Source organism: Embiotoca jacksoni, unplaced genomic scaffold (genome assembly GCF_022577435.1).
Source record: "Embiotoca jacksoni isolate LCO1_2020_lvr unplaced genomic scaffold, fEmbJac1.0.p SCAF_4, whole genome shotgun sequence".
In the NCBI taxonomy this organism is placed as follows: Eukaryota; Metazoa; Chordata; class Actinopteri; family Embiotocidae; genus Embiotoca; species Embiotoca jacksoni.
The window spans coordinates 12,501,245-12,572,011 of record NW_027185392.1 but is presented as its reverse complement, the minus strand read 5'-3'; the positions used below and the strand labels follow the sequence as shown (position 1 = coordinate 12,572,011).

Here is a 70,767-nt window from a genome sequence, read left to right as displayed (position 1 = left end):
CACCCCAAAACTATCTGGCATGCAAACCTTTTCCACCTTTTATAATGAATATTCATAATATGATCAGTAGACAATTTGTTATTTTGTAATTAGTAATAACATTTCTGTGATTTCATTTTTTTTAGACTGACTGAGCTAAAACTGAAGGGACTGGATGACTGTACCAAGAGGTAGACTGATATTGATCATATCAGACAGGTGTTTTGCTGCAAACAGACTGACATATCAGGTACTGTGCTATCATGGTAGATTAATGGAATACTTGATACTTTGTGCAATATCATATATATTCAACTCTGCTTGTAAAGTATGGAATTGTTTTATCAAAACAACATTTTGAAAAGGGAAGTTATGACATGATGATATTGCTACGGGTTTATCAAATCTGAAGAATGTGTCTATGTATCTAAATATTCAGGGTGTTTTACAGTTTTTATAAAACCAATGACTTTAGCAGATTCCATGTGTTATTGGCAACTATGCCTTCCTAGACTCCCTGCTTTGTTAGCAATACATTTATTTATTTGTCCATAAAAGATGGTTAATTGTGCAGCAATGTAACACAGGATAAAATCCCAACATTTAAACACCACATAGAAATGTAAAACATAATGCTTAAAACAATACATTAAATAAAACAAACAATTGTGTCACCAACAAAGTTCCCTCTTTTCCCCAGCATCTTGTACCTCACACTATCCGCTACACTCTGCAGATCAACCACTTAGCTTGACTTCTTCTAATATCTGAGACTTGAGTTTTCACTCATGTATGAAAAGACCAGCACACTCAATCAACCATCACATAAACAATGCTTTTTTTTCTGTATAATGTAAGGTATTTGTCACTCACTGTGATTTGACTTTTTCCTAGTTTGCAATTTATGGTGGTGAGGCTATAATTACAATCCTGAAGAGATCACTGTCCTCAATGACCTACCACTTAAAGAATGTGGCCATATTCATCCCAGACCACCTCAGATCTCAATGTGTCCTGTGTGTGCTCACACCTGTCACACCCAAGACTATGTTAATGTCAGGTTTGTCCATGGTCGAGCTCCACCATCTGGGGACACAAAATAGACTTACATTACACAATATAGGTAAAATGAGAGGTCACAGTAATATCTTCCTATTATGAATGTTATTTTTCATGTACAGCAACTACAGGAGTTGTACAGCTCCCTCTTGTATACCAAATGACATCATTGAGCGTGGACTGAAGGCCATGCCAAACTTCTGCTAAAGGGATGATGGACTCAATCTTTGGGACAGTACGGTAATCTAGGCAGTTTCCACTGTGCAAATTGTTGTTAACTAATATGATACTGATGAAAAATCTAGCAAACAAGTATCACTGTGCACACAAACGTGTGTAACGGCTGCTGATTTTGATCAAAATGGCAACATAACTGGAAAAGTAGTACTTAAGCAGGTTATTGCTGCCTCCTGCTCCATGAATATCACTGTGCCGCGCTCCATTCTCAAGCTGCAGGAAAAGTCTTGGGAGTTTTCGATTACATACAGATACATGGATCCAGGGTTAGTAAAAAAAAATAGTGTGGCCATTTGAATATTAGAAAGTGGTGCCTTCTCAGCTTTTGGCCAAATTCATATTAATATTAATTCATTATTCATATTAACAAAAAGGGAGCAGGGAAAGCCCTTTATGTTCTGATATTAACAGATATTATGTAGTAGAATGAGAGAAGTGTCTGCAATTATTTACACTGATCTGCTGTTTTTATACAGACTCATTGACCTACCTGCTGATTGCATCATAATCTTAAATCTTCTCACTTTATGCATTATCGTACTGCACAGTGCATTTTATCCCAAATGTGCATTGTATGTTGGATGTGTAGTAGCCTTGCACTGAAAGATTTTTTCTTTTTGTATTGTTGAAGCCATGATTGATACAACAGGACATTTAACAAAGGTAGACACAAGAGACCCTATGATAATCATTACATGACTTTCAGACAGACAGTTGTTTCTTTTAATCAGCTCAATCAAGATTTGATGAGTGAGAACAATATTCTGTCTAACTGCCACATTTACAAGCATTGTGAATACACTATTGAAGTAAATGATTAACTTTCCAGTTGTTACCAAATGCAAGTTCTGTTTTATACTTTTATTTCCTAACGCAAGAATGAATAGACACATTGTCTTTCTGCAACAGTTGTCCAAATGAGCTTCAGCATTCACGTTTCATGCTTCTGGCAGTCGGCACGTTCTACATGGTACAGTTGGAGCACATGGTCTCTGTGTATTGATGTCCAAGAAATATAAATTAATACTTGTGTTTTTGTTTTTAATATATAATTGTGTTTTCATTAGTAACTTTGTCATAGATTAAGCATGTAAAGCTTAATCCCATTATAACCCTATTATAGGCTATAACCCATAACCTATTTAAGCATTTACCAAAAGTGTCATAAATTGTGTATAGGCTTCATTAGTGCATTATGATGCACAACAGGCTCTCAATTAACACAGATTTATATTCCTCATGTTCACCTGTTTGCAAAATCTTTGGGACATGCAGTAGCATCTACAAACCAAGTGCTTGTGGCATATGTTTTCAAAATTAGGACAACTGCAAATCATTTATTTGATGTAGTTTAATAAAAATGAATAATAAACAACACAATTAAAAATAATAATAATATTAATAAAAAAAACATGACATGTAAGGGGAGGCCCCCTGTAGATTTCCTAATTAGTCTGTTGTTCAATTCCCTCCTTGGTTGACATTTGTGTTTTTTACTCAAATGTCTCAACTGTATCACAATGAAATTAGGTACACACATTTCTGTCTCCCAAAGGAAGAGATTTGTGAGCCTTTCTCATCAGCTGCCATGGAATTAGTCACCAAACACCACTATCTCAACTTTTGCAGTTTCTGTTTGAAAAGAAGCAATCAGAAAGCTACATTTGTTTCACCCTCAACACGCAGTTTTCATTAAGTTTACAAATTATTTTATGACACTAAATATTTTTGGATAAAAAAAGTGACCCACAAAACAGCAAAACTACAAAGAACAATAATTTGTGAAGTGAAATTATTATTCTAGTTTTCTCCCACCTATTGTAATGTTGCACAATAAAGCAGGTCCATGTGTTTATGATTAACCAACATCATCCTTTATACATTTTGTATTCATAAGTGAAATCATATCCTGACTACTAGGTATGACTGCACTAATGGAGGCATATCAGACTGAATGTAAATGAAAAACACAGCAGTCTAGACAAAATCTGGTAAAAAAAAAATAAAATAAAAAAAAAAAAGGATTAAGCAAATACCAGAAACCAGCCACAGATCTTTGTGCATTTGACATGACTTGCCTCAGGAAACAGCAACTCTATTTTAGTTTTGGCCTGTAACAATACTTGAAGTAATCAGTTGTGTAAGTTTATTAGTATAATGCACAGTGCAATAAAAACCTTTGCCATTGCTACATTTCTAAAAGATACAAGGACACTAGCGGACACCGAAACCATATTTTACATAAATCAGTGTATTTGACATTTCAGTGAAGGAAATAGCTTTGCTCACACAGACTATGTCCAAGAACATTGGAGGGAGGATGCTTACATTCAGTGTAACAGAACAGAGAACTATATTGATCATTATAAATTCTGCTTTTGTGCTCTTTTTGGAATAAATTAGGCAAACTTGCATTTTAAAAACTCAGCAAGGATTTTGCTTCAGGCAACATCCCAATTTAGAAAAGATATCCTGGTGTGGTGGTGTGAAAAAGTGTTTGCCCCCTTCCTGATTTCTTATTTTTTGCACGTTTGTCACACTTAAATGTTTCAGATCATCAAACAAATTTAAATATTAGTCAAAGATAACACAAGTAAACACAAAATGCAGTTTTTAAATGAAGGTTTTTATTATTAAGGGAGGAAAAAAAATCCAAACCCACATGGCCCTGTGTGAAAAAGTGTTTGCCCCCTAAACCTAATAACTGGTTGGGCCACCTTTAGCAGCAACAACTGCAATCAAGTGTTTGCAATAACTTGCAATGAGTCTTTTACAGCGCTGTGGAGGAATTTTGGCCCACTCATCTTTGCAGAGTTGTTGTAATTCAGCCACATTGGAGGGTTTTCCAGCACGAACCGCCTTTTTAAGGTCATGCCACAGCATCTCAATAGGATTCAGGTCAGGACTTTGACTAGGCCACTCCAAAGTCTTCATTTTGTTTTTCTTCAGCCATTCAGAGGTGGACTTGCTGGTGTGTTTTGGATCATTGTCCTGCTGCAGAACCCAAGTTGGCTTCAACTTAAGGTCACAAACAGATGGCCGGACATTCTCCTTCAGGTTTTTTTGGGAGACAGTAGAATTCATGGTTCCATTTATCACAGCAAGTCTTCCAGGTCCTGAAGCAGCAAAACAGCCCCAGACCGTCACACTACCACCACCATATTTTACTGTTGGTATGATGTTCTTTTTCTGAAATGTGCTGTTACTTTTACGCCAGACGTAATGGGACACACGCCTTCCAAAAAGTTCAACTTTTGTCTTGTCAGTCCACAGAGTATTTTCCCAAAAGTCTTGGGGATCATCGAGATGTTTTCTGGCAAAAATGAGACGAGCCTTAATGTTCTTTTTGCTCAACCTCTTGAATGAGTTGTCGCTGCGCTTTTGGGGTAATTTTAGTCGGCCGGCCACTCCTGGGAAGGTTCACCACTCTTCCATGTTTTCGCCATTTGTGGATAATGGCTCTCACTGTGGTTTGCTGGAGTCCCAAAGCTTTAGAAATGGCTTTATAGCTTAAGATATCTTTATATCTTAGATCTTACACAATCTTCCTGTGGTTTACCAAGCACAGTAAATGTTCACACATGTCCAACATTCCATCAACGTGCCTGATCATTGCTACTTGCAGGACACTCCCACACAACTGAGTGTATAAAAAGAGAAATCAGAGGGGATTAGTTTTACCCAGAACAACTCTTTAAAGGAACGTCATTATCAGAGGTAAGAGAAATGTTTAAGAAAGGATTTCAGGCAGCTATGATTGGACGACAGAAATACATTATTGAGAAAAGACAAATGTATTGTTTTGATAACTTTTTCGATTCCTTTTTTTTTAAATTGTAATTCCAGTATTTGAAATATTTTACACACCTAGGTTGATCTAACTCAGTCAATCTTGTCAGTGTTGAGAATTATATTATAATTCTCTCCCCAACAGGATTCTACCACCGTCAGGAAGGAAAATGGTTGAATATAAAGTGACCGTATCCACTTCCAATCTTGCCACTGGCTCCACTTTCAACAATATTTTTATTAAACTGGTGGGCACAGATGGAGAGAGTAAACAAACGTGGCTCAAGAGCTTGAAAGGGGTTCTATGCTTCATCAGGGGATCAGTAAGTCTGAAATATACATCTCCATGTTTAAATATATCTCAGTGTTTCCTGTATAAGATTATTGGCACATTATATTGTGATTTAGACAAATTGATGAAAACACTAACTCTAAATGTGTTTAAACTGGATATGCAGAGCTCTGCAAAGGTGCAACTTATGGCCACAAACATGACCAAAGCAAAAGTTCACAGAATGATGATCAGAAAATTTGTATTTCAATTAAGGCCATCATATTGCACATATATTAAAATTTGTTTCCACCCTTGTAGTAATTGTATGCAGATCACTGGGATGTTACAGATCAGTTCTTGATTATCAAATACACTTGATCTTAATATCTTGTAGTTTTTTCAAAGCATTTTGTCTTTACTCTATAGGTATCATGTTTCACTGTGTCCTGCCCCACCTCCATTGGAAAACTAGTGCTGATAGAGATAGACAAACACAGCCTCCCGTTGTTCCCAGAGGACTCTTGGTTTCCTGCCAAAGTGGAAGTAAAATCCCCTGAGGGAGACACCTACAACTTTCCCATCTACCGCTGGATCACTGACAGTGATGTGCACCGCTTCAGAGAGGGAACAGGTTTGTGGGAATATGCTTGTCTGATATCTGTTATTGTAATCACTGACCAGAGAAGATATAACACAACAACAGGTCCTGCAAACTAAACAATTTTAAACCTTGTTGTTCTTTTTTTTAAATTTTTTTCCCTATTAAGCTCTTACCATCCTTGAAGACAACCATCATCTTGGCAGGTACAGTCGGCAGCAGGAGCTTAAGCAGCGAGAGGAAGACTATCGGTGAGAGCTCAGAGCTTATAAACATTTGAGTATTATGCACCCCAAAACTATCTGGCATGCAAACCTCCTCCACCTGTTAGAATACATATATCAAGGATGAAATGAGAAATTGACCGCCACATGACATTGTTACATTTGCATCCCATGATTTATCAATTAAACTCTAAAAGAAGTTGCAGAATTTTAAGTGTATTATGTTTGCATACTCTAAATTGAAACTGCACTTACTGCTCCAAATCCTTCACCACTCTTCTCTATTTCTACCAGCTGGGCTGTGTACAGAGAGGGAATGCCCCATTGCATGAAGACCGAAAACCCTCTTTCACTGCCTTGTGAGGTCCGCTTCTCGTTCACCAAGACTACCGAGTTTCTCTACACTGCATCCACAGGGTGAAGCCCTCATATTCTGTCATTCTATTCATCTATTTGCCTATCTATCAAAATTATTGAAAGACTTATAATGATGTTTCTGTACTTTTATTTTCTAGGCTGACAGAGCTGGGCCTGAAGGGTCTGGACAGATATAAGGAGAGCTGGACAGACATTGATGACATCAATCGGGTATTTTGCTGCAAACGGACTGACATATCAGGTATTGTGCCAACATGGTAGGTTAATGGTTGATTGACAATTGGTTTCAATTTGAACATTTTACATAATGTAAGGTGTTCTAAGCTTTATAAAATGTGAAAAATGTGTCTATCATTCAAAACATCTAGAGTTTTTACAGTTTTCAGAAAACTAATGACTGTCACAGATTGCTTTTCTGACTGGCAATTATGTCTCTGATACTGAATTCTGTGTCACCCTTTTATTTTTCTGTTTCATTTAATGTCATAAATTAGGATAATGACAATTGCAGACAGGATTTGGTGGCCCAAAGTTTCAAAAACAAGGAAGTTAAACTTTGATATTTTTCTAGACTACGTCCAAGAACATTGGAAGGAGGATGCTTTTTTCGGATACCAGTATCTTAATGGTGTCAACCCCATGCTGATCCGACGTTGCACAGCCCTGCCCCCCAACTTTCCTGTCACTGATGACATGGTCTTCATCCGTGGTCAGTGCAGCTTGGCAGATGAAATGGAGGTGATTGTCTCACGCTTGAAATATATTTTACTTCAACTTTTTTTGCATCTAGCTGATCTTAGTAATCAATGTCTTGCTTGGTAAATGATTGCACTTACACGTAATATCCAGTAATATCTAGACTGAATGCAAGTGAGTTCAATCATTTCTGCTTCCTACTGAAATTTCCAAACAGAAAGGCAACATATTCCTGTGTGACTACAAGCGCCTGGATGGACTGAAACCAAACATTATCAATGGGAAAAAGCAGTACCTGATGGCTCCCCTCATCCTGCTCCACAAAACACCCGATGATAAACTGATGCCAATTGCTATTCAGGTGAGATTAGCACTCAAAAATAGCTCATACTGAAGATTTGTGTTTGATTGCTGATTGAGGCCGCAGAGACTGCTCCCATTACATGGAGTGTGGCACCATGACGTGCACATAGCAGGAGGAAATTATAACCTAATGACAAAGTATTCCAAGTTACACCTGATCAACATCAGCACCTGCCTTACTTTTTTGTGACCACTACTCCCAGTGCATCTATGATTTCACCAGGGATCTGAAACTTGAACAAAGACATAAAATGTAAGATAAACATTTAAAGGCTATTGCCAGAGTCAGACCTTCTCCTCCAGGCTGACACAGTGAAATGAATACACGCTTTTATCTCCAGCAGGCCGGACTATTGTAACGCTTTTCAGTCTAGTGTTTCGAAGAAAGCAATTTATCAGTTACAACGTGTCCAAAACTCAGCAGCACATGTTCTGACAAAAGAGACAGAGACCCCCAATCACAAAATCTTGACATTGGTTACCTTTTTTATGACAGAATTAATTTTAGGATTAATTTGCAATCACAAATTGTGATTGCTGCATGTTAATAGATGGAATGCACTGAATAAACTACAACCCCTTTCCTCCCCCTGTAGCTGAAGCAGACCCCAGCAGATGACAACCCGATTTTTCTTCCCACTGACTCTGAGTACGACTGGCTGATGGCAAAGATATTTGTGAGAAGTGCCGATTTCAACGAGCATCAACTCAATGTTCACCTGCTGTGCACTCACCTGCTGGCTGAAGTCTTTGCAGTGTCACTGCTGCGGAACATTCCCATGGTGCATCCTCTGTACAAGGTAACTGAAGTTGATGAACTATAATGTTTTTGTGTTTGCATGTATTTGCAAGTATTTTAAATTGACAAATAGTAAAGAGGCATCAAGAGTTTCTACTTTATCGATTAAGTCTGTATTTGTCCAAAAAGGACATGTAATGCAGGATAAAACACAACACTTAAACATCACATATACATGTAAAACACAATGCATAAAACAATACATGAAATAAAACAAAATCATTGTGTTACTAACAGAGTTCCCTTCTTCCCTCAGCTTCTTGTACCTCACACTCGCTACACTCTGCAAATCAACCACTTAGCTCGACTTCTTCTAATATCTGAGGCTGGAGTTTTCACCAAGGTATGAAAAAAACAACACACTCAATAAATCATCACCTAAACAATGTTATTTATCTATTTATTTTTGTATATATCATGTATATGACAAATAGTACATCCCCTCGTCCTCTCCCGCCCCGACGCTTTCTTCATGGCTTACAGCATCGAGCGAGACTCTTCCGACGACGATTAAAATGACGCCGAGCAGTTACAAATGGTTTTTCTTCTTTCAGTCCACACCCACACATCTTTATCTTTTTAGAAATGAATATATTATCCAAGTACAGTATGGTTGAGGTTTCCTGTCAGAGGCTCCCTTTTTTTTTTTGTTTTGTCTCACTGTGATTTGTTGTGTAGTTTGCAGCTTCTGGTGGTGAGGATATGATGACCATCCTGACGAGATCACTGTCCTCAATGACCTACAGCTCCCTCTGTATACCAGATGACATTGCTGAGCGTGGGCTGGAGGCCATGCCAAACTTTTACTACAGGGATGATGGACTCAAGCTCTGGGACATCATCCATAGGTAGTAAAGGTAGTTTCCAGTCTGTGGTGTATTAATAAGGAATATAATATTGATGCAAAATCCTTCATGTCTTAGATACTCTGCAATGATATACTTACATACTATTAGGATTTGTTTTAATGTATTTAGAGACCATGGAGTACCCCAAAGTAAAAAAAAAAAAAAAAAAAGGCTTTACACAGTGTGTGTCTCAGATGAGTTTAAGGGTTTGGTGTGTCATGAGAGGTTTGGAGCAATGTTAATAAGGACAGATCAGCTGGCCAGCAGACTGCACATCTGTGTCAATGAAATAGTTCCAGCAGGTAGCACCAGTCATCACGGGAGAGCAATCTGAAAATACAACGTACAAATGTAAAATTAAAGGATGAATTTGATCCATTTTAAGGTTCATGCCCATAAATGTGCTGTCCGAGGAGCCATTTAGTACCAGTCTAATATTTAGGCAGAACTTTGACGCGGAACGAGGATTTTATTTTAGCTACTAATCATCATGAGTGGCTGGAGCATTTGACTGCTCTCACATTATTCACAGTTGACTAAGGCTGTGTTAGTCAGGATACTGCTAACTGAAATCAAGCATATAACTGCACAAACAATGGCAATAACTACTGCAAATACAATTAATCTTTTAATGCACCGATGGCTTTTTAAATTGGTGATTATGCACATCAACATTTCCTGAATAAGGAAAATAAGAGAGATCAAATATATTAACTATATTTAGTTTTCTTTTGCAATTTAAAAGTTAGTTTACTCCTATTTCTTTCATCAGACTTTCTAAAAATGAAAACATTTGTGCAGATTCTCCTTTGGATAATCTGTTTCAATTACAGTAGTATAAGATCTGAGATCCTCTTGTCCCTGCCTCTTATTTGTATTTTTATCAACATTTTCTCTGCATAAGTTCCTCCAGTTGGTCCAACCCGATGCAATAAACTTCATGTTTTTTGTACAGCAATCACTGTCGCCCTGAATGACAGTTTACAGGGTCCTTCAAACACTCGGGTTATTGAGTACAACTAAAGAAATCGAATGCAGTTTAGCAGTCCTGTATTGGATTGAAAATGCTCAAATTCGGACAATGTGTTATATAATTCAAATAATCTTGGAGTCTACATTGTGTAGTAAAATCTATAATTTATATAATCTATAAACAAGTAGGAATGTGTTTTACAGACTGTATCCTCATTTCTCAGGTTTGTGAAGGCAATTCTCAGCCCCCACTACAAGACTGATGATGAGGTCCAGCAAGACTCTGAACTGCAGAAGTGGATTGGGGATATTTTTGAGCATGGATTCCTTTCCCGAGCTTGCACAGGTGGGCATTAAAGAAAATATCAAACTTTATGATAATAACAGTGCTTTGTGTTCAAATTATATACAATTAGAGGATAATTAAAGGATAAATCAAATTTATATTCTGTTGACTAAATGTTTTAAGTAATTTGGTTTATTCTCTCCAATTATCAGGAATTCCCCAGAGCCTTACCACTGTGGCTGAGCTGGTCAAGTTTGTTACCATGGTGATCTTCTTGGGCTCAGCCCAGCACTCAGCTGTGAACACAGGACAGGTGAATCCTTGTCATTTACTGAAATAATCAATTATGACATTTCGGTTTTTGTGAAATCCCTCGAATGGGGTTTTGTAGTTTTCTCCAAACTTTATGGATGATTGCATTCTGGGCAAAATAATGACATTGAAGTTTGAGGGGTGTTAGTGACTTTACACAGCCATATCAACAGCTCTGTAATACTGTACTTTCGAAAGCATACTTCGTAAAAAATTTGAATAGACTTTTTTTTAGCAGGTGTAATGTTTTTTTATGATCATAATCTGAGTTTACCGTGCCAATTTGCAAATACATGCTCATTAGCAGTAAACACTAAGTAAAGATGATTCTGGTTGGAATTTAATTTGTCTTGGCACATGTTTATGAACCAAGGTTTTGAACAATCCGATTGCCTCAGATGGATATGCCTTCACCAACCAGCATTTGCAAATGTCAGATTATGCTGTCTATCTGAGCATATATCAGTAAAAAGAACAATCATTGATAATACTAAAAACATAGAAGGAATTCATCGTAAATCCACATTTCAAAATCTATTATTCAGTTATCTGCTACTTACTCATTCAATGCAGTATGACTATGGTGGCTGGATGCCCAACACGCCTATCTCCCTGCAACTTCCTCCACCAACCACAAAGGGGACAACAAGCAATGCCACTATGCTGGCGACGTTCCCTGATGTCAACACAACAGTTCAGGGTATGGCCACCATGTGGCTTCTCAGCAAGCAATCCAGTGACTTCGTAAGTGGCTTACATTTCATGAAAAATTACACAAATCCTATATATTTTCAGCTACTACCTCTTACATTTTATAATTATGATGTCAAGAGTCATTAAATGACTCTGAATGAGGAAGAAAAACAAATGTATCATTGATCTCCCTAGGTTCCTCTTGGCCAGTACCCGGAGAATCATTTCACTGAGGAGATTCCCCACAAGATTATAACGGACTTTCAAGGAGAGCTTGAAGTGTTAAGTGCAATCATCAAAGCCAGGAACAAGAGTTTGGAAGTGCCATACACATACATGGATCCCGTGGTGGTAGAAAATAGTGTGGCCATTTGAATATGGGAAATTTGAGCCTCCAGCTTTTGGCCAAATTCAGCTTCACATTATCAAAAAGGGAGCAGGGGAAGCACTGCATAATTGATACTAACTGATACTATGTAGTAGAATTAGACTGTTTGTGATCATTGTACAAGTTTGGAAGTAACATACGCAGATATGGATCGGAGGAAGTAGAAAAGAGTATACTAGGAGGCTGACAATCACAGATTCAGCAACAACCATGATTATGAACCTTGACTCAAGCATACTCTGGCAGTCATTGGGACACTTTCTAATCAGTCCACTGCTGATGGAGTCAAGCCCATGACTTTTGCTCACATTTGTCTCTTCAAGAGTTGTCTGGACCTCTTTTTTTTTTTTTTTTATCATTCTCAGTCTGACTGCCCTCTGCTACTCTGATCAGACTTATCAGGGTTAAACTCCTTTTATGTCCTACATTTTCACTATAGTTATTATTCCCTTCCAGGTTCAACAATATTTGCCATTCTTAAGTTCTTCTTATACCCTGTCTTTAAACTTTATTTTGACCAGTTTTATTTCCATTTTCACCAGATTTTGTGCATATCTTTGATGGTAGCTATTCTTAGGCAGTACTCTTAGGCCGAAATATGTCACAAGAAATATAATTTTAATCATTTATATTTTAATGTGAATTGTTTAACTTGAATAACTGCATTAAAAATTTGAATTTGAATCAGACAATTAGAATTTTTACTATTTTACTGATAGATTTCTAATTCCACAAAGCATAACAGAGTTGAGGAATGTTTTCCACCTTCATTCAGTCAAAAGCGTCATGCTTTATTTTTTATGATCTGATATTTTATTGTCTTCTTGTTAGTCTAGGAATCCACAGAAAGGAAAACACACACACACACACACACACACACACACACACACACACACACACACACACACACACACACACACACACACACACACACACACACACACACACACACACACACACACACAGAATCAAATATGAACATTTGTGTTGTCTATTTCCTCTGCCAACTTGATTTCTTTTTTCTGTGGAGGTCTATCTTATTAATTGGGCTGTTTGCTTGCCCTTTCGGTCCCAAATACACAGTCTCAAGAAAAATGAAGACTTTTAGGTACTTCATCACTGGTCAGTGACAGGACTTTGGAGAATCATCTATTTGGAGACTGATCAAATATCGAACCTGCAAGCCAATAAAAACTTGATTCATTTTCTCTTTGCTATTTTGTGGGGGTGTATGTGTTATAGAGAAATGTTAGTCTAACAATCCAACCATTCTTTAGAAGTCATCAAACTATTTAGTGTGAATTAACTGTCAAAACTTTACCTGCGCTGAACTTGTGGAAATCATGAGTTTCATTAAGTGCTGCAAATATTACCACCAATTTAAATGTTTCCATATATGTGATAGAAACTATTGAGATATCATAAAATATTATGAAAATGAATAAGGTGAAAATGAAAAACTGCATTCTTTACTGTGCTCATAATGTGCAATGGCCACTTGCCAGAGAAAGGCCCATATATCAAACTAATCAGTTTACACCATTTTAGCTTTAGAAATAACTAGTAACACTGTGAAGGATATGTATTGCATTGCTTGTAATAACACTCATTTACCTGGAATGCCTGGAACTACTTCGAGGGTTTCTATTCAACTTCATCACATAACTACTATTCTTTAGAGACATGCATGCTTCATGGCTGTTCATCAGGTGATCCTGAAGGGGGAGCGTGACCGAGGCAGAAGTGGAGAGATGGCTGTGGACGACATCACCTGTCGCTGTATAAATAAAGATGACATGAATTTGAAAGTCAATGAGGAATTTAAAATATGAAATCAATGTGTGTGTCCTCGTGCCTTTTAGCAGTCTATCGACTAGAAACGGATGGTTGGTGCCAGTCATCTCTGAAGAACATTTTCTTTATTTTTTCTATCTTAAAGAATGTTGCTATCTGCTGTGCAAATTATTGTGCTCCATATGTTTTTACTTTCATTTTCAAAGAAAATAATACATTCAAGGTAATTTAAATGACGTGATCCTTTCATTTTTTTATTCAGTCTTTGGTTGCATACATGTTTACTGTCTTGAATTTAAATACTGCTTCAGGATTTGTCAATATCTGATTATTAAATAAAAGTATGACATATAAATTATTCACGTTGTATAAAAGTACTCCAAAAGTTGGCGAGTGCAGCCAAATAAAGTAAGGGGGCCTGTAAAAAGGAAACACAATGTTTACAGACAAAGGTTTATGAACTGCAATAATTTGTTGTAAAACTGGTTGTATAAACCAAGCACAGCCATGCCATAAGAATGCATGAATAAGAGAAGCAATGTAATCTTATACTTTAATCATTTTACCCATCATAATTTGAAATTCTGGAACATCATTGTACACAAAGACAGTTTTGTTTATTTCTCAAAAAATTATAGTACATTGTGAAAACCTAGTTCTCAACAATCATGATAAATGTGTTTCCTCTTCAGACATTTACTAAAGTTTGTTCAAACTGTATGAAACCTGCCTTGTTATTGTAACAACAAATAGTTTCCCTCCTTTTTTCTCCTCTCGTTCAGTGGAGCTCTGACATTTTTATGTTATAGCCGGAGGCATTATGATTTTGGGTTGTCCGTTTGTCCGTCCCGTATTGGGAATGCAATATCTCAAGAACATCTTGAGATAATTTCATCAAACTTCGCTAAAACGATTCCCTTGGTAACAACGATAAACTTATTTGATTTTGGTGGTCAAAGTTCAAGGTCAATGTAGCTTTACTTTCCTCTCATCCGTCCCTCCCGTTTTGGTTAATATAAATCTCAAGAACGCTTTGAAGGAATTTCTACAAACTTAAAACATTAATGTTGTACTGCATTTAACTGACACAATTATGGTGGTCAGAGTCAAAGGTCTCTCACAAGCATACGGGTCAGTGCGAGGTGACCTGATATTTCTGCAACGCCACGAGGGAATTTTCTCAAATTTGGCACAAATGTTCACTTGGACTCATGGATATACTTTTGGGGTCAGAGGTCGAGGTCACTATGACCTCACATCAACCCTTGCTAGTGAGCACTGTATCTGGGAATGCCTTTAGGGAATGTCTTTAATTTTTGGCACAAATGTTCACTTGGTCTCAACAATGAAGTAATTCAATTTTGGTGTTCAAAGGACATGTTTGTGGCCATAACTATAAACTCATAACTCATAAAAGCAATATTTCAGGAACGCCTAAATGGAATCTCTTCAAATGTGGCACAAACATTCAGGTGGACTAAAGGATGAACTGAAAAGATGTTGGTGGTCAAAGGTCACCGAGTTCACAACTGTTTACCACTGTGAATGCAATTTCTCAGTAATGCCTTCAGGGAATCTCTTCAAATGTGTCTCAAACACACTTCTGTTCAAGGATAAACTGAGTAGATTACGCAGGTCAAAGATCAATGTCAATGTCACCTCACATCAACCCTTGCTAGTGAGCACGGCATCTGGGAATGCCGAGAGGGAATGTCTTTCATTTTTAGCACAAATGGTCACTTGGCCTCAACAATGAAGTAATTTGATTTTGGTGTTCAAAGGACATGTTTGTGGCCATAACTATATCATGTATATGTTAATTATGACAATATTTCACACAAATATCTAGTAGGATAAAGTAATGGTTGTCTGTTTATTATTTAACACAATAACTTAAGAGCAGAAGGGCAGATTGTGATGTTTCACATTAATTACAAATACTGAGTTGGAGACATTACCCCTTGGTGTCCATTTAGAAATTGTTGTAATTGTAGATTGCATGTGCGGTCAGGATGAAGTTGTGTGAACCACTTTTTAGAATTTATAGCGTCTTTGCAGGAAAATCTGTATGAGTTTGGACAGTTATACATACAAGCTACAACTTGAGAGGTTAGTAGAGGCATCCAACCGCTAGTGGTAATTCTAGTTATTGCATAACCTTTTGTTTATACTGCTGTACATAAAGGGATACCTTTAAAAATAAGTCTGACCTCAGTTATACTTTTAAACACTGTTTCTGTCAGTAGCTACAATAAGTAAAAAAAAGTTAAAAAAAACAAAAAAAAACATGCTTTGCTTTGTAACATATCAGTAAAACGTATTTTATTTACATACTGGTCTGGATTGATCTGAATTTGGTTAACGCAACCATGCTTACAGAAAGCCTTTAAATTCCAGCCGATGCCCTTCATTATCACAGTATAATATATGCAACTATGTGCTTTAAAAGTTACAGGTAGAGCATTAATATCACACAAACACACATTTTGTGCACTTTAAATAAACCCTTGCAATACACAAGGTTTCCGTCTGTGTACATGTTCTTTAATTAAACGTTGAAATACCAACCACTTGAAATCCAATTAATATTCATACATGAATTTACATTACATTTAAACCACACAACAAACGAGATTGTATAGAGTATGTACACACAGTTACATTTACAATAATACAATTTGTGAAAGCTTAAAAAGTTGTTGGTTTCATTGTCTTTGTAACAAACTGCACTTAAGATAACAAAGCACATACTGTATAATATAAAGTAGCTGTTGATTTGCAGGTCTCATAAATCATACACTGATTTTGTTTTACATATTTCAAGTATCTGAAAAACATGATTGTAGAGAGTCTAACCAACTTAATGATGCTTCAATAGAAGGTTAGAATAGAAAAGGGGCTAAATATTTTAACTCTCTACCACCAAGCAGGCCTTTGAAATGCTGTAGCAACAAAAGAAAAGCTGAGCTGCTACAGACAAAACTGTGCTATAGCGCAGCAACCAGTAATACCAAAAGCTCAGATTCAATAATCAAAAGCCGGGCTAAACTGACTCAATAGTTACTTTTATTCTCTGGGTCTACATCAAGAGTAATCTGGATCAGAACAATTTTTTTTAATCTCCAACCCTCAACAAAATGTATACCGCTTGCAACCCTGGCCACATGTTTTAACATCAAGCAAAGAAAACTAAACAAAAGAAAATGATGGCTTGTAGGTTAAAGATCAAAGCAAAGCCAAAGCGGACTCCAAAGAAAAGGAACAATCCTCTCTCCAGGAAGAAATTAAGTGAATGTGGGCCTCTTTGTGGTGTGGCTGGAAGGTTTCCAGGGCTGTATTAGGTGGAGGACATTTTCATGGTAGGCAGGTACATGCAGGTTTCAGAGCAACAAGCTGAAGGAGTGGGAGGGACACTGAAACAACTGGAGTGTCCTGCCGGGATCCGCCTATGGGATTCACTTTAATCCTATTATTAATGGCCAGTTGAGAAACAGAAATCCACTGTTCTGCAGGCTCACAATTTTTCATATATTGTTCACAGGATGTCTGAGGGGGGCTGAGGGAGGGATCAGTGATGGCCCAGGCTGAGTGAGGGGGTTTCACAATAGAGTCAGTTCTCTTTGAGATGATTTTCCCTCTTGTTTTCACTCTGCCTTTCTCTGTTCTGTCAGTCAGAGTCTCCTCAGATTGTGCTCCTCTGTGCAGGAGCCTTTTGTCAAGGTGATGTCATCCACAGCCATCTCTCCACTTCTGCCTCGGCCACGCTCCCCCTTCAGGATCACCTGATGAACAGCAGCACATTGCACATTGAGGTACTTCTGCAGAGGAACAACCCTCACATGTTGCTTTTTGATGAGAGAGGACTTGTTCAAAGTAGACGGCACTAAATTTGCAGCCTCCTCCTTTAATTTACTTTTTATAAATAAGAATACAAATATCTCTTCACTTTTGTCAAAAAAAAAAAAGGCTGTAGAAATAATCATTTAAAATTCAACATTTGCAATATAAGTAAACTTCTTTGACATGTTTGTTGTTGTACTTACACTTTCCAGGCCCGTGCCCCATAATGTGATTTGGGTGTGCCTCCAACCATTTCCACCTGTTCGACCCCATACTGCTGGACTGTACTGCTTTCCTTTCTTCACAAACACTTGAAGCATTCCCACATGGTGACCCGCCAGCTTGTGCCGGAAAGACAGGCACAGATTGCCGTCGTTCCAGGGATCAGTCAGTGGGAGGACCAGCCGGGCCCCTCGTCCAGTCCTCTTGTTACCCGCTTCAGGAATAGTGAGGTACCTCCCACCTGCGAAGACAAGTAATGAATGTTATGGTCAATTCATGAAATATGCTCATATAATTTTTTTAGGCAACGCTGAATTGTGTTAATGGGTAACAATGGACAGCAACTTAGAAAATGTGGCACCAAAAAAGATTTTCCCTTGCTGTGAGGGGGCTCCACCTTTACACTGCAGCTGTACATTGTTATTGTATCCTTGAAATTCACTTAATAATGTAATGTTATAGATAATAAGTGTTTGTGATTGTGCACTTTTTTCTAAATGTATTATATATACTCACCAGTCTGTACAAAATGTGCATGATTAATGTATAATATTAACCATGCTTTATTGTACTTGGTTTCATAACCTAAACTGAACCAAAAAAAAGTTGATTTAAACAGACTGGAAACAAAATAAGTTAAAGTATCCCACAATGACATGAAAAGCAACCCTCTCCAAATGATAAACAGTTTACACAAACAAAAACAAAAGTAGGTATATTGTTTTACTTACTCAATAGACTCAACCCTTGCAGATAGCTATGGTTTTATTTGCTAAGGTTTTGGGATGTGTTTATTTTTACTACTACAGTAAGTGGTGCATTGAGTTCCACTCGTGTGTGCGCAGCACTGAAGCATAACATTGGAAAATCTGAACGACAGCACAGTTTTCCACAAATATTCTGGTTTAGCCACCCAATTTACAGACCTCACTACAAGAAATAAATCACATGCAAGCTGTTGCCAATGAGGTCTGTGGATTGTCCCAAGTAAGTGGAGCACTGTCTGGAAAAGACTATTTTTGACTGAGTTGTCAAAAATAAAAAAAAAAAAGATTAATTCACTTAACTGCAAAGAAATAAAAACCCAAAATGTAAGAAAATGTTTTCCTCTTACTGTTTTCTGAAATTTAGGTGAACTGATGCTTTTAAAATAAGACTTGCAAAAATAGATAATTGATAAAGACTTGACCTACTTATGTTACTTCGCTTTAAAATATTGCCAGATGCCATTGGCAATTTTTTTGTTAATTCATGCATTAGTTAATGATAGCTATAGTGTTAAAAATTTAAAGGTGAAAAGAGCTTCTGGGTAATAGCTGATTAATGCTGATGTATTTTGCTTATCTAGTAGATCCATGTATGGTTGGTGTTAACCGCAGGGGGTGCAATACGTATCAGTGGGCCACAGAGGCTTTCTGCATAAATTATGAGCACCCTCAAAATCTGTCCTAATCTTCTAACAGGCATGCATGTTTGTCAGTGACTGGCTATCATAAAGTGATGAACAGTAGTCACATGCTTCACAATACACTGAAGATGTAGTAAAAAATAATAATTATGTATTCATAACTTAGACAATCTCAGACAACAGACCACGCTAAATATAAATGTTGCTTCTTAAGTGGAATTACTCTAATTAGCTTATGATTTATGTAGAATACGTGGGAACTCAAAGGTCTGGGCAAACATTTTTATTCACACTGATGAAGAAACAAAAGACTTGGCTGAAATAAGGCTGAATGTCTGGAAACACACTAATAACTGCAAAACTAAGCCAGTTGGCAGTAGGGGCCAGATGTAGTTATTCTCACTTGAACAGTGCCAGCACACTGCACTGTTTAGACTTCACACTGCCTCTTCTGAGTCCTCTCAGAATAATTTACCACAACTTCCCCTCCTATGAACACAAATAGAAACAGTGTCGAATTCCCATTTAATGAGAGCCACAGGTATCGCTGATGGGTCGCGTGATCCACTTCTCATTTGCATCGCTTTGTAGAGTATCGCACTAATCTCCCGAAAAGACAAACTACTTCCCTCGAGTAATTTTCATCTTGACCTGTGGAACAAAACTGAACTGCTTTGATTGTCTTTGTGTGTACCTGTCAGGATGGAACACTGCTAGTCTCATTTCCATGGACTGACTATAAACAAACAATTCTTTTGAAGATGATTTTTTTTGGGGGGCATTTTTGCCTTTTATTCAGATGCAGTGTAGACAAACAAGGAATATGGGGAAACAGCGCAGGGGAATGACATGCAGTAAAGGTCCGGCTGGCCGGGAAGTGAACCAGGAACCAGGGACTCCATGTGCTTTGCGCCCTAACCAGGTGGATATCAGGTTGCCCAAAACAAACAGTTTTTCTTATTAAAAGTGTGTGAGTGAGAATTGACCCTTGCCCTTCAATTACCTGATGGATCAGGCGTCGTCTCCCAGTGCAGGTCTCCGTCTTTGTCTCTGATCCAGCCACAAAGACCATCATCAAAGGAGCAGCTCAGATACCCCGACTCTGGATAACACAAAACACACATTTCAGAGAAGTGGAGACATGCTGTAGGCTTCAGTCTGCTCTACATAATGCTTCACAGGAGCCTTGCTGTGTGCCCCCAACTCTGCCAGGAGCAAAAGAGTTGCTGAAGGACTTTCTGATTAATATGATGATACAATAAGAGTGTAAACATTTGTTTACAATTGTTGTGGTTTCTGAAGAGAGCCGATGCATTGAGAAAAAAATCCAATGGAAATGGAGCTGGCGTAAGTCGCAAGTAAAAAGGCATTAATCTAAAAAAAAAAAAATACATATATATGAGTTACTGGAACTGATGATATCTACGTGTCTGTATGGGAGGGAGTGTACCTCTATGTAAAAACCATATTGTCTGCATGAAATAGACCAAAATGTAATAGATTATGGTTACAACAGTCATAATATTCAATGACTGATGATTTCTCTCCCAGCGATGATTCCCAGACAATAACATTAAGGCAAAGCAGGCACAACAGTTGCCGTTTTATCCATGCATTACTCTACAAATTGGTTCAAAGATAAGAGTAACATCCATCATTTTGTGTCTGAAATAGGGTTTCCAAATAAACACTTTTCAGTTCATTTTCTGAGCCAATGAAAATGCCTTCTCTCTTGACACAGTATATCAATTGATGCACTGTGAACCAAAATAAACATGCAGCTAAAGCATTAGGCAATTTAATCTGCATACCATTGACATCAATAGATCACATTGAGCAAACATGACAGAAAATTCTGTCTCTTCTCAAAAGCCCAGTTGTTGTTGCAGAAACTCTTGAGTACTTTGCAGGTTTAGAGCAGAGCTCTTATATGCTTCTAAATGATTCATTAATCATTCAAGCAGTCAAGCAATCAAGCAAGCATAATGTAAAAAGTGGTAAAGTCTGGCATTCCGGGCTGTGAGCCATAATTTAAACGGATACGGCCAGATGTCATGTGTCACCCCCTGCTGAAAGCCCTATCGCAACACATCTGGTCACTGTAACACCTTCACCTTCGCAACCCCACTGCAGGAGTTGATTGTCAGTTTCATTTTGCCCATAGCAAGTGTGGCTCGTCCGTCATCATTTAAGACGTATGAGCGGGGCTGTTGCTGATTGTCTCCGTCAATTGTGCTGCATTTACCTGGATCATCCTTGGCTTCATCAGCTGTGTTGCCGAGCTCAATGTCAAAATCAATGTCGAGGACGGTGTTGTGGCCGTGTTTCCGCGGGACTGAGGAGAGACATGGGAGATGCAGGTTTAGATAAAGGATTAACTAAGGTGTTATATTTGTTCACTGTCATCTGCTTGTGGCTATTGTATGGCTTTGTTTCATTATTCAACAAGGACTTTACAAGAATGAATCAATGTCACGATTTAGTGGCTGCATAGCCAGGGCTAAGCACACTTAATAACAGTGCATGGATGATCAGAATACCTGAGAAAACCTATCGGAGTCAAATGTGAATCTTAACGAGGAAAAGGGCGGTGGTTAATCTGATGCAACGTCTGGGCAAATGTTGCTGCTGCACAACCAGGAGCTTCAGTACACGCACACACACATACACAGTACACAACCAGTCCTGAAATAGCCTCTGTGCTTCTCCAATGGGGTCACACTGCACAAAATACTAAAGGCCAACCTTTAGTAAAGGTCAACTGTGTGCAGCATAAAAAAATGTTTTTACATTGACAAACCTTTTGTAGAGAGAGCTGCTTTGACAATTTTATTTGATTGGAATTATAATTGACTCTGCTGGTTTTAAAATGCCTTCATTAAAATGTTCTTCATAGGGTACAAAAATGAAAAATACAGATAAAAATCTTCATTAAACCATGCATTGTATTTGCAGATAAAACACGTCGGTGGAATTTAATGAGACAAACTATCAACTCTTTCTCAGCGCCCGAGGCACATTCTTGTGCTTACACCATGAATGAAATGTAACCTGCACTTGAACTGTTAACTCCCAGAGTCCCTAACATGTGGTCCCTCCAGTCAGCACTGAGGGCCTATCCCCATGCCGGGTCACAACCACCTGACAGACTGCGATGGAGTCTGTTAGTCAAAGGAATCCGAGAGCGGGGAGGTCGCACCAGGCTCTCCAACAATGCCAGGCATCCAGGTCTCAGTGTGTGTGTCTGTGCTTCTAAGGAATTACCCCCCCTCCCCTAAAAATATTGCATTCAGTCGTAGAGTGGATATATAAAGAGTAAATCCAGTGATATGCTGATCAAAGCAGCAGTAATTTGAACGGTGACAGTGACAAGGAAAAAATAGTTGTGTTTGACTATCCTACATGTGTTTTCGCTGCTGACAGTTTGTATGTATGTATACATGTATGACTTATGTACTTAAGTCCAAAACTAAATAATATTATTACCCAGAGTTGAGTTTTCTATTTATACACCTACCTCACTACAATAAAGGTGAATGGAATTTTATGAGCCACTACAAAAATAAAAAATGTAAATTTGAAGAATTCAAGAAGTTTTCCAGAAATAATGCCCCAGTTACACAGTATAAACTATGGACCTTACTGTCAACAGTTCTTGTGTTTTTTTTCTTTGGCATAGTAGTTCAAATGCCAACTTTTCCCAGCAAGGTCAGTGGATTATCCAGAGTAACTGGGCCACTGTTTCTGTTTTGAGCACTACAAACAAAATCCCAGTCACCTCAATTATTCTGGCAGGAATCTCACATCTCAAAATGTCAGTACATAAAAAACAAACTACAATGTCTGCATGGCAGAATACCAAAGCTCTGTAATATGGGGAAGAGACTCCTGTGAAATGATTTGTTAAAAACCTTTGTCTTCAAACTACATTTTGGTGCATTTCCCCCTTGACCTTGAATGGTTAATTCCATCCAAATATTTGAGAGATCAAAAAAGTGCTGAAGTGTTTGCTGCCAAAATGTAGCCTGTTTATGTCTGCCAAAATGTTGAGCAAACAGGTTCACGATTAATCAGCAGAACACTTTTCCCCTTGACTTTTTACAGTTTGGAGACAAATATGCACATTTCATCATTTTCTTTTTTTCAGATTCAGGGTAGCTAACTTTCCTTTGGTTGACATTATGTTACACCATCACACTTGTATGAAAACCCTATATCTCCAAAATGCCAGCCTGTATAGAGCTTAGATAAACAACTTTTCTTTTGGCTTGGTGTAAACACATTTTTGACACAATCAGAGGGTTTTGGAAACATTTTATGAGTCTCAAAAGCTTTAGGGTTTCCTCATCCTGCAGACAGCATATATATTTATGTTTTGGGAAATATGTTTATACCCTTTCTTGTTGACTTAGATGTAAAGATTAATTCGACTCTCATGTCAGTGTCTTAACCATGGAGCTAGAACTGGGAGGTAACTCACTAATAGGATACAGACTGGAAGCAGGGAGAAAAACTAGCATACCTCTTTTCAAAGTTAAACTATTCGCATTTTATAAGGTCACTAATATGCATTTTAATCCTCACACAAACAGTGACAAAGAAATGTGTAGTTTTATGAGCATTTATGTACCTTAACTATTGTTTAGCTGGAAAGGTTATTTGCAAAAATATGTTTGACGCCTCAGAACACCACAGTAGAGCTCAGTGTTGACAGTCTGACCTTGGTGGACAAATTCATGGTGCACAATCCTGAGAGTGTCCAAGAAAACCCATCCAGTTGCGCCTGTGACCTGATGCGCCTCTTTCGGTTTTGGACAGTGACTCACAGTCTTTTTGACACACCCTCGGATTTTTGAAATTTGTAATTTCTATTCTTTATGTTAAGATGACCACCTTCCAACTCCAGATTTATACTTAACACCAAGATATTGAGGTAGGTATTGATCTTTTCATTATATTTGACATAAATGTTGAGCTTTTCTTTTAACGTATGCAAAAACAAGTGAGGGTTACAGATAAGATTTCACTGGAGAGTAATGATATTGTTGAGTGTACAGGTCCAGACTGAAAGGAATTTACAATACTCTGCACACCTGCACTTTGAGGCACAGCTGAAGTGTTCTTCACACCACTTTGGGCTCTTTTCATTTTTATTCCTTTTTCTGTTTAATTATTTGAATAATCACTCAGTGATGTCTCTGCTTCCTCACTCTCTCATCTTAGTCAAACCATACACAGGAAGCTGTGATTTCGAGAGCTGCTCTGCCGTGGTGCAGACTATTAGATTGATGTCTCCCTCAAGCAGGGCAGACAGGTGTTAAGGTAATCTTCTCTCTCTTTCCTTTTTCTAATTATGTGTTGCCATCTGCCAAGGTGAGTAGGAACAGCACTATCTCACTTCTTCTTTGATAGTTAGATGTTGCATCTCATCAGACATTGCTACATGAAAACAGCTCCATGCCTTTTGGTAAACACTTGAGTTTTGCTGTGCCTACAAACAGTCATGCCAAAACTGAGCAGAGACACTCGCTGTTCATTTCAAATTTCCACTGCTATTTATACAGTCTGTGTAAGTCGTCACCTTCTGCTGCTTTTTCCGTTTGCCTGTGTATCATAATGTGCAAGTTTACTTAAGTTATGTAGAGTATGTTAATGTTAATTTTTTTGTAATGTAAAGGATTAAGAATAAGGCACGAATTATTCTTTATTTATGTTGCATTAGTCTTTTTCAAACCCTTTCCCACTCCACTTTATCATGTGGTGCTTAGTCAGTTAAATGTTCCTTTATTCCCATTGACGAAGTGAATCTTTTAGGCTAAATAACTTCCTAAAACAGTTGTGAAAGAAATGATGAATTTGTAGTGAATAAATGTGCTTGTCAGGGTTCACAGCACCACAATTTAAAAATCATTATTCCCCTTTGCATGTTTTTCTAACAATGGTTCAACCAGGCCACAAAATATGTTACTGAAACCTACAGCTCTGTTCCCACTAGTGGAGGGCGGTGGAGTTTTGTTGTCAGCCCGTGCAACTTCTGGCTCACCGATGTGTCTCTAAAAGTTTTCTGACAACAATAAAGCTTTATGGCACAGAGGACTGAGCTCTGTAGGGCTTTTGATACACAGACAATATTTTTTGTAGGATCAGTTCATTGTTGTTTTTGGTCATTTTGTAAGATTTATTGATAGTTGTTCAAGAAATATAGAATTCCACAACCCTTATCCCGTAAATATTTTACCTCCAGGAAAATCTATTTCATATTTAAAAAAAGTAAATAATGGCTTCAGGCTTGGACTGAATGTTACAGGTGTAATAATTCACGTCATAGATATCTCATTATGAAATAATTCACTGTTTTGAAAAGGTGCATGCATTTATCATTGTGAGAGGAAAGCATGGGATGATTGCACATGATTGCACCTTCTGTTAAAGCAAAAAGAAACAGTCTAAATCACCTCTCATTATTTTGAATTCAATTATATTATTCGGTTTTGAACTGGGAACTGGAACAAAGACTGATGATGCATTCTGAATGCGATTGGTGTCACAGATTCATGCTTGGCAGGAAACGGAGTGTGACGTGGATAAACAACAGACTGGGTGAGCACCAGTTTGTGTTTTTTTAACTGAAGCCAAAAGATAATTACATTGAGAGGAAAACGTTCTTACTTTAAAACTGCAATTAGTGAGCCTAATCTCTTGTATTGTAGATATTGGCATTATTTCGCAAATTTTTCTGTATCACACTGCAATTTGAGGGTGGGTACAGCTGGATTTAAATATCTATCACCTAGAATTTTTACAAGAGAATTAAGTATCACAGTGGTAACACTGTGGCTCAGCCAAGTGTTCTCATCAAAAACTGATTGCATTAATGCCCTATATCCAATCTGGTGTTAATAGTGACCTTTGATTCCAACCATTTCTAGCAGTTTACATTATAAATTATCTTCAAAGTTTTGCTAAATGTTTAGTATTGAAACTGCCGTGTGGTTAGTTGACAAATAAACTGTGTACACATTGTGAACCGACTGTCAGCTGCACAGACAAGTTACATTCATGTATTCATGTTTGAGCACAAAAATAATATGACATTGCACATCATCTGTCAGGTAAATATAAACTCCTCATTCCTCAGAATATTTCATAATAAACACAATATTTTCGGATTCACATGAAGAAACATGCAAATGTGCTCCAATTTGGTTTGCAGAGACCTGCCAGGCAGCTGATGAAGATGAATTATGAGGCATAGAAGTGCCAACGGCCTGTGACCTAAAAGTAAACAGAAGGTTCATCCCCACATCAAACTTCAAAACACAGAGATTAGAACCTTCGTCAGTCTTCCGAGCCCTTTCAGCTGCTCTAATAGTAAATATATTTCTATGAACAATGTGTATGTCTCTACATGTAATGTAAATCATCCCTTGACCCTGGAGTGTCCCTCCATTGTTTTTGTTCTGTAGTGAGAGGCGTTACTGTTCTGGTTTAGTCTCAGACACGGCAGCTGTTTTCAGTTAAAAAGCTGTAAACACTCACTGTGCACTACCTGCCCTGCACCAAACAGCCATGACTCAAAGACATCAGCTATAGTGTGTGAACATAGAGGAGCATTCAGCAACTTAGGAGCCCATTTTTTTTTTCTTTTTAAATGGTAATCATAATAGAGGAATAATCATTGGACTTTTTCACAAGATCATAAAGCAGAATAAAATAAAAGGCCAGTTCTTACTGTGGACATCCCCTCTCTGTTTGGTGACCTCCTTCTGGATGGTGTTGTCAACTGGTGTGACCGGTAGTGGCGGCGGCAGGGGTTTCCTGGTGGGAGCCACTGGCTGTGGTGGGATGTAAGGTTTACGTGTGGGTATCAGTGGCTTTCTGGTGGGCACGGAGGGCTTTTGAGTGGGAACTGGTGGCTTCCGGGTGGGAACTGGAGATTTGCGTGGAGGTGGGGTGACCTTCCTGGGAGGCAGAGGTGCTCTGGTTGTAGTTGTGGTTGTTGTAGTTGTGGTGGTGGTGGTGGTGGTGGTCGATGACTTTGGGATGAAGGAGATTCTCTTTTGAGTCACTGGTGGATGGGCGGTGGTGAACCTCTTCTGATCCATGTCTGGGATGTGGTTGTGATGATTTGGAGGCAGTTTCCCTGGTCTCGGGGGGTCAATAACCACTTTTGGAATGGCTGAAATGATAAGAGAATGCAGATGGAGCAGTGAAATACGAGTACTTAAGAGTTAATGAGGTGTAGCATTGCACACTAACTGAAATAATTAGCCTGACTTTTGCAGATCAGGGGTTTATTTCATCTACTGAGGCTTCTCCTGATATTAACTAAATGTTAGCAACCTTAAACAAATTGGGTGTCTCAAATCTCACTGAAACAAAAGCTCACAATTGCAAAAGAAGCCAATAAGTTCACATTCACTCAGTGGTTACTGTTAGAAGAGAGAATTAGTTATGGCTTCAAGACTTCACAAACAAAACCACTAAAACAGCCCATGTTTAGAGGATTTCTGCTGTGGTTCCTTTTTTTTTTTTCATAGTGTGATTTTATCCATTCTTGTGGTAACTCTGATTGGTAATCTTTTGTGTACTTAAAGCCAGAGTTCGTGCAGCATCAAGCTAAAGCCGCTCTGTGTGAGGAATGATTTCTGTGATCAAACCGGCTGCCGTGCCCCGAGATTACCCTTGCTGATGTCATTAAAGTTACACCTCCTTTTCCTGCATTACCCCACACTCTTTTAACGTCAGGCGCAGGGACATAGGTTGGGGGTTGGGGATTTTCAGGTGACTTTGAAAGGGTTTCATGAGTGACGAATGAGGAGCGGACAAAAGAGAGTGGTTTGGACTCAGTTATTGCCTTCTTGGGTTGCAGGTGACTCTGATATGTGATACACAAATAGGATATTGCAACTCGACTCCCGCAGCACTTGTGGCTCACACCCTTTGGGTGAGCGTCAGGCTGAAGTATTTGCAGTAGGCATCGTCTTTGCCATAGACTGACATTGGTTTTGTCTGTTAAATGATTAAATAACTGTGGAAAATAAATGACTTCTTGTCCTCTGAGCTACTGTAAAAACTGCAGACGCACAGACTAATGAAATGTGTGTCAGTGAGCAGAATGAGACAAACTACCAGGAAAATAAATATTTCACATTTGATGACAACTCCTTATTTTGGCTGATTAAACTGGCCAGATGTCAAAAATGGAGTTACTCTGAGCACATGCGATAGGGGACCAGGGTGATTTGACTGACAGCCATTACAAAGAAAGTAATTTCAGTCTCAGCTCTGCTTGCGAGGCTATTCCTCTCTCTCTTGCTTGCTTTTCTACCTTTTTAAAAATCACAGGAAAAGAAAAGAAAACATGTGAGGCCCTGTCCCTCTTTGCAAAAGTGAACATCAGGGTTTTGTCTACAGTTCTTACGTTTACAGTCATGGCCCATCCCCCTGTAGCCGTCCTTGCATTTGCACTTGTATGAGCCTGGTGTGTTGTAGCAGGTGGCGAAGCTGCTACAGTGGCTCTGACCCAGAGAGCACTCATCCACATCTGAAAGATAATGGAGACATGACAGCATTTAGTTGCTGGGTGAAAGACCGTAAAAAGCTTCAGACACAATATCAAAGGCTAATTGCTTCACATTCACTTGAAGCAGGGCTCAAAGTTTATGTCAGTGAAAGCATTTAGGTGAATAGTAGTTCTCCGTTCATGAATGCCACAGCAAAATCATTACAAATGTTATTTGATAAACATTCACCCTGAGGTACAGAGCTGCAAGGACTTTCAAGCATTTTAGGAGCAACTGCCACCAAATGATTTCACTGTGAACATTTTTAACCTTTTTTGAAGGTTTGTTTAGATGTGGATAAAACAAAGATTGGAGAAGATTAGAGATGATATATGGTTTAAGGTCATGTATTTTTGTACGGACTACGAATTCAAATTGTGGGTGGCTAGTATATAGTATGGTACAAATCATTATATAATAATTATACAAGCTGTTTAAATTAGTGTTGCAGTGGTTTTGTGAAAATGAATTAAATCCTAGGTATTCTTTAGTGCTTCCTGTCTCTCCTTTGTTTTCTTAGTTTAGTATTACTTTAAATTTTAGAAAACTTTTCGATCCAATTTATTTTTCATTCGATTTCTCTTCGCATCTTTTCTGACCCTCACATGGGTTATGGGTTTTACTCAGTGATTTTATACAGGTCTTGCAGTAGTCCTGCTTTATAAGCCTCTCCCAACAGACTTTGTTTTATTTTACTATTTTGATTTTGAATAATAATTTCTGGGAAATTTAGTCAGAAAAAACAGTTTCTGCTTATTGCCATAGGTGCAGCCAAAGAGAAGAAACGGAAATCCTTGAGATTGTAACTTAATTGTGCTTCCACCAATGGCTGGCACTACTACTTGAGAATAAATAAAACAAACTTTTAGGATAAAGTCACTGCGCTTCTAAGTGAACTAACTTTTTAAAATAAAATTTCCAAAGCAGTTCCTGTAACACTGTCAATGTGCATTTCTGACATGTTTGATTTCTTTTACCTCATTCCTTTAATATCTGACATAACCACAAACACCTATTTCACTAAAAATAACTTGGCTGAAAGGCAAAGTTCTCAACAAATCTGTGACCTTTGCAAGTTGTATCTGAAAAAGCCTCACTGCAGACACGTTGTGACAGTACCTATGCACTGGTATTTCCCATTGATGTATTGCAGGTCAAATCCTTCGTGGCACTTGCAGATGTAGCTACCAAAGGTGTTTATGCATTTCCTGAACTTGGGACACACTGCTATCCCCGCTGCACACTCATCCACATCTGCAATAGAAAAAGGATACAGATCAAATTAATTAAAACAATTCATTCATTTTCACTAAAGTTGCCCTTCAGAGTTGTTTACGTGCATATAAAATAAATAAATAAATAAAAAAAAACAACACCATGAAAAATGTCAAGATTAACAATGCAATGTAATCCAAATCTAAACCAACTTTGATATTCAAACCAGAAGACTTTTTCAACTTCCCTGGTTAGTATTCATTTATGAACAAAGCATATTATGTATTCTGCTCTGTGAGCACAATACTATGCACACACATTGTTTTATTATTTAAAGACCTATTCTAAGTGTCTCTATTGATCACCTTCGCAGGCATGTGGGCATTAATATTTAGACACTGGGAGGCTCAAAGCATTTGCCTTAAAAATCATTAATTTATTTGTTGCATAATGCAGCTGAGGATCTGTGGTGCTGCAGGGACTGTTGTTTAAAAGGACTTTAAAAACACTGAGACACCTGGACATCCTGGGAAAACAAACAAGTGAAGTTAGTGTACAGAGCTCCCTCATCGCCATAACAACTACTGTTGAGGTTCTCATCAGGAAAGACCGTAATCCTAAACTGCTCCAGTGGAGCTGCTTAATGGCCAACAGTCGGAGACTGTAGCTGCATTAGCCTGCTACTGCCAGGGCCGTGGTGAATTATTATCTTTTAAATAACACACTAATGCACCTTGCATGAAAACCTCATCTTTATTAAAAATATCCATCCAGCCATCCATTATCAATACCCGCTTTATCCTGAACAGGGTCACGGGGGAGTTGGAGCTTCTCCAGCTCACTTTGGGCGAAGGCAGGGTACACCCTGGACAGGTTGCCAGTCTACCACAGGGCCAACACATATATATTAAAAATATTAATATTGCTTAAAACAAAAGCCGCCTTTGTCATATCTGGCTTTGAAGACAGCTCTGACTTTCAAAGTAGCAACTTGTTAAACATGATATTTTAGCCCGTATTTAGAGTTACAGATACCATGTCGGGGTAATCAATAGGTTCTGTGACTGCTCATGTTGCACACAAATGGAGAGCAGCACAGTTAAGTGCAAGGAGCAAGGGTTAGCCTTTAAGCCTGTAAGTATTGCATGTTATATTTCTTATTCAACATCGGCACCTGAGTTACACGTGTTTTTGTGCCACTGGCATGTGTGCATTTGGGATGATCTGAAACATGAGCGCACACATCAAATTTTTTTTCAACCTCTGGAAATCCCCAACAAAGACCCTTGAAATGCTTCATATAGCCTAATGCAATGAAACAATTAGATGAGGTGTGACATTCACATTTCATGAGGGACAGAACGTTCAAGATTAAAAAAAAAAAAGGCACAATGGGACAGGAACGCAACCACACAGGTCTTTTTTTTTTTAGCCATTCGCAGAATTGTGCACCATCCAGGGTCAGACTGAGGCATCTGAAGGAAAACATCCTGAACTGCATGAGTTTCTTGCCCAGAACAACAAAGTAATCCCACCACCCCTACTCAGCGTATGTGGCTCCCTATGAAGTCTCTCTGTATCCTAAACATTTGACAAAAAATTGGAAGTCTGTGTTATGGGTCCCAGGAATGGTACCACAGCGACAAAAATGAATATCCTGTAGGACACAAATAAAGTTCAGCAGCAATGAAGACACAGAGCGTTCAGTTCTTTTTCCAGATTGCCTCTCATTCTTAACTGACATATGAACACTTTTTGTAACTAACACCAGTGTGGGAGCTTAAATTATTACTGTGCAAAAGTAAATAACCTTAGTGACATCCCTGCAAGACAACATTCAGGTTGCCATGGTTGCCAGGTTGCCAATATTCAGGCTGCAATGGCGCGTACATACAGTTAGCATGCACATACAGTTTGGTTTCCCAAGAGTGAGCGTTGGCAGTTTCCACCAGTACTAACCTGTAGGACACAAGTAAAGTTCAGCAGCAATGAAGACAAGAAGCGTTCAGTTCTTCTTCCAGATTGCATCTGAGCAGTGAGCGTTAGTAACACCCTAAAGCAACCTGCGCGTAACTGCTCCGGTGTCAACAGTTCCTCCTGAGGCGCTTCAATGAGGTACCCAAGATCTTAAAGTGTGTTCTAGATACTCCATACTAATTCTGTCACCTATTTAATAGCAATGAATTGAATTAGTGACTGGATAGGATGATGTGTGTAGGTTGTATTGAATGTAAGTATGACTGTGGGCACTGGTATGTATAAAATGTTGTCTGTGTCCCTGTAGCACTAACAAAGAGTCTTGGCTGGTAGGTTGGTTGACCAAGGGAGGGGTAAGTAAACATACTCTATGCCTCTATCATTTTCCCTCTCCATTTTTCAGCATATCTACTTGGTGTGTTTGTGTCATCCTCCCTTACAAGTCCAAAAAGCAAATCGACCGGAAGACGCGGGTGCTGGCCGTAGAGCAGGTAATGTGGCGAGTAGCCTGACGATTCGTGCTTAGTGCAGTTGTATTCATGAATAATGTGAGGTAGGTGATCCTTCCAGTTCTCCTTCTCTTTTTTCTCATGTCCTGGGCATTTGTAACAAAGTCCGATTGAACCTCTCCAAGGGATTGCCTTGCGGATGGTATGGGGAAGTCCTGGAATGATTCACGCCAGCCAGCTGTCTAAAACCCCTGAACAGTTCATTGTCAAACTTCCGACCTTGATCATGATGGAGTTTAGTTGGGTACCCAAACCGAGGGATGAAATTGCTGAGGATCTGGTCAGTTGCTGTCTTGCCAGCCTTGTTTTGGGTTGGGTATGCTTGTGCGAATCTGGTGAAGTGGTCGACCACCACCAGGATGTACTTATATCCCCCTCAACTGGTTTTGAGGTGGAGAAAGTCAAAACATACGCGCTCAAGAGGTGAACTTGATGTAAGACTCAGCATCTGTGCTCTATCATGTTTTACTGTTTTTTTCAGCATTATGCAGCGACACTTTTTGGTGGTGTACTCCACAATCTCTCTTTTCATAAAAAGCCAATAAAATCCTTCTCTCACAAGGCCCAGGACTCTTTCCACACCAACATGTCCCATATATTGTCATGGAGGTGCGTGAGGACTGTTGTTTTGTAAGTGGTGGGCAGGACTAATTGTTTGCGACCCGGGGTTTCCCAATAGATGTAGTCTGCTCCACTCTCGTGACAACTTTCTTTTGGGCTTGTTGAGTGTCCTGCTCCCTTCCTCAGTTATCTCAGAACTCTTCATCTTTAACTCCATAATGTTTCCGATCACAGGGTCTTTCTGTTGCTCACTTACTCCATGACGCTGCAAAGCTTGAAGTACATGGCGCAACACTTCAACATACTCCTCAAAGGACCGGGAAAAGCAGAGGATGTCATCCAGATAAGGGATGCAACACTCATCTCTCAATGTGTCATGCATCTCTTCCATACTTCTTTGGAAGGCTGCTGGCACAATGGACAAACCAAAAGGGATTCTGAGCCACTCATACAGACCCCATGGAGTTGTGAAAGCAGTCAGGTGTCTGGATCCCTCGGCAATGAAGACTCGGTGGTAGGCTTTGCCTTGGTCTAAGACGGAAAACCCGCTGTAACCTCCGAGTGAGTAAATAAAGTCCTGTATGGGGGGTAGGGGGTGTTGATCCGGCACAGTCTTTTTGTTCAAAAGCTGTGAGGATAGGTCATTGCATACTGTAGCTTGATGTCTTATGAGCTTGAATGAAGCTGACCGTGGCTTTAGCCTGCTCTTCTTCCACTCCGAGCACTTTCCGAAGAAGGTTGATAACTAAGGCTTGTGCATCAGCGATGGGCTCTTGGCTGTTAATTATTTCTTTAAGGACATTAGCCCCAAGCAGAGGCTGGGGGAGGGGGACCTGACTAACCAGGAAAGGGACCTACATGGTAAGGTCGGGGCTGGTGTTGCCTGGGAGGTTGACTGTTAGCTCTACCCACCCATCGTATGGGATTGACTGTCCATTTGCAGCACATAGGTCAAGATTTTCCCCTGGATCAAGCCTGTAGGGGCCTCACTGCATAATGGGGAATGAATGTCAGTTTCCATGACCTATCAATGATGGTTACTTGTGAGCCAGAATCAAATAAAACTGTCACTGCATAACCACTAATTAAGCAGTTTAGCAGACTCTTTTTACTAATTAGTGGCACAGTACGAGAGATTTCTACAGGGGTTGGTTGTGTTTTTGGCAGGCTCAAGTGTCTGGTTTTATGGTTACACTTTTTCCGCTTCTGATGTGGTTGTTTACATGTGGAGGTTACTGGTTGTGATTGGAGTTGTGGGATGGTCTCTGGCTGTCCCTTGACAGAGACCGACTCCCGTTTACCTGCTGCTTGGTTCTTTTTAAACAACCAACTGCTCGGTGTCCTAGTTCACCACACACAAAACAGTGATTACAGTTCTCTGAGCCGTATTGTACACAGTTAGTGCAGCCAAAGGTTTTACCTTTCCTCTTGACAGGGGGTTGGCTTGGTAGAAAGGGGAGCGCCTGATGTAAGGGAGGCCTTGGTGGAAAAGGGGGTGCCTGGTGGAAGGAAGACTGATTGCATCTGAGGAGTGAGTCACACCCTAAAGTAACCTGCGCGTAACTGCTCCGGTGTCAACAGTTCCTCTTGAGGCACTGCAATTCTTTACTGCCCCTCGGTACAGTCCATGAGTTTAAATTACATTCTGTAATTATTACTTAAATTCCTAAGCTCATGTTCTACACATTAAGTCGCTAAAAATAAACAATGACAAATTAAATCACAAATTAACGTAAATGTGGTCACATTTTTGTGTGTGCCACATCTGCTCTCCAGTTAAGTTTCAGATCAAGATCCAGAAATTGCAAATGCAATTGCCAGTGGTCACTAAACTCTATAGTAACTCAGGTGCTGATGTTAATCAAATGAAGTACTCAGAAGACTCATAAAGCTTCTGGTGCTGTGCTCCACCCGTGCTTAGCAGAAGCATCTCCAGAACTTTTTGATTTCCTCTCGTATATCAGCAATATTAGTCCCTGCAATTGTGTTTTATTAGACAACTCGTGTGATACATTAAGCAATAACAGAGGCAGCATTAAATTATGAAGCTGTCTCATTCTGAACTTCTCTGACAGTACACAAACATCAGTGCTCTTTCTCATTAATCAGAGGGTTTTGTCACAGAGTAAAAACAAGTCAATACATCCATTTTAAGAGATTTCTACCCTAATCCACTTTTTGTCAACAAATACTGCAGCTAGTAGCACCACACTTATCAAACTGGTAAACGTGGAGTTTTGGACTGCAGCTCAACTCTTTCACTTGTACTTTTTCTTGATAAACTAAAGATTAAAAGCTAGTTATCAAATTCCTTGCAACTTAAAATACAAAAAAACCACACAAAAAAACAAAGATCCATTTTTGTAAATTGATTAGGAGCAGATCCTTTACAGCTGCAGCACAGAGATAAAGACTGAGGCCATGTTTCCAGAATAGGTTCGTTTCAGCCAACTATTTGGATTTCAACATTTGCCTGGATCTTATGCCACATCTTATTTTATTTGTTTTTTGTATTTAACACAGTCTGTCATGAATTGTTTTGAAAATTATTTCCACATCATCACTGTTTTGACTTATTGTGGGACTAAAGTCTTACATGATTTCTCTAAAGTATTTCATCAAGCAGCATGGGAATTTACTCTAATATTTAATTACATTGTATTTTGACCCAATTAATACACACTAATGTTGATTTTGTGCCTCTGATCCTTGTGTTTTTACTTTTTTATGTTTATGTTTTGTTACTGTTAATTTCCTTCCTGTCCTTGTGTGTTTTCCTCTTCTGTAATGATCTACACCACCCTGATCAGTTTCATCTGTCCCTGTGTTATCCTCTCCTCAGAGTATATTGTCTGTGTGTTCCCGTCTTTTGTTGTCAGTTAGTCATTTCTATCCTCATCTCTGTTCCTGTGAGTCCTGTGTAAGTTTCATCCCCCTTTGCTTTTGTTTGCCTATTTGTGGAACAATGCCCAGCTCCCCCTGTTTTACTTGACTGTCAGTGTAACAGTGTGTCAGCTTTTGTTCTTAAAGTTTTTGTTTGCTTGGAACTTTTTCAAAAAGAGGAAAAAACAAAAGGCAAATGAGGGTTAATCCTTGTTTGTAAATGGCTTTCCTTGCTCGACATACAATCACTTGATAGCATCTTATAAAGGGTACTATTAAAGGTATGGCACATTATGTGTATACATTGAATGAAATCATCCCACTAACAAAAAAAAAAGTGATGGCACTGCCCTAACGCCAGTAATAAATGTTGATCACAGCTTTCACACACTGCAGACAGTGTATGACAGTGAAGTTGCAGTTTGTAGTCTAGTGGTGTGTTAATATACTAAATATAATTATAAAACCCACAGTGTATTATTGGTAGACTAAGGAGATCCTACAAGTCAAAGTTGAGCAAAGATAAACTCTGACCTCTGAGGCCATTTGGAGAACAAAGCAAAACAGTTTTGAATTCATCCATCATGGAGGATTCAAGAGGAATGGGAACAAATATTTGTAGGCTGGAAATAATGTGATCATACATTTAAACTTCAAAACAAACAAAGAAACAAAAAACACTTTAAACACTACAAATGTTTTCTTTTTAGCATACAGCAAACACATTAGTTACTCTTAAGATTGATTTTCAAATGATCGTAGCACCTGTGCCAATCAACCTTTAGAAATCTGCCCCCCCATTAGCCACTCAGCAGTTAAATGGGACGATCAGGCAGCGAAACAGGAACAGCCCAGACTGGAACAGCCTGTGTTTAAACCTGACACAGGTTAACTGCCTCCACTGCCCCCATCTGTTAGGTTTCCTATCTGAGGAGCAGTGCCACATAAAACTTGTAATGGAAGGGAGAAGGCTGAGGGCTAAGGATCATATTTCTGCTGTAAAAGCTGGAGCAAGTAAGTGGGTTAAAGTCAATATTTGGCAGGGAAGGGCTGATAAATTGATAGGCTCCTTGATCAAAGCAAAAAATATGTATTGGTAAATATTCTGGATCAATTCAGCTTGAAAGCTTTGCTTGCTAAGAGGATTTGTCTGAGTTCCCAAATTACATTTCAACTGCCAAGTTGTCTTCTTCCTTTGCCAAAACAGTTGCATCTGATTATCACCCAGCAAATTGAAAGGCTGAGAATAACACATAAAGAAAAATCTTCACTGTCATGCGTTACAGAAGTTGTTCGTGGATGGGAGTGTTAACACAGGGCTCGATTTTCAGGCCTGTGAAGATATATTAAGACTGGGACGTACCCACACAGGTTCTTCCATCCGGAGCCAGCTGTAGCCCGGGCGACGGACACTGGCATCGGACCTCTCCTTTCAGCACCTCACAGCCGTACTGGCAGTTGGCCATACCACAAGTGCGAGCGTCTGACGGATACAAGAGAAACACAGCACATATTAACGCACGCTGGTGCCACAAGGGAGTACAAGGGGGGAGGGGGCAGTTTATCCTGCTCTCACCCACACTTTCTTTCCTCACATCCACAGTCACACTCCTTTTCCTCCAGTCAATTTGTTAGAGACAGGCCACTCGCCTGCCTCTTCTGATATGAGCCAGCTTGACCCTGGGGTGCACACAACAGAACAGCACACACTCTACCATTATTAGATTCCTCTGCCGTGCAGTTGCTATGTGCTTACACTTTAGCTCAAGCAATCTCTCCTCACCCACTTTTATCCTCTCTTTCACCCAAAGACTGATAATCCATCTGCACCATATCGAAGCGGCAGTGTGCAGCACCACTGTTGTTGAGCCATGCTGAGCAGATCAAGACCCTCCAAAAAAAATAATATGATGGAACAGATTTTGTTCAGCCTCTCTTGATAACTTTGGACCCTAAAAAGGAAATTAAAAGTGAGGCTCATGCCGCTGCTGCAACTTCAGCTGCCGCAGGCACCCTAGAGTACAGTTTGATGACTGAGGCAGGGCAACCTGATTAAATGTTACAGAGATCTATTGATCAAAGCAGTAGCAGGGGAGAAAAGAGGAGCAGCAAGGTGTTTCACACCATCATGCTATCATTACACAACAAAACCTCGAATAATTTGAGATTGCCTCAAGCGGTATGCAATTCCGACTTTTAAAGGGGGAAAGTTGATTTTCCACTGATATAAAAGAGCTGATTAAAATGAGGTACCAGGAGTCACAGCATCCTCAAGTGGAACCATAAGGAGAACATAGTTAACAGTGGGAATGTACAGGGAGACATGTGCAGGCCTCAGTTCATATTCTGTGGAATACCTCAGGGCAACCAATAAAGACTGTGCATTTACTCGAAGCTCTGTAGATTGTGTTTCTTTCATATTTTTCATTTTAGCCGTCGGGTTCTTCACAGGGGTTCTTCAGACTGTACAGCTGCTATAATGAAGCGAATCAACATGGGGCTTTCATCAAAACAGTCTATCAAAGGATTGTGCAGCAGCTGTCAGAGGTGCTCACATGCGTGGGAAAATGTATTTCACAATAGAGAGCATATGTCATCAACACTGCCTTGTGTAGGAACTCAGATGAATGCATCCGTAGTGATGTGAAAAAGGCTTTCTACTGGCACATACAGGCTACAAAGCGCACGAGAGATTTGAAAAAAAATCTGATGAGGAAGAAAACAGATAGGAAATGAAAACATCCATATTTCAGACAACAATACCAAGAATGAGGATGATAACAGCGCTGTAAGAGTGTGTGTTTGTGAGAAACAGACTCACTTCCACAGGTCCCGTCAGGCATCAGCATGTAGCCATTCAGGCAGTAGCACTTGTAACTCCCATATGTGTTCATGCACCTGTGTTTACAGGGCCTCGGCTTCAGCCCGCACTCATTCAGGTCTGCAGACAGAGAGAGACAACATAAGTGGACTGGAAGACAGGGAGAGGGAGACCCTCCTATACAGAGGGGAAATTAGTTAGAGGGCAAAGGTGAAGAGGTCAAACACGTCAAACCTCACCCATCCATTTGTGCGTAGGTTTAAAGTGTTTGTCTCTCTATGTGTGTGTTAATGTGTGTGTTTTGGAAGAGGTGGGGGGGAAGCTTCAAGGAAGTGAAGCGCTGCCGTGTTCTGACAGGCCCAGAACTCCCCGTCTTTGATGATTTACCAGCAAACCAGCACCGACTGTCAACGTTCCCATCACCTGCACGTGATAAAAGATGCTATTATACCCTCTGACTCACCACGGCTTCAGGAGGTTGCAGCTTCACCATCCAGCACTCTTTGATAGACGCATATAATCCCAGTGTTTTTATGCAGACATAAAAGTAGAGAAATCTCACCCTCAACAGCCCGTGAAAATCTTATTAGAAAATGATGCTGTCTGAGTTCAGAGCGGGGAAGACTCCTGGGAGAAAGGAATATGCCCTGAGCTCAACACCTGTCAAATGCTTATGCAAATCCAAGTCATTATACCTTTCTCTGAGCAGAAATTTTGACTAGTCAAACACTGGTGTAACTAATAACATTATAAACGTCTGCTTTCCATTTACGTCTTTTAGTCTCGGGGTCATGGTGTTGTTTACGTTGCCCCTCGGATTAAGTACTGACACTGCTAAATATACCAGACCCATCATTAATGTTATTTGCTACACTTATGTACTTCCTGCTATGACAAGTGCCCTCTATGCGAGAGGTTTAAAGTGGCTTCTTCCACTGAAATCACTGAAGTGACATTTACAATATTTAAAAAGCAAAACCAACCAATCAAGAACTAGATACAGATCTATTAGTCCTTCATAATGATAAATCTTTTGACATTTCATGGCATAAAAAATGGTGTAACTAATAACAGTAATAATGTCTGCATTTCAGTTATGTATTTCAGCTCCAGGGTTTTGGAATTGTCTTTGTTGCCTCTCTGGGAAGAATTACTGGCAGTCCAGAGCAGAACACCTGTGTACTTCCTGCTATGACAAGTCAAAGTGTACCTCACATAGAACTGTAAAACTTACTGTATAGTAGCTATGTTAAATAAATAAATGTTTATTTCTTACTGTATAGCCCACTGAACACTTGAAAAAAAGAGTAGTAATTACGGTACTTAATGTGACATTAATGACAATCAAGCTGGAGCAAAACTTCTACCTCTTTAGACCCTTTTCGTGGCCAATACTTTGACTCGTAATTGCATTGAAACCGCAGAAGTAACCAATTAAATGCAAATTAATAATGTTTGCATTCTATTCGGGTGTGTTAGTTTCAGGGCCAAGTTGTTAAGCGTACCGGCCCAATGGCACACCTAAAATGAAGGAAAGCTATCATTAAGGGCATTTCCATCCATCTTTTAATGCATTTTTTCCATTTGGGCATTTCAAAAAGTGTTCGTGCTTGACTGAGCCAGAAGCATTTAAAGCACGTCTACTCAAAAGCTTCTGCTCCACTGAAGACACTAAAGACAGAGGCACAGGAACACGTCAGATCTTTGTGGAGTGAGCCCTCTTCAAAATAATACATGAAACAAACAGAAATGTCAGAAGTACATCATGCCTTCAATGTTGTTTTCTCATTGTTGTTGTGCTCTCTTCCTCTGCAATGGTCTAATGATACTGGAGAATTTGTGCCACCAACATTTTATTTTGATAAATGAACAACTCATATTTGCAGAGCATTGCATTTGTATGGAAACCTGGCGAGTATTGTAATTGGCTACACCAGTGCTTTTTATGCTTTATGTCAAATATCTCTTGGGCTCTCTTATTGCTCTTTTACTTGTGGTGGAAAGTAACTAATTATTCCCTTTGCTGGAATTGAGGTTTGCAGTTGTGTATTTGGAAAAATCTGGGTGCTCTCAATAATCTTTATTAGAAGTTCTTGATTTTTTTTTCTGCACTTATAAGGATTATAAAGTCATCTGCAGTTATGCAGTTATGATACAAAGAGGATGACCTTTCATTTTAGTTTGCTTTATACAACATTTTTTTCTGTCCTGAAGCAACTTTTAAGTTGAGGCTTTCTCATTCTTGCAGAACATCACTGAATTAAAGAAGGACATGTTCTGAACTTGCTGGAGTAACCAGATCAGCCTTTCCATATCCCCAACTCTTGTTACTGCCATTTTCAAAAAAAGCTGGAGCAGGCTTCAAATTGTCTTACTTCTAAATACTTTTACTCTTGTTTCGGACAAGTATCCATTTTTCTGAATTAGTTATATATTATACCAATCTATAAGCAAGTGTGCTGTTGTGAAATTGTCATGGAAAAACAATCAGTGGCTCTGAGGATAAAACATCCTATTTACAAGCTGTAAAAATGAATTAATTTGACTGTAAAGGTTCACTGAGAAACTGTTCTTCAGATCTCAGGAAAATTCTTAGCTGTGTAAGTTAGCAGTTTCAATTCCTTTAACAGTGAAGTTACCCTTTCATTTAGTTTCACTTATTCATCGAAAAAAGCTTATGAATGTCTGAAAGAATTTAAGGTCACTTTGGCTTTATTTCAGTATTATTCATAAAGTAACATCTGCTTCTTTAGCAACTCTAGAAAGAGTGTAAATACAGGTCTTGAAGACTCTTCTATGTTGATGGCCCTAATCTAAACTTGGGGTCTGTTGGGAGCAAATTGAAACTACATGAAAATCTATCACACCGGAATAATGACACCTGCTCTGAGAAATATAAATAACTTAAACTATGAATATCACTTTCTGTTTCTGTGATACAGTAGAAGCATCACAAATAGACTTCATCTCACTGTACGATACATGAGGGGTCATCTAGGCCAAACAAACTTTAAATGGTGCCGCGTTTAGCTCTATGGGCATATGCAGGGTGCATTCTTTGAAGTCCACATACCTCCTACATTTAAAAAGATACCATAGTTTTATTTGGATGAATGATGGAACAGATGTCCAGTTTGTATATCCACACACCCAATCTTCTATTAATGGAAACTTGTGGTCTACTAAAGCCATGTTGGCTGACCGATCAGTGAATGTGACAAGAATTTGGACTGTTTGCCTCCTAGTCTAACCCTACCAAGTGCCACCAGGCTCAAAATCCTTTTTTTTATAACTTTAAATTCTTAAAGATATATAGAGGTCAGTTTGGTCAGTTGTTACATTGGAGTCACTATATATAACCTTTATAGCATTACTTTCACTGACTACAAAAGTGAGGGTAACAAGGAGCAGACATTTAACTGTCAGCCAATACAAAACATTACATTTCATATTGTATTTTACTACATAACAAGTAAACTAAATAGTCTTTGAGTAAGGGTTTTATATTATAATCTAAAGTAGATATAAAAGAGATTTAATATAATCCAAATATGCCTGAAACTTTTTGCAGGTGCAAACAAACATGTATTTGTGCTAACGAAAAAAGAGGTTTTCTAAGCAGGTGGTAACACAGTAACATAGTGTTATGCCAATATGAATTATTTAAACTGCACTGCACACACACATCAGGCCTTGTTACCTAATGCAAATTTCACTGTGACTGCACTTGTGCTACTGCTTGTGTGCATCAGATGAATTTAGATGTCAATGTGCTTTTTCAAAAGCTTAAATGTTATAACATAAAAGTGACATAAATTATTCTTTATTTTTTGTCAAAACAAACCTACTCAAAATGATTCATTCTGCTCTTTGTCAGACTGAAGGCATTCATCATTTTCACAGTTGAACTCCAAACCCTACAACCGTTTCTTTCTCTCACAAGATAATGTTAATTATCAAATTATCATTGACACTTGAACACACACACGCACGCCTGAACACACACATACATTGTGACTCTTTACTTTTTAATTAGCATTGTCAATCCTGTATTCCTCCTTGGTTTTCACAGTAAGCAATTGTCATTCTCATTACTGTGTTTGTAGAAAACCATAGCAACACCTTCCATTGTCCGCGTGGCAGAGACACAGGTCTCCACTTGCTGGCTGCACTGAAAAAACAGCTTAAAAATGTAAATGAGGGATTATTGAAATTGTCACATTCTCAGATAGTGGAAGCTCCGTGAGCATCAGCACAAGCCAGACACAAAACACAGCCAGGTTGTCATCTCTGAAGGAGAGGACGGAGAGAGGACAGACGAGACAGAGCGGACACAGAAGGGTGGAGAAATGGTGAGATAACAGACAGATATTACTACCAACTGTAAATTCGACATGCCTCAGGACTACAGAAACCTACATGATAGCAGGGATGGAAAGCGCCTCTGGGGTGCTCACTGTACAGTAAATGAACTGTTAAGATACATCTGAAGTGATGCAAAGTGGAGTGATTTATTGGGTCAGCTCCAGTGAGGTATGCTACATTCCCGACACGCCTCTATCACTGACAGAGAGATTAGCAGGAAGCTCTTTCTTGGGGATAATGTCTCTAAAGAAGATAACACTGGTTAGAACTCGAGGCCTTGCTTTATAGGTACTGGTGGAGCCATGAGTGCTGAGTCCATGTCGAAGATGGTTTAAAGGGAAGGAGGAGCTCTTTGTTCCAGGTGCTAAAAAAAATTAAAAAAAATAAAAAAAACTGGAGTGGAAAATGAGAAGGAAGAAGGGGACAAAGCAATAAAGAGAAAATCACGACAGCTCTTCGGAACTGAGAATCTTCTTTCAGGGTAGAGAGGGAAAGAAACAGAGCACCTGCCTCTGTTTCTGGAGTGGTAAAAACTGTGACAAGCTCGGCATTCATGCTGGCATTTCTAGTGAGAAGCTGCTCTTTTGGGATGCCTATTCTGCCAGGAAAGACAGTAAGCAGTCAGAAAATAGTTGAGAGTGACATTCACTCCTCCTCAGGCTGCACAGTGCAGCACCATGCATGTTGCCAAGGGGAGGAGGAGAAGCAGCTGAGGGGAGGTCGATCGACAAATCTCACCCTCCATCACTACTCTCGCTGGCTGACGGTCCACGGGAAGAAAGATAGGAAGGTGACTGGCCCACACTGGTGGGGTTAAATAGTCCAGTGCTTCTTCTTTAGACAAAAGAAATGGGTTAGAGGGAATGAGGGGAATGGGAGGGAGGGGGAAGTTGGGGGTTTTGATTGACATTAAGTAGTAAAGGGTGGAGAATAAGTAAGGAGAAGAGAGAGATAGAGAGAGAGAGAGAGAGCTGTAGTGAGAATAAAAAGCACCAACTAATGGATTAAAACACCTTTGACCACAACACATTCCTGAAAAGTAAAGAGGAACATTATGCAGCAAAGAGGATTACACTTGTGGGAATTGGACATGAGCTTAGTATCAGAAAAAAAGTTTCGGGCATATGGGAGAAACGGCAGAAGTGTTTTTGCAGCCCTTCTCCTCCTGCCCTCTTCTCTTTTTCTGCATTCCTTCTTTGTCATGAGGATAAAATAGGATCTCAGAGAATTACAGTATCTCTGATTCAGAGAATCCCTTCTCAATTTGGGCCTGGAGTTTCAAAGGTAGACTGGAGTTACCATGTAAAGAGGCAAATCATTGCTTGACTACAAACACTTGGGTCTCAGGAATTTCACCCCCCCCTCCCACCCTCCTAACCATCTATCAGTCAAGCAACCCTCCCTCCGGCAGTGAGCAAACAACACCTATTGTCAAGTGACAGGAAGATGATACAGCTACCTCTGACTGCTTCGCATGCTTCAAATCATTCAAACATTTCCCTATTGAGGGTTGCAATAATCTAAACTGAGAAGTTATGCAAGCCTATTGCAGCTTTGCCAAATCTGCCAAGGAGAGAAATACCTCTCGCAGGCCTTGTCTGCAATAGGAACTATAAAAGGGCACTACAATAAGAGGTTGTACAAACTCAGAGGATAGATTCACAGTGAAAATCCTCTGACTTTAAGTGGATACATGTGGGTAAATATTACAAGTGGTGACCAAATGAGTAACAAGTTGGTTTAAATATAATTTTGTAACAAAAATGTATTTAACTGGAAGTACCATTTTACAGTTTACCTTCGCCAACCAGCCAAGTTGCAGTTTGCATCCATATCCTTCCAGACTCATAATATGTACTGAAGACTTTGAAGGAATGACTATACATGTTCACATGCTTGGCCAATAAAGCAGATTATGATAGAAATCAAAGTCGTAGCAATGACAGAAGATGATTATTCAAATAAGGATGTTGCTGCAAAGAAGCTACAAACTCTAAAACTTACTTCACATACACCTTCAACCCAACAGCACAGAAGATCTATACAATCACCACACTTACAAGATGGACACCCAAGATTAGTTTCACTAATTCAGTATCTGAACAAATGTGAAATATGGTGACGGTCTGCCCTTCTGTTCCCCAGTTATGGTTTTGAATGATGGCCAGAAACTGTTTGTGCAGAACACTATGTCACAGTGGAGCTGACCTTTGACCTTTTAAATATGAAATGCCATTGCTTCATTATTTTATCCTATTACACATGTGTATCAAATTTTGTCATAATTAGCAAGACTGTATGAGTAATGGCCACAAACGTGTTTTGTGAGGTCACATGGACCTTTGATGTGCCCAACAGAACTCAACAAATTTAAAATTCCCTCAAATAGTCCCTATCATGTTCACGAGCATGGGACAGACAACCCGATAACATATTAGGTTTTGATTAATTAGGGTCAAATATTACTTCCTGCCTCTTTAATGACTTGTTTTATAAGAGAAATGAGATAAAATAAATTTGGCATAATTGGATGTTAACTGAGATAAAAAATAAAAAAATAAAAAATATAAAAAACACAGTATAATGACATCCATGCAATACTTTAAATACTTGCAGCTGTTTGACTGCTAACAGCAGACAGCCAGGAAGACAAACAGTGACAGAGAGGGATCGTTTCTAAACCAACAACCCCTGAAGTATCTGCCTACACCTACACTGAATTACATTCATGTGCATATTAGTGGAAGTAATTATAAAAGTTCCTGTGGCTTTGCCAAAATAAAGCAGTGAAAGATCCAGATATTACGAAATTTTCTAAGAACAGACATATATAAATAAAAAAATAAATGGTATATGTGCTTCACCAACAGTGCTAGATGATCATACTTGAAGTGCTATTAATTATATATCTGGCTGACACACAGTGAGAAAAGGAGGAAAGCAGCATGTGGAGGCGTTACAGCTGTATTGCTTCTGATATCTGAGATGCCGTTCCTCCAGCAAAATCTTTTAATAGTGTCTTAACAGCAGGTCAACTACACTTAATTAAATCCACCTGCACGGAATAATCATCTTATTAAAATGATTGGATCAGCAGGGGGAGAGTGCTGCCAAACTGTTAAACAGATTATCCCTATAATGAGTTTATTTGTGCAGCGAGAGCATATTCATCTATCCTCACCATGCTGTATGACAGAAACAATTCTCATCAGCACTGAGGGGAAGCACTCCCTCAAAATGATAAGGATTCTCAAAGTAGTCTCAACAGATGAGTGCCTGTTGATTCACTGGTGAAAAGCAAACAGATTCATTTGAACTATATGCCATTCAGGCCTTGAGTTTTTCTGTACAGGAACAGCAACGAAAAGGAAATAACCACTATAGTTAAATTATGTGACAGGTGAAAAGATCTACCACTTAAACTAGCCATGTAGTCCTTGAAGTATAAGGTAAATCTCTCATAACAGTAACAGCTAATACAACTCTGACAGAGGAAAATAGTGCTCTGATTCTATGAGAAATCAATACCGTGTCTGCTGTGCTGTTTGTTTAGTGTAAACACGAATGTTTCCTCTGTGGTTTGTTTTTGCTCCATACAAGCAGTGTTACCAAGGTGTTTAACACTCTTGTTAATCAGAGTACCTCCAGAGTGGCACGCATCTATCCACACCTCCCACTTAAAGCCGAGGAATGTGTGTCCATTTGTGTGTGCATGCAAAATATTCTAATGTACATTCAAGTTGGTGTACATTTGTACTTGGTGTACTTTTTATTCACAATTATTTGAATGAAATCCAAGAGCAGTTATTGTTTGGTTGAACTGCTATAACTACAAAAGGTGTGGTGTTAGAAAGTTGTTAGTAATGTACGGTGACAGATCAATGAAGCTGAGTAAAAACTACGATGTTTCCCACTTTGTGAAGCCGAAGTATAATGTGGCATGAAAATATTAATATAATTTAAAATAAAAACGAATAAAAACATTCAAGTGAACTTTGACCTTCTTGTTCACATCCGTCGCAATAAATAGCGTGACGGTTTGAGTAAAAGGAAAAAGCTTAATGCACTTCATGTTACACTTTGTACTAATGCCTCTTCTGCTTCTTCTTCCTTTTGCGAATTACAAACAAGCATTAGCGCCACCAGCTCAGTTGATGTGACATATCTCTCCGTTGCACAGAGGATTGTGGGTCAGAACAATCAGAGAAACATGCTGGTCTGCATATTGCAAAATACGACTGGATGTAGGAGGACATCCCGGTATTTTTGGCATACTGAATTTCACATTCTATGAATTTCTAGGCAGTGAAGTCTAAAAATATAGCTACAGTTGTTAATTGTTGCCAAAGGTGCCGCCAAAGAGAACGAAACAGAGGTCTTAGATATTCAAGCTTTAAAATTGTACTTAAGTTGAGTATTTGAATAAATACAATTCATCTCTTTACCAGATCTCTCACTGGTTATCTATGCAACCTCCTGGGGTGCAATGTTGTCCACAAAACAAATTTATAGATTGTAAAATGATTTAAAAGCTCTCAGGGTGACTACCTGACCTTTGGCAGCAACGAGGTCAGACGAGCAGCTCAGGGCAGCGTATTTCACTCCTCCAGTTGTCTCCTCAAGATAAATGCAGCACTCCAGAGGGATTGGATATTAGAATGCTTCGGAAAATTGGCCACCTGCCACATCAATAGTAAACCTCAAATCAATGTTTAACGGAGGCTGCATTTAAATTAGATATTCTAATCTCTGGTCTCTGAATAATTAAATTGGTTTCCATAGCATGGGGCAACTGAACACCGAATCCAAGGTTATCAACACCTACCTAGGCTGAAAGGTCAAGTCTGCCACTCAAGGCTCAGTAAAGTGGTAAGCTCTGTCAAACATCTACAGCTTATTGGACAAATGGGAGTTTGCCGAATGCTTGAAAGTACAGTTTCATCTTGAAAGGTCTTGGAACCACATTTGTCAGATAAGTCTGTTTGAATAGCTGGCAACAAAGTCTATTGTAGTTGGAGAAGGGATGCAGATCCTTTTTCCTCTCCCCTTTGTTGTAGATTAAGACAAAGTAGAGTTGTCTGGCCAGGCAGACAGGAGCCACCTATAGCCTCCAAATGCAAGATGAGTCATTTGGAACATTCCGGAAAGGATTTCAACCCCCTCCCACCCCACACCCCCGCCCCCGTTTTTAATTACACACTATCCTATTCCTGTCTCAGGGCGTGATTCCGCAAGTATTTTCAAGCTGCTTGGATGCATGTCAACTTAATGCTAACTGGGGAGCTTTAAAGCTTTTCAACATGTCCAAACTATCAATGCACAAAACCTCAAGCACCCACAGCGCGCGCGCACACACACACACACACACACACACACACACACACACACACACACACACACACACACACACACACACACACACACACAACAAAACAAACACTCTTTCAATAGCACTACTCAGCCAGGCAAAGTTATCTCAGGTCATTAATTGAGATGTTATCTTCACAGGAGAGGATGCACTCCCGGGATCATTCAACGTGGCCTCACCACTCATTTCCATTTGAGCTGAATCAGCTCTCCCTCTCTGCCTCCTCCCCTGTGATTAAAGCATCTCACTACTGTTGGCTGACGGCAAACCAGCTTCCGCTCCCGTGGCAGTTTTAATACACTGGTGTTGTGCGGTGGAGATCCGGCCACAATAAACAATGACTACGCTGCTGTTGCTCAGGGCAGGAGATCTCCTTCGCTTCATCTCCTTGTGAAAAATGTGCATGTCAGCAGGCCTGTGTGTTGCAAAGTGGGCGGACACCATATATTCTGTCTGTTTCCATTTTAGTGCCATATTACAAATAAAAAAGTAACACACCAACTGCAAAGTAACATCATAGCCAGAGTCGTCATAGTGTCTACAAAATCCAGGCAGGAGCTCACCTTGATTGCAGGTCTTGCCGGTGAAGCCAGGATGACACTTGCACTTATTGGGTCCCACGCAGTCTCCATGCTTACAGCCAGGCTGGCACACAGCTGTTCAGGGAGGATTCAAAGAGGAAGAGACAGATCAGTGCAGCACCCTAGCAGACTGCTTGTACCAGATCAGGATGACAAAGCACTTAATCCTACTGCTTCTTGACTTCCACAACCCCTTTGGCTGTAAATTATCTGTTTACACCACATTAAGGAAATAAAACAGCATGATGCCTCATTCATAGAGGAAATGTGTGTTTGTTTCTCCTTGTGTGACAGTGTTATTATCATTGACTAATGATAATTGAGAAGCCATTTTCAGGTAACCACATTATATATAGCAGTTTTTTTTTCACCTTGCACTGTTCTGGATCTTGGAAAAGTTTTATTATCCTTGTCCTTCATGAGGTAAATGACAAATTTGACCTTTTAACACCTTGCAAAGTTTTCATTTTCTTGTTTTTAAAATGCAGTGCTGATATTTACTCTGGCATACACCCAACGAGGATTACCTCGGAGGATGATGTCTCTCCCCTAGACTGAAACAATTAAAGCACCGAAATAGTAGATTATAATTAGTTTCTCAATGCAGAGCTGCCCTGCAGATTGTACGTGGTGCCTGAATAGTGATATTTTGAGTGCATACAGCTTCACTTACACTGTGTTCTGTCTCAGTGAGCTGGAGGCTTGCCCTGCTTATCTGACTGCCAACTGCAGCTTGCTGCTAAGCATGTGTGATACACGGGGCCTCAGCCAAGTGTTACTAATTTTCATTAAAAGCTTCATTAATTATGTCATAATATAGTGCCATCAGAGGACTTAATTATCACTATGGTAGAAGAGGCAGTATTTGTGTTTGAGTCACAAACAGAGAGAAACTCGGGCGGAGAGTGTTTATCACAACAGCCAGTTTGTTGTGTATCTGGAAAGGTGTGACAGTGTACTCAGCTTTATTTGTGGCGATACAGCTGCGGGGTTTTCTACATCATTGCGTTGGTGATGCCCTACATGCTACAACCAGATAACGATTTTGCTACATAACTTGCTTCAAGGATGTTTTTGTATGTTGTTCCTCATGTTTATCTGTATGACCTCAAACAGCGTTGCTGAAAAAAACACTCAACAGATTTCAGTTTTGGTGGAAAGTTGGGACGACCGAGGGATAGAAAAGCAAGTTAGCAGCTGTTCAGAGTGAAAGCAGCACTGCACACAAAGGACTGTGTAGAAGTGAGTTTATCTTCAGATACCAAATGAATGAAAAAATGACCTAGACAGTCCAGTTTATTAAAATAAATGCATGACAAATAAATTGATCATTTTTTTAGGCATATTTGGAGCCCCAAACAGTAGCACTTTGTAATGTAAGACAGTTTCTGGAAAGCTATCCTTTGTCTTAGTGTTTATAGGGTAAAATAAAAAACAAAAAACACGGTTTGTCTTATGAAATTATTTATCAGCAATGTGCATTTTGGACGAGTGTGTGTTTATTTGCTGAAGCCACTTGCATCAGGACACCCACTGTGCCAAAACAGTAATCTCATTGGGCTTTTCAATGCAGTGCTACAGTCAATCTGAACACGGTCTTCCAAGAAGCATGTTATATTCCTGCTTATGCAACAAAAAAAAATATTTTTGCTGGACACTTTCACTATTCCTCGGCTTTAATCTTCACCAGACTTGGTACATATTATCCTGAGTGTGGATGAGCCTAACTGCGTAGTCTATTTAACATAAACAATAAAACCTTGACCTCTGCCTTTGCTGGAACACTCAGACGGCAGCATTCACACACTGGTAATTTGATGGTATTGGAAATGTTTACATTTAATTGCGCAGTCTTGGTTGAGAAATTCTCAAAGTGCTCGCTCTTCAAAATTATTTTCTAAACACTAGAAATAAAGTGAAGGGTACTTTAGTGCATACTGACGTACATCTAAAATAATTGAAGAAGAATGGGCTGTCTAATTCTTTCTATATATGAAAAGCATAGGCTCAGAATTGAGTTACAGTCTCGGAAATTTCCATTCATACAAGTTCAAATTGCAGCCGAGCAGAACAACTTTAGCTCCTTAGGTTTCAGTCACATTGTTCAAACTGAATTCAAAGGCACACAGGTACCAGATGAATCATTTAACTGTGTAGATAATATCTCCAGACTCATTCCACTTTATTAGGCTATTTAATCAAATAGAATGAAAGTATTGTCAACCCAGTTTGAGAGGCTTGAGAGAGGAGCCAGGCTGTTAACACACTGAGCAGTCAAAGTTCACGATTACAAATTAAAAATGGCCCAATTTGTTGGAGGAAATGAAAAGAGTCTGACTTTTCTGTAAGGAGAAGTTTGATAGACCTTGGTCTGGTCAGAAGATAAAAGGAAAGAAACTACTGATGTTTTAGTTAGGGAGCAGCCGAGTGAAGTGCTTTTTGTTATTCTCCTACTTGGAGGAGGATTTGATTAGCGGGATCAGAGGCAGCCGTCAACAGGCTTTGCCTTTCAGGGTATTTTTAAGCCCCTGGCATGGCAGAGAGATCAGCGAAACGGCCAGTGTTCATTAACCACAGCAAAGGACAAGGAGGACTAAAAACGGCCGTACCAGCTGGAAGGCCAAACATAGCGTGTGTGACCCTCGTTCCATGAACACCATCAAAACACGTTGCGTGATGACACACTTTCACTCTGGTTTACATCAGCCATTCCTGTGGACACAGGAAGGCTGGCACTGAAGATCCCTCTCATTAGGTGACTGTTTGTGATCAACTCATTGTATTTGTAAAGTTAATAAGTATTATTTTCGTATCACATATGAACTTTTTTGTTACTGTAATGCATCATCTTATCTACAAAATATGAGAAATGCTTTTAAGGTTAATTAAAATGAAGAGATCACCTCTAAGGCTGATTTTAATTTCCCTTTTCTTTTTCTAATTTTTTTCTCTCTCTTTTGATTAATGGATTAATTGTTATACAAAATCATGTGAAACTGAGAAAAGCAGAGTATCTTAACATTTGCAATGCTGGAACCAGATAACATTTGTCATTTTCACATGATAAACAGCAAATTATCAATGATAAAAATTGCCCTGAATATGAAAATTTGCATAATTCATGACCAGCATCAACAGTGTCTGGGGTTTCAATGTGTTTTATCCTATTGTGGGTATGCAGCAAAAATGTGAATGATAGACAATATGTCACAATGAGTATTTATTTAATAATGAAATGTGATGGCATTGGCCTTCTCAACCTGAATAAATAAATCAAGAGTTCTCACATGCGGAAGATCTTTGACCACTTTAGATACTCGGTTTGTACTCTGCACCATAGACATTGTATATATATGCATTAATTAAAAATCATTATGGATTTCAGGGTTTCATTAGTATTCCAAGTAGTTGACCAGAGGCAGAATTGAATATTAATAAGTTGCTAAAGAACTTAATTCATAATTCATGTTCAACATGGCTTCAGGTGAAACTGGGTCTGCAGAGTGTTAGTTGTTTGCATAGATCGGAGGCCAGAGGGAAGGCGATGGCCGCTGCCAAACGGGTGTGAGGTGTTACTGGTGCTGGGAAGAAGGGGGTGGTCTTGGCTCTATAAATAAGTGAGTGAGCCGAGGATTCAGAGGATGTGCCTTCAGCAATACATGTCTAGCAAGATTACTTCAAGAAACATGTGGAGCTAACCTTGGGGCTGGCACCTTATCCCGACTACTCTGTGAGTTAAGGCGAAGAGAGCTGCAAAACAAATAGCCAAACAAACAAACAAAGATTGCAGCATTGTTTAGTCTTTGAGAGAAAAACAAAACAAACAAACATGATGTTAGAGGGCACAGCCTGGTCAATTTGACAAGCAAACATTCCTGAGAAAAAAACACACAGTCTGGAGTTCTAGAGTGACACATATTCATTGTTGCCTCTTGGTAATGGTTATATTTGGACTATTCAGACTATTGAAGAGGCAGTTATCATCACACATCTGTCTAAAAAATATATGGGCTAAGAGGGCCCTATTTAACCTCGTTGTAGGTTTAGTAGTAGTAAAATCACTATTTCATTGATCAAATGTTTCAACTAGGCAAACTACACCAGAAGGTTACACTTTTTCCGACCTCTAGTGGCTGTAGTAATTATGATGGGAGCCACGGAGGAAGTCATGTTACGTATTATGGAGAGTCCACGTACAGAGGGGGTTGAGGTGGTTGGATGAACCTTCTGTTCGTGTTTTATGTGAAAACAAAAGTCAACGTTAGATTTTTTTTTTTTTAAAGTTACGTAAGTAACTCAACTTATGTAACGCACTTAACCTACATACGTGATTAACGTACCCATTTTAAAACAAACCATGACCTTTTCCTAAACCTAACCAAGTAGTTTTGGCACGTAAACCAAACTAAACTGCAAATCTGTTCAACGTTAATGTGATTATTATTGTTACCATGACGACAAAGGTTTAGCACACCTATCAATGATTGTATGTCGTGTATAACATCCTATTGAATCTACTAGTTGATCAAGTAGCCCCGTACTTGCCCACATATTTGGGACAGCTGGGTGATGATTACCTTCAATGAAAAAATGGGTGTAAATGTACTTATAAACAAAAGGATGTTGATCTGCAACAACTTTCTCTGATGTTGTCTTATTTCTGAAAATATTTACCATTCCTCATTTACACAAGTGAAACAGTAAATTTAAATTTCGATTTAAATTTACACCACTGCAATGAAAGACGAAATTACCACGAATGTAATTAGTGGGCCTAGTTTCATCAATATATGAAAAAATAAATGCTGCAGCTACCTGCCTGTGAACATTGCTTTTTCTCCATGCATTTGATCCTAAATTGCCTAAATTCAAGATCCTTTAAAGCCAGAATTGTGTCAAGTAATACTGAACGTGTTCCTTTTATTTCTGCAAACACCGCCTCCAATTTCAGAGAGCAAACCCTTCTCTTTTACTTTCACCTCAAACAGATGAAAAGACACACTTTTTGGTTTTACAGCCAAGTGATAATGAAAGAAAGTAGGGCAGACACGGAAACCACACAGACAATCATGATAAAGTGAATAACTTAAACTGAGCTATCACTTTGCTCCTTTCATCGCTCACTTGTTAGCTCACATTACCAATTCAAAAGTCTTGCCTTAATCCGGTCCACACCATTGAAAGAAACAAAGACTGCACTCAATCAAACTAAATCCTGGTCTCAGTGGATTTGTAAAATCCACCAGGACCTCTGAGGAAATTATAATGTGTGATCTATTTAATATGGAGATGATATTCAACCCAATTCCTTTACAATGCAGAGAAAATCAATGCACGTCGTTCTACCCAAGCCGTTCCTAAGTCTTGTGGAAAGATCCAAGTAAATCAAAACAAGTCTCAAGTCCTTTGATACTCGTCCAAGTCCAGTCACAAGTCTTCATTAGAAAATCGCAAGTTAGTTTAAGTCTTTCATAGTCCTGAATACCGACTGATAAAATATAATATTTGAACCTTTCAAAGTTTTGTCAATATTGTTTTTTATTGTGTTGTGACAAATAGTACCTACCTAAAAACAAAAACATGAACTATTGAAGCTGTATGGCAATCAAATCACTACCTTTCACTATCTTATTATTATTAAATATTTTCTATTGGAAATTGTATTTGGATGTTGATTTGAGTATTTAGGGTCCTCATTTTTGTCCCTGCAGTGGCAGTCACACTCAAATCCAAGTCCTCTCTTCTGGTTTTGGATAATATAATAAAATCTTTTCTCCAGACAATGAATGTTGTTAATGGACAATTCTGCAAAAACCCGAGTTTATTCTTAATGATATTTTCTAATGTTTCCATTAGATGTTTTAAAAGGGACTCTTAACTGAATTTGCACATGACTTTCAGTTAACTTGTCATGAAAAGTACCATAGATCCTGTGAAACCAGCTGCATAACATCCTGCAAACTGAGATACCCTGATGATGTCATCAGTTATTTACATTCATATCAGAAAGCCTGTGGTACAAACTGATGGTGTGGAGGTTGAAAAATGTGGGCGTTTTTTTTTAGGCAGGGACCTGAAAGTCGAGCACGCTAAATGTTGTGTCAAACTCAAGAAACTGACAAAAGAGACCATTAAAATACTTCAGAAAGCCTACGCCAATGAAGAAGTGAGCTGGGTGGGGGTTTTGAGTAACGTTAATGTTTCAACAGCAGCAGAATGCCACTTTTCAAGACCAAACAAAGCACGTCCCATTAGGAGCGCAACCAGGTGGGCTCTTTTTAACATTTCGTAGGGTTGCACACCATGAATTCACCCCCATGGTCAGAGTGTCAACATAAAGTTCAACTGTGATGTTCTGAAGTGTCTGATGGAAAAGATTCAGTGCAAACATCCTGACATGACTACACACCTGCACATACTGTATTGCTTTGAAAATGTGTATGTTTCTCACCTGCAACAAAACAATTGTTGCCACCACAAATCTGACTCGCCTGATTTGGCTATTTGTGACTTCTTTGCTGTTCCCCAAGCCTGGGACCAACATTCTGCATGACCTGACCACCAAACTAACTTTACACCCTTAATCCACATCTTGGTGCTTCCTGCACTGACACTGAATATTGGCGTTGAAGTGAAGTGCAGAACAAACTTTATTTAAATGAATACCAGATTTTATAATCAGGAATCTTTGGTCGGTTGTCCTCTTATGAATATTTATGTTTTAATTAAGCTTTTTGAAGCATCTACAAGTCATACTGATGAATTTAGATTCAAATTAAAGTTGGTCTCTTTTATAACCTCACACATCCTGTATCACTTCACATTAAATGCAATGAATGATCTAAGCTCCTGTTATAACTTGCTGAGCGGACCATTTTGATAACTAACTGCTCAGATCAACGTGTTGAAAAGACAGCTTTTCATCTTTGTCAAGGGAGGAAGAGAGGAGCAGTATTTTCACATGATTACAGTAATGCACTGGAAATGCACTTAGAAATGCAAATGTTCAACTGCTCACAGTGGCAGTGAAATGCTCATGATGGCAGCTGGTTAGAGTAAGTAGCTTCAAGAGTAGCTTTGCCTGCCGGATGGCCTGTCACAACATTATGAGTGGAGCTTCGGTCTACGATAAATCTAAAGCTCTCTACTCCATCTGCCTGAATTCCTCACTTACATCTCTCCCCCACTACAACAACACTCATCTTACCTCTAAACCATTTATCTTGTACCTCAGCATTTTTACTTTTAGTCCTTCATCTGCTCTCTCCATCACTCTTTCAGTTCTGGGAGCAAAAAAAATAAATAAAAAAATCAAGGCTGATGCATTAAGTTTCTCATTCTTTGAGAGAAGTTGCACAAACCAATTGCTGAGTTCCGTGGCTGAGAAAGCCACAATCCGATAGCTCCAGTCTAATCTCTTCCATCTCCACTGAAACTTACCAAGACCTCAAATCTGTGATGACTGCATACTCTCACACACATACAAAGATACACATGCACATGTACACACCCATGATTACACTCGATTTCTTCCCTAATCCTTCCACCTCTGTCCTCTGAGGTTTAAATCAGCACCTTACTGACTTGATGGAATGCTGATTGTAGTCCCAAGTGAAGGGATTTTTTTTTACCGGGCCCAGTAGGCAGCATTTGGAAGCATTAAGGCAAGCACTCGCTGAGTGATTTAACTCACAGAGCAGATATGGATTGTAGAAAAAAAAAGGAGAGGTGAAAGTAGCAGCTGGATATGATGGCTAAGCTCAAAATTAGCTGATATTTTTGGCTCAACATGGGGGACTCCAGAGATCAACAGAGAAAACGTGCTCACACACTGTTTACTGGCTGGGTTAGAAATTGATACAAACTTGACTTTTTTTTAATGTGACTTTTGTCTACTGTTTGTCTAATGTTTTGTCTATTGAAACTGCAACCAGGATGCATCATGTGCTGCAGCAGTTTACATTAACGTTTGGGTTTTAGGTGAGTTAAATATAAAAACATGTATAATTTCTTGCCCCCTAATTGAAGACTCTGTGATAATAAAGTCATCTTCATCTTCCGTCCTCAAACCAAAGTGCATATCTATTCCACCTTCAATGTTACTGAACATGGGAAGATGTACAGGCAGAGAGCCCAGTACAGATGCACTGGGAGGAACTGGGCATTGAGCTGGCTGACTCCTGCCAGGATTACCACTGAGCCTGGCCCCATGTTCAAACAAACACTATCAAATGATACAATTGAAACAGTGCTGCTTTTGCCTATATCATTCCAGCACAGATTTTGTTGTTCAAACATTAAGGCCTTTGAAAAAATTGGTTTCTGAACAAGGTCAACGACTGTATGAAAAACAACTCCCCTCAAGCTACAAGTCTTGGTCTGTCCCATAACACATTGGCATAACTTCTGGCTCCAAGTGTTTACACGAGAATAAAATTATAATATTTTGTTTCTAATAGACATGAAGTAAGAAGTGGATAAAAAGCAGATTTGTCTCACAAAGAGCTGAGGTTAATCTGGCTCAGCTAAAAGGAATATAAAACACTGGGGCCGTGAACTCAAGAAATACTGTTTGTGTTCTCCAGAACAAAATAAGAGCAGTCCAACAGCTAAACCCAACACCATCAGCAGTTTTTCTGATCAGCAGCACAGGCCTTTGGACCCAACAAGCAGTCTGTGACACATGTTCCACAAGAAAATATACAAAATACAATGAGATACATAGAAAGGGTCAGCTATAAGACAGCATGATGAGCTTCAACACCTAATAACATAAATCAAAATATAATCATTTAGTCAAACACAAAAAGAGTGGAATGATAAACAATAATTTAAGGAGCTATAAATATGTGGCCAGAACCAACATGCAGAGTTATGAACCCCTTTAGGCCTTTTCCACAGCAGGAACCTAAACAACATGAACTTGCAAGACTTTGGTGGTCAGCTCTACAATTTTTTTTCCCACAAATTGGGACATTATATGTCATTTAAAAATAAGACACCACTTTTAATTACAATATTCCATTAAAAGATCACAGTCAGAGTTCATCAGACAAAACATTTAAGACTTAGTACTTATACTGATATTGATTTTATTTTCATTTTACATTAATAAATCACCAAAGATAAAACAAGTTCCTAATATGTATGGAAAACTCAGACATGCTATCATATAAACTTTTTGGTTTTGTGTTCGTTGTGGTTGTCATTTGTTGTGATGTGATGATGTGATTGTAATCAATCATAATCAAAAGACTATAATTTAATTTCAGGATTTGTGGAAACAAAAGCAAAACCTGCTTTTAACATTTTAGAAAATATGCTCATTTGTATTCCTGCCGAGAGTTTAATGAGAAGATTGATACCACTCACATATTTGTACTCAATATATGACACTGAAGCCAGCGGCTCATGAGCTTAGCTGGGCGTAAAGGCTGGAAACAAAGGGAAAATAACCCCCGAGAATGGCACTAAACAGTTTGGTGATTTTGTGTAAAAAAAATATTTTTCACACACACAAAAAAGAAAAATACACCAGAATTTGATCCATTTGGCCAATAATATTTGGAAGAGCTGCATACTAAGTCAATTATTCTATACAATTTATATGTATAAGAAGCCAACACAAAGTCCATTGACGTGCCTTATGAAAGTCTTGGATGTGCACCCTCTCAACCAGCTCAGCTCAGCACAGTGTCTCCAGCGTGCATGCTCTATATGCCCATAATTGTCAAAGTGTGTGCAGGCCTGCTGAGACTTTTTTGGCCGGTTGCATTGATACATGCTTCAGGCTTTCATGTGAATTATTTGGTGTCTTTGACTGCTGTATCCAGTTCATTTTAATACATACATGGAGGGAACAGCTGCCATTGCTCTATCCAGAGATAACAAAAAGTTTCCACCAAAGACTACCAATTACATGTTATATATTGTTTCTTTAATCTGTTGCGCTTTAGATTTTTTTTACTACTGCGTAAAGGGCCCAGCTAAGCTCTAGCTCATCCGCTGCTTAACGGACACGTGAGAGTAGTATTGATTTCCTCATCTAACTCTTGGAAAGGAAGCATATTCCTTGTCTGTTCCTTTAAATTGCAAGTTGGTAAATTCCTGCATGGGAAATAGCCTATCTATGTGTTACCCCCTTCTTTATTAAACATCCACTGCAAAGAAGCAGGTATGCCATCACAGGCAGCAAGCCATGCAAAGGATGTGACATTTGTGAGGCGACTGTTCACATCTGAAACCCACTGGTATATTCACACCTCCCTGGGTAGCATTACAGCAGAGTGGAGGATCTCTCACATGTAAAAAATGTGACATGATAATATGATAAAGGTGTGTGGTGCTGGGATACTACAAGTAACAACAGGAAACATCCTCTGAATCCTGTTCCTGAATATATCGATGAGTCAAGGTATGTACACTTGACAAAATAATGGATTGTGTTAACACCATCTTTCTGTTTTCCTCGTTGTGGCAGTGTTAGCTAGTTTGTTTTTGCACAGTTGTTATCTATAATCAATCTCCGCTCTACCCTTGAATGTGTCCACCTGCAGCTATAGTCTCTCTCTCATTACAGCCACCCGCAGTGTGAATATAAATGTCAGCCGGTCCACCAGTCCCACCAGCCATTATCATCAATCTTTACTCAAAGATTGTCCCAGGTGCGATGCACCATTAGCTGTATGTGTTTCTGTTGTGGCAATGTGCATGTGTACGTGTGTGTGTTTCCCAGAGCCTTTAGTTACTGTGGCATTGTTATAGCATATCCTTCAGTATAATAGCATCTCTGACCCCAGCTTGAAACCTCGCAACCTTGTTAGCCCTGTTTGCTCCCAGCATCAGCAGCAGGCATGGTGGCACTCACGCTGGCAGTGACCCCAGGAGCGGCGTGTCCATCCCCAGCAGCAGTCCACCCTGGCACCGTATCGACACAGGCCATTGGATGATGCCATCTGCCGTGGCCACCTGTGAGTGGATGACATAATTAGTTCATAGCCAATTCAAATGTCTAAATGAAAGGAGGAGTCTTTTTAATGTTGTTTGAACATTGAAGGTGGTGGAGGCTTGACAGTTTTCATGTTATTTTCCTGCTGTAGAAAGAAAGAGGTAGAGGAATTAACAGAGGGCTTTCACTTGGATGAATATAGTCAAACTGTTTTCTTAATGGAATCGATTGGTGAGTCGAAGGGTGGGGTAGGGTATGTTATAAGGATTGAAAAGCCCTTGTTAAAATGTATGCGATATTATTTTGGTCTATATATATATATATATATATATATATTGACTAATGTGAGACAAAATCTTTCAGTCCATACAGCCCTTTTAATACCGGGGCCTGAATTCTGTCAAATCCTGGTGTTCTGTAAGAAGCAAAACACTGATGTTGCCCGTTTGTAGTGAGATTGGTGAAATAGCAGTTATATTTGTCCAGTAATGGCAGCATATCATCATAAATGTCCATTACAGTTTCCCAGATCCCACTTTCCATCTGACTGGCACAAATATATTCTGTTTACTTTCATATAAAACAAAGAAACACAGCAAGTGATTGAATTTGAAAAGCTAAACACTGAAAATTACAGATGGATCAGGATTTCAAATTTTTCAAAAAGTCATTAAATAAATCACAAAAAAAATCAAATAATTTATGTGACTACGTTTTCAGAATTTTATTTTGTTCTTTTTCCCTTGTTTTACAGCACTTGTCATAATGCATTTTTAATGCCAGAAGGTGTCGTTAACGCACCTAACAGCCGTTTGCAAACCGCCATTAAACATCAAAAGAAGGAGAAGTAAGTGTTACCACCAGGTGTTAGTAAAACGTGAGTGACGCTGTGAGAGAAGGTACGCTACAAACAGCTGAAACATGTGAGGACTAATCCAGCAGGAACTTAACTCGTGAAAATTAACAAAAACGAGGTACAGCGCAATCACTAGCCAGCATATCATTAGTCCACCACAGCTACGCACGGTCATTGAATAATAGTTGAGTAGTTCCCTCTAAATATCAAATAATATTTTTGCTTAAAATGGCCATACCTGCAGGCAATATTTCCCATCTTGCCAATTGATTTTAAAATGTGCTGCTGATTAATTTGACTACATTTTCTAATTGTTTCAGTTCTATATAATTTTAAAAGCAATTAATAAAATGTGTTTGATGGTTTAAAATTGAGAGATGTCAGGCTGACTTTTCACTTCCTCGCGACTGCAGATTATCTTCACATCATAGAAATAAAAGTGGTAACACATAAGATCTTGTTGGTTTGTGTGATGTCAAACTGGAGACCTGTGTTGAAAGTGTGTGCCACACCCAATTTTAATTTAGTCTTCAGTATGCATCATGGTACGTGGAAGCATGTGGAAAGGATCAGATATTGTGCACCTCTGTGTTTCGTTCAAAATACAGTATTTTTCTGGATCTACAGTGAAAGATCTGCTACAGAAAGAACAGGCAGGTATTAGTTAATATAGGTTATTTTCTAAGAGAAATTACAGCTGGATGGTTTTGTGACACCATGTTCTACTCTGCTCAGAGCAAGAAATAGCTTCTTGGCAGACAGTGCTCGTGGATTACCTTTATATCTGTACCAGGGTCGACCACATATTTGTGGAGAGAACTGAGAGAAGGAATGAGTCCATGTAAGGATACTGACGAAAATCCAAGCTACATATTTGAGAGCCAACAGTAGCTCTGAGATGTTACCTAAAATCTTTCAAATAAATGAATCCGTGGGTAGGCAGGACCTTGCTGGGTGAATTTTATTGTTACAATAAAGAGAACTAGGTCGTTAAGCACTGAGATTATTTCCTTGACATTACAAGATTTGTAGAGTACATGAGTGTTGCATATATCAATAAATAAATCCAAAATATGAAAAGTAAAGGTTTTAAAGAGAGTTAGAAACACTGCAAAAAAACAAAACAGAAGCTCTCTTGATATACTTGTTTTACACAAAAGATGCTTTCTTTACTGCCTTGATGAGAAAGTGAGGTTGTAGTTCAATATTCAAGGCACATCCTTTGCCACTATCCCTGCCTGTTAGTGTCTCTATGCCAAGATGAGGAAATGCTAATGCTGGCCCTCACTGCCAATCACCTCATTGGAAAAAAAACAGATGGATGCTAAGTGAGAGTGGCAGATCCAGGGAAAATGTTTGTCTGCTGCCTGGCAAGTAGGAAGGCAGTCAGTCAAGCACACAGTGAGTGAGGAGGAGAGGAGAGGAGAGGAGAGGAGAGGAGAGGAGAGGAGAGGAGAGGAGAGGAGAGGAGAGGAGAGGAGAATCAAAATCAAAGGAATGGAAAGGAGGAATAAGAAAGATCTGGAGAGACGCCAAGATTAAATGCCACTAACTTCCTCACATCCACCACCACACCACACCACCACCACCACCTTCCCCAACACACACAGAGACATGGGACCCTGCTTTGTTTGCATATACTACAAACTTGTTACATAAAACAAAACCAGAACCTCTCGGTCTTTGGCTAAATTCACTTCATTTGAAGGATGGTGCCACTTTTAAATATATCTGTCAACCTATGAAATTTCAGTGATATTCAGATCTGCTGACTGGGGGTTGATTTTATCCAGAGGTTTTGAAAGCTGTTGATCATTTATTTATCAGTGTACATGAGGTAATCACCACCTTAGAAAATGGAGGCATCAGGCGGGAAGAGTTTACTCTGCTTTGGGTGCACCTGTTCCTGAATAACCTAATGATCTCATATTCGTTTACAGATTACAAAGTAATTATCACATCTAATGACTGCCAATGGAAAGCTTCCCATGCATCTGTCTATTCACCCATCACAGTTGACAGATTTAATTTTGATTTCTGCAAACACTCCGTCTAATTGTACAACGACATCCCCAAGTCTAGGGTGTTTTTTTTCACACAATCATTGTGCTGTAATGGACTTAGATAAGATAAAAGCTTTTTAAAAGCTTTTATAACTTTTATAACTATATATTTCTGTTAACCAAGCCTTGTCGTAGGTTTTGACATTTTGAAGTATTTTTCTCTTTGCATGTGTGTGTGTGTGTGTGTGTGTGTGTGTTTGCAGCTTGAAAAAAACCCCCTGTGTGATAAACAGTCTTGTTATTGTGCTGCCTCCTGTTTTTTTTAGCATCTTCAGCCCCTTTTTACTTGGCTCAACTCTTTTTGGTTTGTTTTGGTTGTCATTGGGCAAAAATTGTGGATTGTAACCAGTACTATTTTTGCTATCGCCTGTGTTGAGGTTTCAACCAAGCTAAGCCAATACTAAAATGGTGACATGAAAACACTAAGACCACTGACTGCCAGAGAGAATCGTCACAATCCTTACATCACTGCATGCATGATGCGGGACATGATGCATAAACCCACCATTGTTAACAAGCCAAGCTAATATTGAAACCACTTTTTCTTTTTTTCTTTTTTATTCACTGGACTACTCAATTAATGGCAGTCCGTAAAACCATGCCGTGGTCAAATGAGATGTCCGTTTACTGATGAAAGGAATTACCAAATCTTTATGTCGCGTTTAAGATAATGTCACAGCAGTTTTCTTACAGCGTTGCCATAGTAAGGACACTGCATTGCTGGGGTACTATCTATAGTGGAAAAGCAAGTGGAGTAGAGCTGAGTAGAGTAGAGTTGGTACCGGTAGTAGAAAAGGTGTACCGGTAAGTTGTGCTGTATGTCAAAACAGATACAGGTAGGTAATTTGCCTCACCATTTGGTGTTGTCCAGTGTGACTTTGGCACATGTCCTCATTTTTAATCGAAATTATTTTATCAATGAAATAAAAAGCTCATTGACAGAATTTTAATCAATAACTACTTTTATATAATCAATTAATTTTGGTCATGTAGCAAGAGAACCAGAAATTCACTGCTTCACACTGTCTATTGTCGGGCTGCCAATAACGATTAATATTGCAGCACTCCTTATTTGTATATGGATATCCAAAGGAGACAGTGCTCAATGAAACGTGAAATTCAAAACGATAATGACAAACAGATGGGGCAGCCAATAAAATAATGAAGAGAAACAGCACTGTCCTCCACTAAATTTGACCCGAAAGGTCTTTTGTGCAAGCAACTTATTACGATCCAGTTACGTTTTACAGTTAGGTGACCTCCAGTGGTGTTCTGCAGAAGTGACGCAGTTCAGACGACATCTCTATAATGTTTTTCCTTGTTAGGGGAGGCTGTTTGCCACCATGAGTCAGGCATTCACTGTTGCCATGACAACAAAGGTCACATAACTTTAAGAAAGTAGTGATTTTAACACAAATCATGGTTGAAGTCATTATTCGAACCCAAACCATTATCTTCACCTAACCAAAGGTTTGTATTGCTTAAACCTAACCAGGGCCGCTAATTAAGATAACACTCTTCTGGGTCATGTTTGAGGGTAGGAACAATCAAACTATGTGGTCATACTGGCTGGAGGACTTGTTGCGAAGAGCTCCTGTGTGGACGGTGGGCGAGAGGTGTCTGGGAGGTCTGTTTGTTGCAGTGGGAGCGATAAGGAGATCGGAACTTCTTGAGATGCAACAGGTCGTGGAATATGAAATAAAATATTTTCCCTCTATTGCTTTGTCCTACATACTCGTATATATAAATACACATGCATGGTGAACACGGAATCGTGTTTCATGTTCTCACTGCTCCTCTCTCTGCTGAATATAGCCTGAGGCAGTCGTGCACCTCAACGCAATCTGAACTTGAAACTGACGGTTTAATACAATTCATCAGCTCACTGTTTTATTATACCAACACTACAGCAATGTCAAATAGACATTTTTCATTTCTTGTAACATTTATGGGGGTAAAATTGTGACTCATCACAATAAAGAATGGGAACTGTGGTGACAATGCACAATAAAGAAAGCCCATTTCTCAGATGTATCTTGTCCTCAGTGATATTCTATTGAGCAAAAAGCTGCCATATCAAATGGACGTGTGCATAATACCTGTATTTATTACCCTCAAGCCTTGAATAATGATCCCAAATTGCACTAAGCCTTGAGGGAACTCAAGCAGATAATTATTACCCTTCACGCATGCTGCGTGACACCTCTTCTCATGTACAGACTTTAAGACTCTGAGGTCCTTGCCTCAGAACCTGAGAGGTTGATATCCACAATGAGGTCGTCATCTTTCTTCCATTGTTTTACTAAAGGGATACATAGCTGTCCAATCTCCCCTGCCTGACAGTGAAGTAGTCGGTTCATTGCGGTCCACAGAGGTGCAAGTATGTAGTGTGATAATCAGGATCATGACGGTATATGGTCTGCATTTAGAGCGATAATAATTCAATCAATCTATCAATTAGCCACGACCCATACTGAAGCATGCCAGGCCTGACTGCTGAATAGATTTTCCTCACAGGCACCCATAGGTATTGATTGCTGCATTTGTAGTATCTTGGTGTGAAAGACTTGCCCGGACCTGCCGTGCTTCGCTGAAGGCATGAGCTTATGGAGTCAGAGGGTGTCTGCCGCCTTAATTAACCTCCTCCGCTGCATGTACTGCCAGATCTGCATGCAGACTGCCAAGGCTGTCACATTAACACATACAGTAGAAACACGTGGACATACTTACAAATATCTGAGGCCAAAATTTAGATTTTGAGTGAGAAATCTGCTGCCTTGATAAATCTAAGGGATATTTTCAACGAAGAAGAGTGGAAGTTATCCACTTTGTCACCAGAGAAATAAAAACACCTGCACGGTGTAACACAATACAACACTACGACCCTGAGACAAACAACACTGAAATGCTTTGTTGCCACTTCTGACATTTGTGTGCTGGCTCTATTCTGCAGCTATTTTCAAGATAAACATTGAAATGGTAGTGGACCAATCAGTTGAAAATACTTTGCAATGCACATTTTTTTAACATTACACAACATTCACTTAGCACTTTTGTTAAAAGTGACTTTCAATAAGTGAATTTAGCCCACACAGGAACAACAGATACAGCCTGTCAACAACTGTAAGTGCATCCCTTCCAAACAGTTAAAGCACATTTACAATACAAATTCTTATAAGATGATTTCTTATGAACAGAATGGGATGTTTGTAAGGACAAGAGTGAGAACCGCAACAATTAAACATTTAATTCATGAGTCGAATTATAACTACTCTGACTTACAATCAATCATCTAAAGCCAAACATGTTCTAGGTTATGACAATCAATATTAAAGTATTTTTTTTTGTATCTCTAGGACATAACTTGTCTGGGCCTACTCACACACATGCGTCATATTATGTGGCTAGAGACTTTGCTAGATTATCATAGTAACAAATGATGGTAGTCTGCATGCAGCATTCAGTTTCTTAACTCCCACACTGCTGTTTGCTTTGTGAAAATGACAAAAAATGTTTATAGCAGGCGGAGAAATCAAACTAATACTTGTGACAATTTATTTTAGTTTATATATGTCTTGTTAAGAGTCGTACTGTAGTTGAATAATTGTTTTGTGATTGGCAAGATAACATTTAACTGTCCGTCAGTGAAGTCTGACTTTCACACAACCTATGTCGAGGTTGCACTTTACATCTTATCAATGAAATGTAGCAAAGATGTTGACACACTCTTTGTCACATTCATTGACATATGCAAGATACTCACTCTGAGGTGATTCACATTGCCTGCTAGGCTAAGCAATAAGCACACAAGACGACTCCAGCAGTTTTTTCACACTTATTCTCACAACCCCTGGAAGATCAAATGTGCATCTGATATTACAATACTAACATAACCTGGCACCAGTCCACAGCTTTGGATTATTACTGCGGAGGTCTGGTATGTGGCGCTGGGCTGTGTTAGACTTAACAATTTAGTGACATCACTGGAAAAGAAATCCCCTGCTGTATGTGTTGCCTTTCACATTGGAAAAGTCTTTTCTGCTACATGACATGAAGCTGGCTGTTGTTGAGTCCTTGGTTGGAACAAAAAGCGGCAATAACAACAGCACAATACTTTGAGAGACCGATTTGCAGGTAAGTATATTATGAGCAGTTATGGGAGGACAAAATTATCTTGCCAATGATGCCCGTGAAGGACCCTTCAGGAGTAGCTGGATAAGCTTGTTAGGAACGCTCTCTAAAAGGCAATAAGTGAGGAAGACTAGGTAATAAATGTTTTATTTTTTGTTTGTGCTCAGTCTCGGGGGATATTTTCTCAATGAATTAATATTGAAGCGGGTACTCAGGCCCGAGCAAGTTTATACCCATAAAAATTGGCAAATTATGACCATGGTGACAAGCCACTCCATAAGCAGGGATGTTAATAACGTACAATATGTTGCTGCGAGGATAAAGTAAATGATAATTACGCAAAGGCAATGCATGAAATAAAGTTAAAGCCCGACAGATCGCATCAGTGATCACACAGACATTACCTTGGTGATGAAGAAAAATAATGTCCTCAAAAACAATAATATATGTGCTGGCAAATGCTAGGCTTTACTTCTCTGCATTATTCTCTGCCCTCTCCCTCATTCTCTGTAGCAAATAGACCCATTTTTACACTTGCTGAAACCTTTGATATCCAAATTGCTTCTTTTGACATGCTTCTGAACACAGCAGAAAACTGAATTGAAAGAGCTGAGGAGGGGAAAAAAAAAAAAGACTATATACCTCCGGATGTCCAAAACTATTCACGAGCAGGTGGAATGACAGCCAGACTGACAAGGCCTTTTCTCAAATGCATGCACAATATTTCTATAACAGTTGCATCCGTTCATTAGAGAAACATTTAACATGGGAGAGGATTCTGCTTTGGAGCCCAGCTGGCCTGACAGAGATACATGCGGAAAAATAAAGTACTTGGCTGCATTTCCTGTTGGAGATTGGAAATTTGGCAGTAGGATTTTGTTTGTGTAACTTTCTTACCATTTGGATGGACTTCAGTCCAGTTTTTTTAGCTCTAGAAATCCATCTCATTAAGACACAGATAAAGAGATGGAATAGAGTATTGACTTTATTGATACTGTTAAAGTCCTCTGAAGAATTATAAGGACTAACACTCTGCCAAAGAACATTCTGACGCAATTACAGTTTTAAATAGGCTACTTGTTGGACTTGGGTGAAACCTAAATTACAACCTACTTCATTATGCATGATGGTACAAAAAAAGCAGCCATCATCCATCATGTTCAACTCAGATGCACCTATAGGCAGATCGAAATCTCGGACACGTGCATTCCTTGGGGTCTGACACGTCTCCACACACTTCATGGGATTCGTGTTTGAACATGAAGCACCGGCAATGTGCTGTCACATCACTTTATTATCACCCTCAGACATCCACACACGACAAGAACCGCTCGGCTTGATTCTAGTAAACGTAAACTGCTGCTACTACAAAGGAGAGCCTGATCAGAGGCGCAAAAATAACTGGTTCGGATGGACTCGGATTAAATCTGGTTTTATTGGAAAAAGTTCAACTGATAGAATAAATAGATAAAACGGAACTGCCAAGATTCCGGATCGGCACTCACAACGCGCCGGAGCGCATTTATTTACAGGAGCAACATGTTTTCATTCCACAACTATGTTTGGACATCTTAAAATAATGCTCCGGTTTTCAGCCGCACTCCAGCAGAAGTGCTGGGTCTACACAAAGACGCAGTTCTTATAGAAACAGTTTATAGTCTATATTGATCGGACTGTGATGATCAATTTGTTCCATACTCTTTAACAAAACCACTTTCTTTTTTTTCTTCCACAAAACACCCGCTTTCTCAGACCATGTGCCCCTACCTGCCATCGAAGTCTGCACTTCCTCCTAAACAGCAGCTGCACAACAACATCAACTTTATCCATAATTCCATGATTTGGGGGGGGGATTGCGCGCACACGCTGCTTGCTCTTCTCCGTAATCCAAAAGCACCAGGTAGGAAACTGCGGAAGAAACAATTAGAGAGAGAGAAAAAAAAAAAACAGCAGTTTGCTTTGATGCACGCTAAAGGTGCACCGGCAGGAAAGGTATGTTGGTGTCCTTCACGCTGTTCATCTGCGATATTCAGGAGGTGCGGGAGAGAAAGCAGCCCGACGCCTGGAAGCAGAGTGACTCCGATTAGTGTGTGAGTGAATGTGTGTGTGTGTGTGTGTGTGTGTGTGTGTGTGTGTGGAGCGGGACGCACTCTGCCGGGAAGAGAGCGCACAGCTCCCCCTCTCTCTCTTTTCTCAAGTTCAGGCAGTGGGCTCTCCAACCAACAACACCCACTGCAGTCTGACCTTATCTCGCTTCTTTTCAATAAGCAGCGGTCTAAACAGACAGCAGTGGGGAGTTTTGACGTAACACCTTGACCTAAACAGCCGTGAGGAGGAGACTTCAGATGTGACTCATGCCCATGCTTTGGAAATGCCTTAATTAATTGCTTAGCCTGCTGAGGCACGCAGGTGCATCGGCCACCCAGGTGGATGTTGCTCAAACAATAACACAATCCAGTTAAAATTACTGGGGCTGAAGCAAAATACAAAATAAGCAGTTTGACAAAGTTTGAGGAGCCCTAAATAACTACCAAGCCTTTTGCTGGACCTCAGTAATTATTGTTAACAAAGGCAGAGAAATGTGGCTTTTGATTGAAGTAATTTCTAACATGATTTCAGAGACAGGAGCTTGCTTTTGTGTCAGATATTTTGTCTACAAACTACTTCTCCAGGATGTTCCCATCACACTTCACACCGCACACTTGTTGACAATGAGATGCCCTCTTGTGAAACTGCTCAGTCTTTATTATTCTCATTCTTTGTCTGTGTGACAGGCATCCTTGCCGTCACTGTGGGTTCTATTGGCTGAACGCACCACACTTCACCAAAGTACGCTGTTCCAATGTGTTTATTTCACCACCAACGATCACTTTTCACTCTGGTGCTCTCCTGCCAGGCATTCGGGCACATGCCGGGCACATGCCATGCCATGCCACACCATCAGTCCACAGCCAGCCTCCCAGCCTCCTTTCCGTGTCCATAGGAATGAGACACTGGTGTCTTGTTGCTTGGGTTTTTAAAGGAAGAGAGGGACAATCAGTCATTGATTTCAGCTGGGACTAATTAAGCCCCTTTCAGGCACCTTTCCCTGAACCACTCCCCCAATGAGTCCCTCCTGCAGCTGAATCAAACCACGCCCCACCACCACAGTCTGACTCTAATAGCTTGGTTATCTCCTGCCAGGCTCATAAGCAGCACTTCATATTCAAAGTCTGGTGAACTGCACTTCCTTTCTGGGGGCAGAATCATAAAGGCTGCTTCATTTTCTGATGTGACAGCCTTCTGCCTTGAGAATCCAATCTGTCAGTAAAATAACTACCCAGTAAAAACTCAATGGAAAGAAAGAAAGTGGAAAAAAAAAAAAAGCCTGGGAAACCAAACACCATAATTTTGGAGAAGGAGATGGATGAGAGGAAGGTTTGATATGATTACTGCTGGTTGTTCAGTCACAGCAGTCTTTGATTCATGGCACTGTTCGCCTTGTTACGCCCTGTCACCGATTTGATAATCAATCCATGTGGCAGCACAGAGGTTTGACATCAAGTGATTGGGGAAATGGCTGTTGTGTATAATTAGACTATCAATCACATTATTTTCATGACTGGACTTTAAGAATCTGATTCTAAGATTGATTATATTTAAAAAAAAAATGAGTTATGGATTACAAAGATCACCCAAATCATGCCTCATTACCAACAAAATGTGGGTATGTTGGGGGAAACCAAGGTTGAGCGGATGAATTTAAAGGGTCAGTTCACCAAAAC

General features: G+C 39.4%; 2 protein-coding genes across 3 annotated transcripts; one reads left to right on the top strand and one right to left on the bottom strand.

Annotated features, from left to right (window-relative positions):
* The first annotated feature begins 4,945 nt into the window (after positions 1-4,945).
* On the top strand, positions 4,946-13,108 carry LOC138209484 (hydroperoxide isomerase ALOXE3). Its single transcript, XM_069168097.1, has 15 exons — positions 4,946-4,992; positions 5,210-5,387; positions 5,765-5,969; positions 6,106-6,187; positions 6,455-6,577; positions 6,676-6,779; positions 7,110-7,276; positions 7,452-7,595; positions 8,194-8,397; positions 8,653-8,739; positions 9,075-9,244; positions 10,441-10,562; positions 10,715-10,815; positions 11,388-11,558; positions 11,703-13,108. Exons 2-15 carry the CDS (start codon positions 5,235-5,237, stop codon positions 11,880-11,882), a joined length of 2,013 nt encoding a protein of 670 aa, XP_069024198.1. The 5' UTR covers positions 4,946-4,992; positions 5,210-5,234; the 3' UTR covers positions 11,883-13,108.
* Positions 13,109-15,996: 2,888 nt separating this feature from the next.
* On the bottom strand, positions 15,997-69,107 carry npnta (nephronectin a). 2 transcript variants are annotated; one of them, XM_069166723.1, is made up of 13 exons: positions 68,771-69,107; positions 59,873-59,973; positions 52,705-52,755; positions 48,988-49,080; positions 38,692-38,811; positions 37,234-37,353; positions 29,845-29,979; positions 28,584-28,706; positions 26,892-27,338; positions 21,405-21,494; positions 20,163-20,261; positions 17,733-17,992; positions 15,997-17,471 (listed from the first exon to the last, which is right to left on the bottom strand). In XM_069166723.1, the coding sequence occupies exons 1-13, from the start codon at positions 68,839-68,841 to the stop codon at positions 17,361-17,363; spliced, it is 1,821 nt and encodes a 606-aa protein (XP_069022824.1). In that variant the 5' UTR covers positions 68,842-69,107; the 3' UTR covers positions 15,997-17,360. The 2 variants fall into 2 exon arrangements, with proteins under 2 accessions (XP_069022824.1, XP_069022823.1); XM_069166722.1 differs by lacking the exon at positions 52,705-52,755 and having other exon boundaries at positions 68,771-68,926.
* Between the last annotated feature and the right edge of the window lie 1,660 nt (positions 69,108-70,767).

Coding starts and splice junctions, on each gene's coding strand:
- npnta (XM_069166723.1), bottom strand. CDS start 68,841: ATGGAATTATGGATAAAGTTGATGTTGTTGTGCAGCTGCTGTTTAGGA. Junction 37,354..38,691: donor GCCTGACGGGACCTGTGGAA/GTGAGTCTGTTT, acceptor TGTATCCGTCAG/ACGCTCGCACTTGTGGTATG. Junction 17,993..20,162: donor GACGACGCCTGATCCATCAG/GTAATTGAAGGG, acceptor TTGTCTTCGCAG/GTGGGAGGTACCTCACTATT.
- LOC138209484 (XM_069168097.1), top strand. CDS start 5,235: ATGGTTGAATATAAAGTGACCGTATCCACTTCCAATCTTGCCACTGGC. Junction 10,563..10,714: donor CCTTTCCCGAGCTTGCACAG/GTGGGCATTAAA, acceptor TCCAATTATCAG/GAATTCCCCAGAGCCTTACC. Junction 11,559..11,702: donor GCAAGCAATCCAGTGACTTC/GTAAGTGGCTTA, acceptor TGATCTCCCTAG/GTTCCTCTTGGCCAGTACCC.